This window comes from Vigna unguiculata, chromosome 10, assembly GCF_004118075.2.
Source record: "Vigna unguiculata cultivar IT97K-499-35 chromosome 10, ASM411807v1, whole genome shotgun sequence".
Taxonomy (NCBI): domain Eukaryota; kingdom Viridiplantae; phylum Streptophyta; class Magnoliopsida; order Fabales; family Fabaceae; genus Vigna; species Vigna unguiculata.
Window position 1 is genome coordinate 23,620,440 of NC_040288.1, and position 72,089 is coordinate 23,692,528.

General features: G+C 31.7%; 3 protein-coding genes and 1 pseudogene across 7 annotated transcripts; 1 reads left to right on the forward strand and 3 right to left on the reverse strand.

Moving 5' to 3' along the window:
* Positions 1-5,238: 5,238 nt before the first annotated feature.
* Positions 5,239-28,543, reverse strand: LOC114165423 (annotated as a pseudogene).
* A 13,265-nt stretch (positions 28,544-41,808) lies between these two features.
* LOC114166314 lies at positions 41,809-44,630 on the reverse strand. Of its 5 annotated transcripts, none has more exons than XM_028051026.1 (4): positions 43,947-44,630; positions 42,851-43,499; positions 42,546-42,774; positions 41,809-42,444 (listed from the first exon to the last, which is right to left on the reverse strand). In XM_028051026.1, the coding sequence occupies exons 2-4, from the start codon at positions 43,170-43,172 to the stop codon at positions 42,000-42,002; spliced, it is 996 nt and encodes a 331-aa protein (XP_027906827.1). In that variant the 5' UTR covers positions 43,173-43,499; positions 43,947-44,630; the 3' UTR covers positions 41,809-41,999. The 5 variants fall into 5 exon arrangements, with proteins under 5 accessions (XP_027906827.1, XP_027906826.1, XP_027906828.1 ...); XM_028051025.1 differs by having other exon boundaries at positions 42,851-43,668; XM_028051027.1 differs by having other exon boundaries at positions 42,546-42,781; positions 42,851-43,668; positions 43,947-44,625.
* Positions 44,631-54,713: 10,083 nt separating this feature from the next.
* On the reverse strand, positions 54,714-59,165 carry LOC114166544 (pyruvate decarboxylase 2-like). The gene is made up of 6 exons (XM_028051292.1): positions 58,537-59,165; positions 56,888-57,051; positions 55,908-56,558; positions 55,699-55,816; positions 55,303-55,491; positions 54,714-55,162 (listed from the first exon to the last, which is right to left on the reverse strand). The coding sequence occupies exons 1-6, from the start codon at positions 59,056-59,058 to the stop codon at positions 54,992-54,994; spliced, it is 1,815 nt and encodes a 604-aa protein (XP_027907093.1). The 5' UTR covers positions 59,059-59,165; the 3' UTR covers positions 54,714-54,991.
* An 8,932-nt stretch (positions 59,166-68,097) lies between these two features.
* On the forward strand, positions 68,098-69,766 carry LOC114167583 (inorganic phosphate transporter 1-11-like). Its single transcript, XM_028052685.1, has one exon. The coding sequence runs from the start codon at positions 68,116-68,118 to the stop codon at positions 69,691-69,693; it is 1,578 nt and encodes a 525-aa protein (XP_027908486.1). The 5' UTR covers positions 68,098-68,115; the 3' UTR covers positions 69,694-69,766.
* The last annotated feature ends 2,323 nt before the right edge of the window (positions 69,767-72,089 follow it).

The window sequence follows — 72,089 nt, forward strand, 5'->3', positions numbered from 1 at the left end:
CCAGAAATGTGGCAAACGAGTTACGTAGACGACAACATAAGCTCCCAAACATGGCACCCGAGTTACCTAGACGACAATACAAATTAGGCGTGGGCAGTACATACCAAAGCCTATCCAACTTGGCAGCATGTCCTAAAGACTGCCATGATTAGCAACACGTCTTAAAGACTGCCATGATTGGCAGCACGACCTAAAGAATGCCTTGATCAGCAGCACATCCTAAAGATTGCCATGATCGGCAACACATCCTAAAGATTGCCATGATCTGTAATAGGCCCTAAAGCATGCCATGATCGGCAACACATCCTGAAGCATGTCATGATCAACAACATGTCCTAAAGTATGCCCAAGTCGATAACACATGACAAATTCTACTCAACTCCATAGCCCACTTAAATTTTGTCCAGTCCGGCAGCATATAATTCATTTGACAAGATGTCATCACGCCTAATACAAGGCAACAACCCAGATTGGGTAAGCCACATGCATGGTCAAGAATGACCTCAGATAATTCAGCTTTAAGGTCGATCCATCTACAATAAACATTATAAGCCATTCAAAGCTCGATTAAAGTGAGCATGACATATATGTTGATCAAACTCCCGAAACTAGAGGGGCTTATGTACCTAACCGACCTAATAGGTGCGCAACCCAATAAGGCCCAATTAGCCTCGTGATCACATAATACCCTCAAATATCAATATATTAACAATAGTCATGAAAATTTCAGCATTTTGATCACATCTTAATACTAAATATTAACATATTACATCCTAATATTATTTTATACTAAATATTAATAGAATATTTAGTATATCAAGTAATATATCGCCTTATTATTATACTTATTTTAGGTAATATATCACATTATTGTTATTATACTTATTTGAGGTAGGTTGTTATACTATTAAGGATAATGATATTTTAACCTACCTTTTTTGACTCACTTTTAACCCACTACTTCAATCACCATTAGATCATCTATTATGATTCTTTTTAGTGATGTGATGTGATGATCAAATATTGATTGAAGTGATGAGTTAAAAGTGGGTCAAAAAAAAGTGGGTTAAAGTATCATTGTCCTACTATTAATATGACGTATTATCATATGGGCTAAAGGCCTAGAGAGACCCTATAAATACACATAGTATCCTCCATGAAATAAGGACTCTGAAAACAATCACTTAAACTTATTATCTCTAAAAAGGATCCTTACTCTCTTACTCACTTAAGCGTCATATAGTCTTTGTATGTGGATCTTCTCCCTCCGAAGAACGAGGGATTCAATTCGAGTCATCGAGTCATCGAGAACATACATTAAATTCTCCAATCCAATTAGATCTTGCCACCTGTCCAAAGGACCACACGACAAATTTCGGTAAAAACAGAAAGTAGTTTAGATTCTATCCATTTACAAATATTCTAAAGTTGTATTATTCTAAATATTTTCTCTAAATGTTTTATGTAAAACCATGGTGTATGGAAACATTTATTTATGGGTAATATTTATGCAAATTGTCTAAGCCGAAGTGCGTTGAATGTAAGGCCCACTTTTTCTGTCCTTAATATTTAAGGGCCTAAGGGCCAGCCCATAGGGTGCCCCCAAAGACCCCCTTCTAGCCTCTTTGTTTGCATTCTGCTTTCATTTTGCAAAACAACTCCTTTTCTCAATCTCTCTTTTCTCCAACAAAGCTCTACTATGGCACAACCAGTTCCTTCGTTGGGTAATCGAACTCTACTTCTGAGTAAGTATAACTCTAGACCCTTATTCCTTTTCATGTTTGCTCTTCTGTTTTGAAGCTCTAGTTCCGCTTTGACCTTAGCTAGGATCTCAGTTTCTCCTTGCATGCTTTTCCAGATCCGTAAGCTGCCACATTTCATGGCGCTCTTCTTCGAGTGTTTATGCAGATTTGTTAGCGTTTACCAGGTAAGGGAAGCTAGAACTCAAATATTTTTAAACTGTTTGTTTGGTTTTCGTTTTATATTGAGTGTGAAATGTATTGGATCTATGTTGTGTGTTGTGGGGATGATTGATGCTTGCTTTGGAATGTGTTGGCTGGTTTGCAAGCGCGAGCAGGGAAAAACCTTGTTGTTTTCGCTCAACCGAGCAAGTCTCGCCTAGGCGAGAATAACAAAAGTTTGCCTCAAGTTTTTACTACAGTTGTCGCTTAGGCGACTAGCTTCTATTTGAGCGACGAGTGATCTCGCTCAAGCGAGAAGGTCTCGCCCAAGCGAGGATTCGTGGGAGCCTGGTGTGCTTCACTTCAGTTGTAGCTTAGGCAAGTGATCTCACTTTTGGGTGAAGAGTAGTCTCACTCAGGCGAGGAGATCTCGCCCAAGCGAGAACTCGCGAAACTTACAGTGCCCTCTGTTGAGAGTCTCACCTAAGCGAGAGCTAGTAGCTTGAGCGAAAGACCCCAAGGGCCCGTAGCTTGAGCGAGACTGGTGCAGGAACATGCTCTAACATTGTTCTTTTCCATGTTTTGGGTTGTTGGTTGCATGATTGATTGGAATGCCCTATTTAAAGCATGAAGTATGTGAATATGGATGTATTATTTAATTGTATGGACCGGAGTTGATGAGTTTGGTGTGAATAAATTCTTGATTCATGGTTGGTTGGTTGGTTGGTTGATTTAATATTTGCATGAGATTGTTATGCTTGATAAATTGTGGTTAGTTGAGGAGACATGGCGGTGGTATGAGTTTGACGTAATTTCATGAAACTCTTGGTGAGATTTCATGGGGGTGTTGGATGTGATGGACGTAATTCCATGAATCTCTTGGTGAGATTTCATGGTGGTGCCATATTGTATATAATTGGGTAAGGATTCAAGTAAGGAGTGTATCCTGAAACTCTAAAGAGTCAGTTAGTCTTACGTAGAGCGGACTGACTCAAGTTGTGAGAGTAACAGGAGGTCCTACTCTTTGGCAGGATAATGGCCTTAGATGTTTGAAGGCTAACCTTGTGCGTGGTAGGGTGAAACTCATTGGCAATGGCTCTATAGAGTAGTAGAGGCCACCACAAGTGTAAACATTTGATGAATCCGACCTATTATATGTATCCGGATAAATTAAGTCTTAGAGTCTTGTTGTTTGCTATCACATGCTTGGTTGATTGATGTGTTCCTGACTTTTAAATTGCATGCTTAATTGTATGATAAAGATCTTTCTACTCTAGCTTACCCTTCATGCTTGTGTATGTCTTTTTGTGCGGTTTTCCTTTTTGCAATGATCACCAATTCCTTGGTGTGAGCAGATATGGGAACCCCTGGTGATCACAGTGACGATGGGAATGCTACAGCGTAGTTGGTTATGGGTTGGAGTTGGGCTCACTCTTGAGTCTCACATTTGAAGAGTTTTTGTTGTTTTGTAACCTCTTGCTCTATGAGCAAGCTTTTAGGCAACAAATGAACTTTTATTTCTGTTCTAGCATTGTGTAGTGCCTCTGTTTCCTTGTTGGTATATTTGGATGACTATAAAATCATTTATACTTTAAATCTCGTGCTCTTTAGATATTATAAATTATGCGATGTTTTATTTAATTAGATTTATCTATTAAATGGGATGTTACATTGAACCCTCAGAAAATTTTGTTTATTGCATTTACAACTTAATCATTTATAATCTGGATGTCTTTGAATTAAAAGTTGTTGTGTTTTAAAAATAAGAGATTTTTATAAGTGTTTAGTATCATCCTAGGCGAGTCGAGGTATATTGTAGAAAGAGGTAATAAAAGATCCACTTAAACACCTTTCTTATTTAACTGCGAATTTCGTTTTATATTGATTTGTTTCATCCTCATTGAAGGATAACGATGTAGAAGAAATTAAAGCGCAGTGGACTTCAGTCTCTTTTATGTACAATTTGATACAGTTAAAGTCTTTTTATAGTGTTTGTTGTATAATAACATTTATTTATCAATGAAATTATTTGTCTGGATATTGTAAATTGTTATATGAAAATGAATGATACCATTGTCAATGTAGGAAAACTAGCAAGCAAAATAAAAAATAATCGGTTATTGTAGCCGTGATAACCATACATATCATAAAACCTATCATAAAGGTATACTTTTTGTCATGTCTATGGATACCAATCACGGTTATTATAGCCGTGATACTTTTTGTCACGTCTATGGATACCTATCCACTAATCAACGGTTTAAGTAGAGTCGAGCCATATTAACATGACTTCACTTCAGTCTTCTAATTTTAATAAAGAAATCGTTTGAAGATGATACAACTTTAGTAAATTTTTTTGTTTTTTAAATTTTTTTCACGTTTAGAATTGTTACTAATAAATTTTTTAAAAATTAAAATTTAGTTGAGTAATTAATAGGAGAATAAAGTAAATATGCACATGAAAAAAAAAGAATACTTTTGTATAAAAAGTACATGAAATGAAACATCTTAATAATTGGTGGATGACATATATTGAAATTAGAGTAAACAAAGTTGATGCAATGCACCAGTAGGAATTAAACAAAATGATGAAAATTCAGTGTATTTGGATAGTTCCTTCTTTTATGACAATACTTCGATAAAAATTTAAATAGAGGACTAAATTGAAAATAGTCACTATCACTACCACATGCACGACTGTAACTTGACACGTCACAATTTATATATTTAAAAAATTTAAAAAAAATTAAACCTTTTTAAATAATTAGATGACTAAATTAAACTAAAAAATAATAAGGGGACAAAATTAACCAAACAAAAAAATTATAGACTAAAGCAGTAATTATACTAAAATTTTAAAAGTAAGAACGTAAAAAAAAATTCAAATATATATATATATATATCGAAGTCGTGTTGTTTTCAAACGACTTCTTTAATAAAATTACAAAGTCAATGTGGCACGCCTTTGCTTAAGTTTTTAATTAAGTCGTATGATAAGTCTTGCTATTTTGGCACAATTTTCTTTTTATAAAATTTTTTAAAAATTTTGCACCATTTTTTGGAATTACCAAAGTGAATTGCACCATATTTGTAAAATGCCTCTATTTGAATACCGATCATAGTGAGCTACACTTTCTATGACATGTCTACTGTCATTATAAATTGGACTTAATACATTGGCCTTTTTAATTAACATAGAAAGTGTAATATTTTTATATCGCCCACATCTATGATGCCTATAAAACCGTCATAAAAATGTCATAGTGTATAAATGTAAACGGGTTAGAGCAATCCGATCCGAGTGTTCTACTGTAAATATATATTAAGTTTTTGCCGATAAAAAGGACAAGCAATTTGTGGCTAGGGTTACTTCATGGAATGAAGCCTTTCCTACAACATGTATATCATCTGTGCTATCAATATCAGTTTTTATTTTTTTCCCAAAGAAGAAAGTAACATCATTTTGAAACCTATGGGGAATTTTATACGTAATTATGCAAATGCATCAGCACAACTAAACTGGTTTTGAAACGATAATCCTTAGGGAATGCAAGTACTTCCAAGGAAAATTGTGTGTCCATGCAATATGTTCAGCTGACTAGATAACTTTCACCGGCCCTTTACTGAGGTAATGGTTAATTCAGCGTTTGAAGTCTTTTGGTTTACATTTGAGCATGATTCTTCTTGGTCCGAAATCCTTGTTGGAAAGAAAGCAGGCTCTTTCGGCTTAACCGGTTCCATCTCACTCCCTAACATTTGAATAACCGATGTCATGGTTGGCCTATCATCAGGGTGTTGTTGCACGCACAACAGACTAACATGGATGCATCGCAGTACTTCTGAGACAACACATGAATCTTTTATGCTTGAGTCAATCAACTCTAAACCATTTTGCTCTTTCCAAAGTGTCCACGCCTGAAACATGAAAGAGAACATGGTTAGTTATTCATGTTCAAACTCTACCATAGATAATAATAAGTTTGTTGAGTGCTTACATGACCAACGAGGTTCAGAGTTTGGTTCCCATGACAGAGAGCCCTATTTTTGTTGCCACATATAATCTCCAACAACAAAATACCAAAGCTGAAAACGTCCGATTTGATTGAATATTGTCCATCAACAGCATATTCTGGGGCCATGTATCCACTGCACCAAACATTTAGATTAAAAAAATATCATTACACTCAAAACTAAACAAGTGTGGTGTAGTATAGTTAGAGAAACAACACTCACTAGGTTCCAACAACTCTATTTGTGTTTCCTTCTATTTGGTCTCCTCCAAAAGCCTTGGCCATTCCAAAATCTGATATTTTTGGATTTACTTTTGGTCAAGTAAAACATTACTTGCTTTCAGATCTCTGTGAATAATCCTCAACTGGGAATCTTGATGTAGATACAAAAGCCCTCTGGCAATCCCAAATATTATGTGCAAGCGTTGGGGCCATTCCAGCAATTCACCTTTTGTTTTATCTGTTTTATTTTTTTCACAAACATATATATGTTGTTTAACATCAGGTATACAAGAGGAATAAGCTGCAAAATATGACTGATCTAGGGCTGTTCAGTAAATTTATTTGTAACCACCTCTAGAGGAAGAAAATAAAAACAGAAAATGTAATTAAAACTAACATACAAGTTAGAGTATAATCTTTGATAAATTAAATGAGAGAAATTATATAAATTAGTTTCTACATAAGATAATTTTTTAACTTTTGTAGAATATTTGTTTTCTCTCCAAAAAGTGCTCGTCTGAAATTTATCTTGACAGACTTCTAGTCTATGCATTCCTCAAATTACATACCGAAAAGGAAGGTGTCTAGGCTGCCATTAACCATGTATTCATATACTAGTAACTTTTCTTTTCCTTGAAAGCAACAACCAAGGAGCTTTACAAGATTTCGGTGTTGTAGCTTTGCAATCACATTCACTTCTGTCATGAACTCAGTCATTCCTTGTCCAGAGCTTTGTGAAAGTCTTTTCACAGCAATTTCTCGATCATCCACTAGTTTTCCCTGCATAAGTGCATTCATTTAATTTCAGAAGATGTTTTCATAACAATACATTTCTGGACTCTTCCTTTTTGTTTTTTGTTAAGTGCTTAAATATTGAATTACCTTATATACAGGTCCAAAACCACCTTGTCCAATCTTATTACTCAATGAGAAATTGTTAGTAGCGGTTTTGATTGATGAAAGATCAAACAAAGTCACATCCAGAACACGTAGCTGTCTCTCAATATTTTCCTTAAACTTATCTGCACAAAAGGAATAAAGGGACAAACCATTCAATAACATTATTAAAGATAGAGGGATATTGGAACCACTTTCTGCCAAAAACCTTAACTTAATGGATTAGGGAACTTTTTCCTTACCTCTCATTTATATTCAACACATTGAGATTTCCAAAATATATATATATATATATATACATATATATATATATATATATAAAAGAAAAATGAAAAGTCCCCACTAATTGCACCAACTCTAATAGCTATTAGCTTTACTTTGTTGGGTTTATATTTTATCATATGGGTTATGGTTTACACATATAAGACATTTAACACTATCTTTATCCTAAAACTTTTAAGACAATAGGGTTATAAGCCTTTTATCTATGTAGTGTTTAACTTTATTTATTCTATCCAATGTGAAACTTTTGACTCACACTTGGACTATTCTCAACAATTTTCCTTCAAAGGTGAGTCCCTTTTTCTTTTCTTTTTTTTTTATATGATATATTTTCCTTCAGGTGTATGGTGACTCCTTTTTGGTTATAGTTATAAAGTCAATTACTTGGGTGATCCTTTTTTATTATGATTATGCGGTCAGTCACTCAGAACCGTCGGCTTTAATATCACAGTTGGATTTATATATTTTTTATGAGTTTAGTTATAGTCATTTGAGATGTTGTGGTTCTATGTATTGTTGATTTTGATCAAACACATAACTTTCAAGTAATGAGAGATCTAGATCATCAACATAACTTTCGTAGTTATTTTCTATTTTTGGCTGCTATGAGAAAACAAAACATCAGAATTTTGTGATTGTTTTTACGTTCAATATCGTTAAACCTTACCATACGACATTATGTCAAAGAGACACGGAACAGAACCCTGCTATAATGTAAGTTAACCGAGATTCCAAAGGATCATTAATAAAACCAATAAAGCACTTGTCAAGCAAATGGACAAATAGCAGAATTTCCATTTATAATATAATTAGTAGAACTATTCTCTTATAATTGCGGAGAAATATGAGAAAGAGAAGATTAATTTACCTGAAGTCTTCCTTCTGTAGACAAAATAAATAGCAAGAATCACTCCGAAAGTTGCAGCAATGGAGGTTACATATATTATTGTAGAGTTCTTGTGACTGATAGACTCTTCATAGTTGAATTGAATGAATAAAACAACATAGGTTCAGTTTCATATTGAAGGACCAAGCTTAAACTATCTCAGACAAGATTGAAACTAGGAAGAGAGAAATAATAAAAGGATCAAACTGAAAAAGTATTTACCTAATTCTGTAGGATTGAACCTTATATATAGGCGCTGTCCCATTTCTGGATTTGAACACAGTTTGATGTCAAATAAATCACCAAACCACATGACACAGCCACTGCCTGCTCCACTTATATTTGAATTGGTATATGCCATGCAGGAACAATTATTCAAGCACTTGGCTCTGCATTGTTTTAAATTCAGAGTCTCATCCACAAACGTATATTCAGTATCCGGCACTTTCAAGTCATCCATGAAAAAAAAAACATCACCCAACTTGTTTTTGCAGTTAAATGGATGTTTGAGGACACAACCTTGGGCCTTTGTGTTCCATTTCTGAGGAGACTTGGGCTTGAACCCTTTCAAGCAATCACACGATGATGTTGCAGAGGTGCAATAAGTATTGGCTCCACAAACTCCATATTTATCACAGTACTCTACTGGAATTGGTGAAGACAAAGTCCATGATGTCTCTGACCATACAAAATGTTGAAGCTGTTGAGCAGTTTGGTTCAGTTCAAATTTTTTTACTTTACTAGTTTTATTTAGGTTCCATCTGAAATAAACCTCTTCCTTTTTGGAGACAAACTCATAACGGTTATGAGTGGTTTTAAGTTCCCTTCCACTGAAACGCAAACCATTCCATGGCCCAAGTCTCCAGTGCTTTTTTGGTCCCTTCATCATATACATCTCAGGATAAGGATGCAGAACAACGCCCCAGTATAAGTCTCCTGGTGTCGGATCATCATCACTTTTCCAAGCTTTCAGAAAAACACTAAAATTTCTTTTGAGGTCCCATCCAAGCTTCATTCCTGGCACCAATGTATTAGATGGATGATCAAAGCTTTGCCACAGATATGCATCTGCCTCTGCTTCATTTCTATCTCTTATCACAAGATTGCCAGAGTCCAGGAGCTTTACTACTGGATTCTGTGCCTTTTCTTCAGAACTTGTGCACCAGACAACCGTGTTGTTTTGTGTGAGGACCAAATTGCCAGAACTGTCTAGTTTCAAGATGGCTGAAGAGTCGTTGATTGAGATGGCACTGTTTGCAACCCATACTATGTTTTGTACACTGATGTTCTTGTACCTGATCCCGAGGTAGGTTTTGTTGGGATTTCCTAGGTTGAAGAAACCAAGTTCAAAGATTCCACCGGGGGAAACTAAGGTCTGTTTGTAACTGAGGGACTGGGATTGTGTAAGGGATGAAGTCTCTGCTGCAATGAAAACTGTTTCAGAAGGTAAAAACAGTTTATGAAATATGCAACTCATTAGAAAAAGAATAAACTTCATGTTGCGGAGGACTAAGAAAACTGAAACCAATGAATATTTTTAGAGGGGTTCATAAAATTTATAATAATTTTGGGAGTATTCTCTAACTCTATGAAAACCAATAAGATGGCATCATCAATGCTGATAATGGCAAAATTTCATTAATGATGATGCAAAGAGACTATATACTATTGTTTTGTATTTTTGTGTTAGAAAAAAAAGCCCGATGTTGGCATTCATCATAGGAAGAAACGGTAAAGTTTCGAGGACAAATGCCTTTGTCCTTAATGTTTTCCATCTTGTCGTTCGCAATTTAATGTTGTGACTTGGTCTTTAATTTCATTATCATTTTCCCCTTTTAAGAGTTTTATTTTTCTTTTAATGTCATTGTGAATGTAAAGTTCCACAAGTTGAAAACAAAAAAATGGAAAAAAAAAATGTTAACTTAATACCTTCTAAAAGATCGAGTTTAGTCATATACATGAATAACTCATTAATTTATTAATATAGATCTGTCCAAAACCCTGTAGTATGAAATTTTCCATGAAATCGTTTTCGTTGCTAAAAAATATTAAAATCACTTTCTTTCCTATAGTCTACAAAACTAGTCAAGTAGTTATGTCAATTGAGGAATTGTCAGGAATAGACCACAATAAATTATAGCTTGTTACTGATGAATAATGCCTGAGGAAAAGTTTTAATGAAACTAAGCTAAGGAGCATATACATTATTTCTTCAATGAATGTACTGTGACTAAGTTGGAAACAAAAAAAATGGAAAAAACAAAGTTAACTTAATACCTTTTTAAAGATCAAGTGTACTCATTTACATGAATAACTCAGTGATTTATTAATATAGATCTGTCAAAAACCCTATAGCCCTGTATGAAATTTTCCATGAAATCAATTTCTTTGCTAAAAATATCAAAATCACTTTCTTTCCTATAGCATTCCATAAAACTAATCAAGTAGTCATGTCTATTGAGGAATTGTTAGGAATAGACCAAAATAAATGACAGCTTGTGGTGATGGGTAATGCCTAGAGGAGAAGTTTCAGTGAAACTAAGCTAAGGAACATGCATTATTTCTTCCAATGAATGGTTGTAATTAAGTCTTGCCAATAGTCTTCTAATTCTTTAAGGTTTTGCCGTGGGCATGCAAATGGGAAGATCTTTCCACACTTCTTAAAGCTCATTTTCTGTTGAGTAACCAATGCGCTAAACTTCTCTTTCCACTACAAAAAAATATTTTAAATACGACGGTTATTTAAGGTATAAAATGGTGATTTTGACTGCCATATTTTGCGCGTATAGCGGGTACGGGTACCGCCATATATCCTGCCGTCACAACGAATAATATGGCGGTCTTGGACGAAACGCCGCAACACCTGCCATTAAATGCATTACGCAAATAATGGCAGTTCGAACCGTCGTATTTTGTTCGCAAATAATGACAGTGAAAACCGTCTTAATTTGTTTATTTTTAAAGAATTGTCATGCAAAATACAACATCTAGAAATGCCATTATTTGCACTGTACAAATGTGTTATACGATGTTTCAACTGCCATAATTTGAATATGATTTTTTTTATATTATTTTTATGTAACCTGCTTTCTATTATTATTGAACCTGTTTTCCATAAAATTAAAAAATCACACAACATCTTGATCGTTAATACTTTCATTCATAATTCATATTTTATATTTAAAAAGTTGATATTATGAAACACCATCCAAAAGTTTTCACATTGAAAACAAAAGCCAAAAAAAATCTAAAATATTATTATAATACATTTTGCTAAATTTCTATAGCTATGTTTCTATATCTATGTTCCTAACTTGTCTTTTATGCCTGCTTGATCTTCTTATACCAATAGGTGATAGAGTACCACTTCCAACATCAAATACCTGGAATAAAAAAAAACTTATAACCTAGAATAAAAAAAAAACTTATAACTTATTCAAATTCACATATGTATTATAATATACTTATGTAATTTGTTAACAGAGAAATAGATGACAGAGAAAGGAAGTACTAGAAACAGAGAAGACAAAACTATGGAGTTATCACATGCTTTATAACAGAATAAAATTACAGGGGGTGAACCAAGGTTGCAAGGTTCTTAGCCTACTGTGAACTTTCTCTAGTTTGACTGAAATGCTGACAAATAATATATGGAATGACAAGTTTAAATTATATTGGAGTCACGAAAGAAGTAAAAAAAAAAATCTAAAGTAATGAAAAGATGAGCGATGTGATTTCTTATTTATCCCCCAAATTTAAATCTTAAGGTAGCAACATGGAATGACAAGGTTAAATTATTTGAATTTGATCAAATGAAATGAGGTTTCTTGAAAAAAAAAACACCATCGAGATTAAAGGAAAAATTGGTTAAAAAGAAAAAACAATTGAGGATAATTTTTTTAAAATATTACTTTATTAAAAATAAGAATGGTACATTTTTAGATTAACATGAAAACACGACTTTCTTATAGTAATTAAATATAAATTTACTGAACTTTTGTATAATAATTAATAATAAGTAAACTGTTTTATAGTAATAAAATTGTAACAAAACATATATTTTACAATTATATAAAACACTTTAAAATTGTTTTCCTATAACTTGAATGAATGTGCGAATGTGATTGGAAGCGTACAATAGTTTTGGGTGAGAAATTGCAATAATGGTTTTATTTAGTTAAAGATAGCTTGTTAGAGAGATAATTCATATCCAACTAAGATAAATAGGTCCCACAAAATGTGTGTGATTGGTGTTCAGGGAAAATCATACAAACAAAACATTGATGGGAAGATCTTTAGGGGGGAGAAACTAAGATTTTTTAATTACTATAAAACCATAAAACAGAAATGTGAATAAGTAACATGGTATTCCTACTAGAAAGTTCAGCTAACCTCGCTCAGTAGGATGAGACCTTTGACAAGATGAATCCAGCCAATAGCCACAGAGACCAAGGTTTCCAATAAAACTGCAAATAAAATGTGCAAATAAAATGTGACGTCAATCAATCAATGAATCCAAAAGAACATGCTGATGGGAAGCTACATTGAGTTGAGAAATAGAAGCAAATTATGTTTCAAATGTACAAATTAATAGAAGCATATTATGTTTCATTATAGTGGAGATCAAGATTCAGTAATTCCACTAACCGGAAGCTGCACCTTAGTTCAAAAGCTGGCTAGACAACTAGGACTGAATACAATACTCCCCTACAGAGGTGCCTCTCATGCGGCCCCTTTCTCACAACCTGAAAGATCATTTGTTTTGTTCAAGTCATTCTTGGAGGATAGGCTTCTTCCTAAAATTTTATGACACGACTTAGTTTTTTTCTGTAATAGTTCAGAGACGGTAATAAAGCCTAAATTTGTGTAGTATAACTATTAAATTTACTGTAATTTCAAAAGAAAAGTTGTAAAAGAAAATTTAAGGGGAGAGTGAGAAACATGAGTCACATGCTAATTTACTTCCATGATGGGGTTGTAAGTATGCAACCAAAAGCATACTTGAAACCAAATGGACAACATACAACAGATGCAGCAAATGCAAAATTCACGTGAAACCTGAGTGGCAAGTTAGATTTAGGATTCCAACAACAACTTAATCAATTCATAATCAGGTTCCTGATGCAATGCAAATGTGGTATGAACTACTTATATGCATATGCACTAGCTAAGTATGCATGAAAACTAGCAATTTAAAGTAATATGCAGCCTTATGGAACAAACACGTGAATGCAATGCAAAGTTCACAACAGAATCCTGGTCTATGACAACATCAAATCATATGGCAGCAGAAATTTTAAAACTTTCACAACAGTAATAACTTATTCAAGTCATATTCATATCAGGAGCTTCAACTTAGCAACCTATCCAATTCAATTTAACTCTAGATGCAATGCAAAGATGCATTTAAATTATTCTCAAATGAAGATGAATGCATGAGATGCAACTGTGAAGGTAGATTATAGAAGGGAAGAAGAATGGAAGCCACTGAATGGATGTATAAAATAGCCTAACCCAAAATGCAAAACAAAGTTTATGCTCAAACCATGCAAATTGCAATTAATCCAAGCTGTTAAATATGAATCAATGCAATGGATATGTACTTTATTCAGAACTAGAAATCATGCATAAACTGAATCATGATGCAGAGTCATGCAATAAGATCAAAACATAGCAGAGAACGTCTACAACCCCCAACTACAGTGGATATGCTTATTATATCAGCAAAGAATTTGAAGTATAAATGCAATGTAGATGCAATGACTATGGAGAATGACTTAGAATGCTGGTGCATGATTAGAGATAAGCTCAAATTGTTAAACCCAAAATCAGAAATTCCATGCATGAGCTGAAACAAGATTTAACTCTCAAATTAACTAATCAAAACAAGCACCGACATCAAATTGAAACCTAATGTGATAGCCTAACGCTGCAGCAGTAAAAACAATATAAGCACTACAATATTTAACCGTTATACACTTAGAACCAAGGAAAGTAACGTGGATTCACCTACCAAACCAATAACAAAAAATTAAAGAAAGGAAAAGTAAAATGCTGAGAGATCATAAGACAAACAGAATGGAAGCAAAGCATAAAGGCTTAGAGAAATTTTGTAAAAAGGTATTACGAGAATGCAATTTTGTGATCATACTACATAAACAAAGAATCAGGTCCTAGGGTTACCTTTTATCTTGCTCATGTTGGTGAAATGTTCAAGATGAACGACGACAGTGAACAGTGGAGCTCCAAACTACATCGTGAGGAAGACGATTTGCTGGAGAAATTCGATGGAGAAATGCGATCTCCGCTGAGTACCGCTCCCCAACGCAATGGAGCTACTATTTAGAAACATTTGTGACGATGACTGCAGTGTTGATTTTGGTGGCTATATTTTTTTAAGACTTACCCTTCTTACAAGAAACACATCTATTATAGAGCACACATTTTACTTATGACAATAAGTGATGTGGAATCTTGTTTTCCTTTTGAATGTTTGCAACACATCTATTAACCAAACATGTAAATAAAAAAAAAATAGTAATCAAAATATTAGTCACTAAATGGAAAAAATCAGACACTAATCAATATAATGGCTGATGTAAATTAGTCACTATTTATTTTGTCACTAATGTTTGTAACCTTCAGTAATTTTTGTTGTGATTGATTTTGTAACTGATTTAATAATTAATTTAATGAATAATTTAGTGTCTGATTTTATGATTGATTTTTTTATTGATCTTATGACCAATTTAATAATCGATTCAGTGATCGATTGTCTTAGTGAGTTTGAACATTTTAATGACTAATATATTAGTTACAAATTCAGTCACTAATACTAACTTTTTAAGTTGTAAATTCTTGTTTTAAAAGTTAAAATATATCAAGTATTTATACACATTTCAAACATTAAAATATATCATTTATAACACATTTGCAACATGAAATATTTTTGTAATTTTACAAAGTAAAGTTTAATAATATTACACTAGAATATATTTTTAATGTATCTAAGCTAAAACCATCATGCAAAGATAATGTTACATGTTTTACAAAGATTTAAACTCATCAAGAAACTTAATAAAGTTGGCTACAAAATGAGTTGTAGTTCATATTGAAGGTTGAACATCCATCTTTTCCATCAACATTTGAAACATTTTGTTATTTTGTTGAATTTCTATCATTATTTAGAATTCTACAGAGAATATCATCTCTCTTAGTTTGAACTACCTTTAATTGATTTTTTAATTATTCAATTCTTCTCTTATAGCATGGAGGTGTTTCCCAATTTCATTGACTTACATCAAAGTCCATATACCTTACCTTTGTTTATTTTAGCAACTTGGCACCAAATTTTTAATTCATCAAGTGGAGACACTCTTGTAACATATGTCAATTGAGATTCTTTTTCACATGTGATAAAGACCCATTTTAAGAGTTAGCAAATATTGTGTTGTGGTGATTTAGAAAGCTCCATGAATATTCCCACTAGTCATTAAGATAATAATATGTTATCTAGATGTGAGGGTTCAATTCAAGGAACTCTAGAGAAGGAAGAGAAGTTCACTTAACAAGAAAACCAAAATAAGAACATAAATACATAACATGTGAATTGAACTAAGCACGAAAATAACAAAAAGTGAAAGAAGATGATAAAAGATGGAAGACGAGAAGAGGGGAGGGGGCTCAATGGTGATGGCACGCCCCTTGAGGGGGCACAAGGCTCACCATACTCAAGATCAGTGGTGTATGTTGCCACTTGAGAGTATTTCTCAAGATAAGAGAAAGAGAAGATGAGTTGTATGGGAAGTTGTCCAAATGTGAGTTCTAGTTACACAAAGTGTAGGTCCTTGGGTATGTGATTTAAGCACAAGGTAATTTTGTGGATCTGGAAAAAGTTGAAGTTGTGTTAAATTGGGAGTGTCTTAAGACTATAACAAATGTGAGAAGTGTTTTGGGGCTGTCAGGTTATTGCTGCAGGTTTGTGGAATGATTTTCTAAGATGGTGGGGTCTTTAATGCAACTATATCAAAAGGATCAACCTTTCTAGTAGACGGATAAATGTGAAGCTTGTTTCAAGGAGATGAAGAAAAGATTGGTGAGTGCTCCACTTTTACCTATTCTTGATATGACTAACTCGTTTGAAGTGTATGTTGATGCATCGTATCAAACTGTATGATGTGTTTTGATGCAAGAGCTGATATTGGTGGTGTATGCATCTCGATAGTGCCAATAGTTGTTCTTTGTGATCTCCAAAAGCTAGAGTTTACATTTGAGCTTTACTTCAAAATGTCAACTCCCTTATCAACCATTCCTTTTTTATTGTTCTTCTATGCACTAGCTTGCATTTTTGCTGCATTTTCCCTTTACTTTTCCTTTCTTCAACCTTGAGCAAGTTCATTAATTAGTTGTCCTTGAAGGTTCCAACAAATAGCAGCACCAAAAGTATTATTTTAAAGATGTCAACTATGAAGTCAACTTTTGTATCACTTGATTAAGTCCTTTTCACCTAGTGGAGCCACAGTTCTCTAATGGCCAGGTTTGTTGCTAATTAGACCTTACTCAACCTTCTATGGTTAGCCTTTATTTGCTTTTCTTGCTTCAAAAGAGATCACACAAGTTACTCACCTTAATTCTATGATGAATGCATAAACCAAACTATTTAACTAGACTAGTTCTCCTAATGAAACTAAACTATCAAGACTAAATCACCAACCTAGAGTTTTAAATGCTAGGAATGCTAAGACTAGAAACTAATTAATCAATCCTAACAGGATGCTTAAAATAACATATTAACAAGAATTCTATAAAAGAGGTCAAATCACTACAATAGAAGAATCTAACCTAAAATGAGCTATTTAACTCAATTAACTCTTTTAGTTATTAAAAATGTGACAAAATATGTGCTTAACATATGCACCATTAAGGCTCGATAATTTTTACCCATAATGAATAAAGTCAAATAGTTGTTGTGGCCTCTCATTCATGAGATGGTTATTTGCCATTACTACTCAGATGTTTGGGCACAATAACCATATCTCCCTAGTTCTTTATAGAGGGCACAACCAGGAAATATAACTCATTGAAAACATTCTCATACTTTCACTTTTACTCTAACAGATCCTTAAGTCTCTCACTTACTTAAGCATGAGAGAGTCTTTTGTTAGTGGATCTTCCCGTGTTTAGACTAACTTACCTTACAAAGAGACTCCCAAGATTTTGCCATGTGTATTGCAAATACAAAATCTAAACTCGATAAGAATGTTTTTTAATAAATCAACATGATAATAATAGTAATATTATTTGACCAGAGTAACCATAAATTTTGTTGATATATTGCATAAAATTATATTTATGATGGAATCAAATTACCGATATTTGGCCATATATTATACTTGAGTATATGTGTTGGGCCAAATAGGTACATGTTTTTCAAATTGAGTTTTTCAAGAAGAACTTTCCAGAAAGAGTTTTCTGGAATGAATATTTTTCAGCAATACATTCTCTTTGTCTTCCTTCTCTACAAAGTTTTACCTCTCTTCCTCGTCTTCGGGGTGGTGGTGATTATATCAGGTGGAATCAGTGGCGGAACTTGACAAAAACAAAAATCACCATGTATTTCCAAATACAAAAAGGCATCAGATATATCTGATGTTAGAATTAAGACAATCTATTATTTGAAGTTATTCATACTGCGCTTAAAATATTTCTTTTTGTAGATCACGGCAAGGCTGAAGCACCGAGATGTTCCCCGCCAAACATGACATTACATAATGACTTTTATATATTATTTCCTAACCATTCTCATAAGTGAAAATTTGTTACTGTATAAATACATTTTACTTATTATAATATAATAATTTATTATAATTAATCTTCTTCATCAGCATGTATCTAACATAATATATTGAAGTTTAAAAAATACAAATTTATTTTTAAATTTAAATTATTATTATTTTGATTTTTCTCTGCAATTTTGTTCAACTAATATATTATATTATTTATTATTATAATAAAAAAAACATCTCGTCAGATTTACAGAGAAAAGAAAATGTGAGATGATATTTAAAATATTTATAAATTTTATTATTTGTTTTTCTATAACTTTTTTAAATAATTTTTAATTTATGAATGCCCTACTTTCTTTTATTTTTTCATATGTTACTTATGTTAATTTGTAGAAAAAATTGAGCACAAAGATCAAGATTTAATACCAATCCCACAATTTTCACAACAACCAACACTCCTTTAATTAAACTATTTGTAACATATGTTTTTATATTTTAAAAGTTTAAAAATATTTAGTCATTTCAAAATCTGAAAGGCTAAACTCAAGGCGTTCTAGTCAACCTTGATCAAAAGTGTTAGAGAGGTCAAAATAATATAATTTTGAGATCATTAGATTTGATCATTAGTATAATTTTTCAAAAAAATGGTTTTTCTAATTGAATATTTTGATTATTAATATAATGCTTCAAAATATGTGAAAAAGTAGAATCTATCTTGTTTTCATCAATCATTTCCTTTTCATCACTTTTAAACAATGAATTTATTCTTTTATCTTTATCAATATACCTTTTTTGTAGATAATATAAAAAATAATTTATCATACTCTAATCAAAAATTGAGACACGTAATTATTAAAAGAAAAATATATTATAGTCAAGTCACAATTAAAAATTGGTTATAAAAAAACATAATATATTATTTTTTTATATTCAAAAAAATGAATATACAAAAAGCTCATAAGATAAAAAAAAATAATGTTTTCATTATCAAGTGAGATAAGAGACAAGAAAGGAATAGATAAATGATAAATGAAAGCAAAAATAAGAGTTTGTATCTAACTTTTTTTCCGGTTAAATATGTTTTTGGTCCCTTAACTCTTAGTGAAAATTGTAATTAGTCTGTCTCCGAAACCTTGGCCCAATTTAGTCCTCCAACTCTACAAAAGTTTGGATTTAGTCCTTTTAACAAAATTTTGTTAAGTTTATTTGATGTTTCTAACGTGTTTCAAAACAGTTTCTTAGCTAACTTTGAAACGGACATGTGTCAAGCGGGGTAAACAAATCAAATACTCTCATGAAATGCATTTAAAACATTAAATAAACTTTAAAAAACTGGTTAAAAGGACTCAATCCAAACATTTCTAAAGTTGGAGAACTAAATTAGGCCAAGGTTTGGAACATGGACTAATTTCAATTTTCACTAAAAGTTAAGGGACCAAAAACATATTTAACCTTATTTTTTTCTTTAAAAACAAATAGAAAATATATGAGAGTGAGAGATGATTATAATGTGTGAAAAACTAAAAAGGCAATGAAAAGGAAAATAAAAATTATGTTAGTGAATATATTGTTTAATTAATTTTTTTAATTCATGCTTTCATTTAAAAATGTTAAGTTGGTCTCCTATTTTTTTTTAGTCTCAATTTGGTCCCGATTTTTTAAAAACTAATGCAATTTGGTCTTTTACAAATATAGATCAATGATTTCTTCATTCGAATTGAAACTCTTAATATAGATGGTTTGCTTTGTTGGTGTAATTAACATAAGTCTAGTGTCAATTGTTGAATAAAAATAGAAATCAAACCTGAATATTTTTATTTTTTATTATATTTAATTTTATGTTTTATTATCTATTAATATTAAATGTTATTCTTTATATAAAATAAATAAAAATATACATAATTTAATTTTCATTAATTCCTAATATATACCGTCTACAATGTAAAAAAAATCAAATATAAATAACAAGATAATTATTTTTATATTCTTATATTCATAAGAAATGCAACCCTCCATGTTATTATCAAACACCTTTAATCATTTTTATGTTTTTTCTATAATTATTTAACATTTATTTAATTTATTTAATTGTTATTTGATACCTTATTTAATATTTACAAAATTATAACTTTTTTTCTTAATATTTGATATTGAATTATAAAATATGTGTATCTTTTTACATCAAATCTCTTGTAATACGATCTTTAATTTATTGTGTTTTCTGATTTAAAAGATTAATTAATATTTGAAACAATAAAGAAAGAAATTTCAAGTGCAAGATACAAGTATATTCGATACTCAATAAAAAAACAGATGATAAAAAATTTCATATTTATTAACTATGAAGAGGAATTTTTATTTCGAAAATGAAATAATAAAATCTGCCCTCATCGCATTGTAATCTCTAAATATTAGATAATTTTTCCTATTTTATTCTTTTGGAATGAAAGATGATCGTAATATGCTTATATAGCTAAAAGAAATAAAAGTGGGATATAAGAGACACAAATATTATGTACAATATATCAAATAATATCAATTGTTTAATATTTAAATAAGAATGAATAGTCAGTTTTATTTCAACAAGTATTAAAATATTTTAAATACAATATGAAAAAAAAAATTAAAGTTTCAATATAAAAACTTTAATTTTATTAATTTTATTTAAATTCCGCTAATAATTATAATAATTAAAATAATTAAATACTTATTTTGCTTTTAGTAATAATCACACATGCCTTTGATAAATTTACCAAACAAAAAGTAAAAGTTCTTTCAAAATTAGTTACATATTAGCCATACTTTTTATTTGGCTTAAATAATGATTTGTTCTAGTATTTGTTCGGTATTTTTAATTTGCTCCTTTTTTTTTTTCAATTTAATCTTAATATTCGTCAATTTATTTAATTTGATTATTTTTGCTAAGACCGTTAAAATAGTTAATAGATTATGAACAGTAACTGTCACGTGTCATTTTGTAATTATTTTGATTTTTTTTAAATTTAATTTTTTTATTTTAGAAAAAAATGTTCAAGTCAATATCATGTCATGTGTCATTTTGTGATTTTTTTTTAATTCTTTTAAAAAATTTAATTTTTTTTAAATCAAATATCCATATGTCAAGCCAATATCATGTCACGTGTCAAGGTCATATTTTTATATTCAATTTGGTCCAAACTGAGACAAAAAATTTAATTTTTATGTAGATGTTATACTGATATTCCTATTAAAATGCATATTTTAATTTAGAGTTAGAGTTGGTTTAAAGTAAAAACGAAAAATTTAAAATAGGCAATAACACCATTAATTAAAAATTTTAAGAATTTAAAAATACTTAATATTTTTTTAATTTTAATACTTTATATTATTTTGAACCTCTTAAAATTTAAAATTAATGGTGTTATTCCCTATATTAAGTATTTTTAACCCTTAAAATTTTAAATTAATGGTGTTATTCCAAACTTTTAAATATTTTATTTTAATTTTATACCAACTCAGACTCTAAATTAAAAATATTTAATAAAAATATGAATTTTAATAAGAATATCAGTCTAACATTAATATAAAAATTAATTTTGTCTCAATTTGAAAAGGAACAAAATTGCTCAATTTTAAAAAAATTAGGACCAAATTGAAAAAAAAAATAACGAATATTAAGACCAAATCTATTACATATTAAGAAAAGAAGATATTACCAAAATTACTACATTACCCGTTTTCTTTTATTAACATGTGTCATAACAATTAGTTTTTTCGTCATTTTTAACTCTGGTACAAAAGGACCCGGGTTCAAATCCTACAAAAGTCAATTTTAGTTTTTATTTTTTCATTTATTTATGATTTCAACTATAATATTAATTATAAATAATATTATTATTTGTAGTATTTTTATAAGTATTAGTATTTCTAATCATTAATAATATTATTATTATAAATATTATTTATAGTGATAGTAGTAAAAATTATAACAAATATTAGTATTATTATAATAATAATAATAATTTTTATTATTATTATATGTTACTATTATATATTATTACTATTAGTATTATTAACATTATTAGTAGTAAAGTTATTACTTTTATTAGATTATGATAAATTATTTTTTTGTCTTAAACTTAAAAAAAAATAGGTATATTGATAAATATATCATTAGTTTAAAATTTTACTCCAACATTTCATTGTTGCTGTTCATACCCATTCAAATTTGACAGATTTGTTGACCATTATTGAATTATGTCAATCTTTGACAAAAATAAACAAATTAAAGATATTTTACTTGATTGATTTTCTAATTCATTTTATTGAACTCTTAATGTTTCATTTTCTACAACGAAGATTTTCAAAACAAAAATCGGAATAAGATGAAAGATGAATTTCTTGAACACAATATGGTTATTTGCATTAAAAAAGGAATAACTGGAGATTTTTATTCCGAATAAATTATTGATGAGTTCAAAATTTTTTACTATAAATTATTTTGGCTCCTCCAAAATTATTGATCAAGATCCGTCATGGGTTATTATTATCAATTATAATTAATAATCATTATTACTATCAACTATAAATATTATTATCATTATTATTAATTATAATTATTTCTATTATTATATTATTATTATTATCATTATCACTATTATTATTATTATTATTATTATTAATTAGAACTATAATTATTATAATATTTATTATTATTATTATTTGTTTATTATTATTATTATTATTCACAGTGATGTTATTAGTATGAATGTTTTTTTAATTATAAAAAATGTTATTATACTAAATACTTTTGCTAAATAGATTTTTAATCTTTTAAAAATTTTATAATTTATAATTTATATTAATAATATTATTATTATTTTTAATGGTTAAATAAATATAATAACAATTATATTATTATTCTAAATATATTTGAAATAAATGAATAAAAAATGCGCTACACACATGTCATATACTATTATAATTATTTTGTAAATTAAATTAACTGCACCATATTGTGATATTAATTTTATTTATTATATTTAAAATTAATTTTACAACTTAATTTCATTAATAATAACATTTATAACAATATAACTTAATTTTCATGATATTTATTATTTTATTTTTATATTATTATATTATTATCAATTATAACTCTAATTATTATTATTATTGTCAGCTCTAATTTTAATTATTATTATTAATTATAATTGTTGTTATCAACTATAATTATTATGTTGAGTATTACTACGAACTATAAGTATTATTATTATCATTATTAACTACAATTATTTCTATTATTATATTACTATTATTATTATTATAATAATAATTATTATTACTACTATTATTATTAATTAGAACTATAATTATTATAATAGTTATTATTATTATTTCTTTTGTTGTTTATTTATCTTTACATTTGAATAATTATTTCAAGGGTTAAATAGTTACTAAAATTAGTAAAATAGTAAAACTGAAAAATAATTTTTTATTTTAAATAATTATTTAAGTTTAAAATATAACAATTAAGAGGATAAAATTGAAAAAACAAAAAAGACACCAAAGATTTTTATTATTATTATTATTATTATTATTATTATTATAACATATAATGTAGTTGTATTATTATTATTATTTTTATTTTTATCACTATGCGATATTATTATTGTAAGACCCCATTTCTTTTTTCCAACCCTAAAGGTTAGTGGGCTGCCCCTAAGTGGGCCTAAGGGTTGGCCCAGTGTATATAAGCCCTAGGTCTGCCCTAAACCTAGGGTACCCTACCATTTTCGGACACCCTGCCCTTGCTTAGAGCTGCAACCGCAACCCCCCTCTGCTAGGGTTCGTTCTTCGTCTCGAACCAGTCCATCCCAAGAGCTCGACTAGTGATTCCCGCTCCACGTAAGTAACTCTAACCTACTATACTTACCTTATGAGTTTTTACATTCGTTTCCACCGATTAAAATCCGAAAATAATCGTGTTCACCGCTGTTCCGCCAGTTCTAGGTCCATCACTCGAGCTACTGTGCCCCCAAAGTTCCGCGTCAAAGTTCCGTTAGCTCCTTTCCAGGTACGGGAAGCTAGGGTTCTAGTTTCGAGTCTTTTTAGAGTTGTTTCTGCGTTGGTTGTTGATTGCATGGTTAGATCTGTTGTTGTGATGTGTAAAAATGGTTTGCATGTGTGGTTTGGCTCGTTTTCTGGGCTGTTACAATGAAGAACAGTGGCGAGACCTGTTAATCTCGCCCAAGCGAGTCAATCTCGCCTAGGCGAGATGAAACAGGGAGATCTCTGCACGAAATCTCGCCCAGGCGACTCGCTCACCTTTTGAGTGAGCTGGCCACTCGCCCAGGCGAGAGGGATCTCGCTTAAGCGAGATCCCGTGATGCCCCCACCATGTTTTTGTGCTCTCGCCTAGGCGAGGGGAGGCTCGCCTGAGCGAGACCCCTCAGCCTGGGCGAGATGTTGGGCGAGGCTGCGTTATGTTTTGGACGTTTGATGGTTCCCGAGTGATCTGTCTTGATTGGGTATGATTGTGTGATGATGAACTTATATGTGATGGAATAATTTGCATGGTTGGCATGAGTTACAAACGACGTATGACGGGTTGGGTATGATGTTAACATGTGAGATGCAATGAATGGGTGGGAACTAAAGAGATACGTGATTAATATGAGATGAGACCCCAGACTCATTGGGGTGGTGATGATCAGAGGTATTGATTTGAGATGTGATTGATATGAGGATTGAACTTCAAGGGTTGGGATGAAATTGAAAAATATAATTTAATATTCGCTTATTGTTGATTTATGAATGTTGGTCCGTGTCAGCGTGTAATTCCTTAGGGTCTCTAGGTGAGACCTCCGGGGTTGCGCTTCAGTGGTCGGGACGTAATTCCATGGCCCTTGTTAGTGGGTGTTCATGGTGGTGCCCCATCTGTATAACTAGGTAAGGATTCAAGGTAAGGGTGTATTCTGACACTCCGAGGAGCCAGTTAGTCTCACTTAGAGCAGACTGACTCCTGTGGTGGGAGTAGCAGGAGGCCTGAAACTCACTAAGGGCTAACCTTGTGGTGGGAGAGATTTTGATTTATTGCAACACTGGTAATACATGGCTCAGGATCGAGCAGCTCAGGTTCGAGCAGAGGTACCCACACAAGTGCAAGCATCCGCTGAATCCGACCAAGTTATACGTATCCGGATGAGTCGAGTCGAGTCGTAGTGTAATGGATGAAGAGTCATAACATGTTTGGTTGCTATGTGGATATGAGATGATGAAAATATGTTTGACTGCATGATTTATGTTGTTAGCTCTAGCTTACCCGTTTTGTTGTATGTTTGTGTTGTATGTGGCCGTTTTTCCTTGCGATGATCATCAACTTGGTTGATGGGAGCAGTTGGGCGAGGTTCTCAGGGTCAACAAGCGAATGGTGATTCCGCTGCTTAGCCATCCGGGCTGGAGTTTCCTAGTGTTTATTTAGGGCCAAGGCCCATGTATTTCTTTCCGTATTTCTACGCTACATTCTACGTTGTATTCGTATCCAACTATCCTGCTTTTGTCGGCAACGTGGTGTGCCTAGTTTTATAGGGGTTGTGTTAGGGACCCCAAGACTACTCTGCAGTACTATTATCGCGTGACGTTTCCTTTAATTCCGATTAATAATTAAACGGGACGTTACAATTATCGTGTTATTATTATTATCTATTATTTTTATTTTTATTTTACTATTATTATTATTATTATTATTATTATTATAGTTAAGCATACATTTTACATTTATTTACTACATGATTATATTTTAATCACTTGTATTTTTTATTTATTTTGTTGTTCATTTTATTTTTATATCTGTGTAATTATTTGAATTAAAAAAATAGTTACTAAAATTATTAAAATGAAAAAATGAAAAAATAATTTTTATTATTTATTTTAATATAACAACTAATAATTAAGAGGATAAAATTGTATAAACAAAAAAGGACATAACAAATGTATATCTCTTTATATATGTAGTTATTGTATTATTATTATTTTTTAGCACTACGAGATATTATTATGATGGTATTATTATTATTATTATTATTATTATTATTATTATTATAGTTAGACACACATCTTAAATTAATTTATTACGGGATCGCATTTCAATTACTTGTCATTCTTATTTGTTTTATTGTTAATGTATATCTTTATATATAATTATAGATTATTATAGTTTACATTAACCTTAATGTTAGCATTAATATTAATATTTATAGCATAAATATTATTATTATTATTGGTATCATTATTTTTATTATTATTATTATTACTATTCATAATGGTGTTAAATAAATATAATAACAATTATATTATTATTCTAAAAAAATTTAAAAAATAAAAAATAAAAAAAATGTTCGCACGGATCATAGGCTATTATAATCATTTCGTAAAATCAATTAACTGTATTATATTGTGATATCAATTCTATATATTATATTTAAAATTGAAATTATTAATACATCACTTAGATTTACTATTTTATTACTTTAATAACAACATTTACAACAATATAACTTAATTTTTATAATATTTCATTACATAATACTTTCCCTATTTTATTATTTTAATATACAAAATAAAACAACGGGCTAGTATACTAGTTAAATATAAAAAAAACTTATCCTGACACGTGACATGATATTGGCTTGACACGTGGACATTTTTTTAAATAAAAAAATTTTAAATTTAAAAAAAATTAACTAATAAAAAAATTAGAGAAAAAAATCACAAAATGACCATGTTATGAGCTTGACACATTGACATTTTTTTTAAATAAAAATTTAAATCTATTACATAGTAAGAAAAGAAGATACCATCAACATTACTACATTACCCATATTCTTTTATTGACAAGTGTCATAAAGTTTAATTTTTTCGTCATTATAAAACTGTGTAACAAAAGGACCCGGGTTCAAATACTACAAAAAACCAATTTGTTTTTATTTTTTCATTTATTTATGATTTCAACTATAATATTAATTATAAGTAATATTATTATTTGTAATATTTTATAAGTATTATTATTTGTAATTATTAATAATATTACTATTTGTTATGTTTTTATAAGTATTATTATTATTTGTAATTATTAATAATATTATTATTATAAATATTATTTGTAGTGATAGTAATAAAATTATAACCAATACTAATATAATAATAATAATTATTATTATTATTATTATTATTAATATTATTATTATTATTATTATTATTATTATTATATGTTACTATTATATATTATTATTGGTATTATTAAATATAATATATAAAAATTAATACTTAAATTAGTAGTATTACTATTAGTATTATTACTATTATATTTTGTTATTATAAAAATTATTAACATTAGTAGTAATAGTAAAATTATTGTTTTATTATAATTGTTATTATTATTATTAGTATTATTAACGATATTAACAAATAATATATTAATATTATGATTATATATTATTGTTGTTATTATTAAATTTATTGATAATATTAGTAGTAGTAAAAATCTTAGTATAGTATTACTTATAATATTAATATATAATATATTAATCTTTGTATATTATGAAAAAAAAAATTAGAAAAAATTCTTATTACTAATAATAATATTATTAGTTTTAATGATATTATTATTAGTTTTATTATTTGGATTGTAGTATTTAGATATACATTTTACTTTTATATACCAAAATATTATATTTTAATTACTTGCATTTTTATTTGCTTTGTTGTTGGTTTGTCTTTATATTGAGTAAATAGTTGAATCCAAAAAATAGTTACTAAAATTAGTAAAATAATAAAACTAAATGTAGTTTTTTTATTATAAATAATCATTTAAATTTTAAAAATAATAATTAGTATTAGTATTAATATTAATATAATTATTATTATTATTATTATTTGTATTTTTATTTTAAATAATATTAGTGTTATTATTATTATATTAATATCAATCTTAGGGTTATTATTTGAATTGTAGTATTTAGATACACATTTTACTTTTATCTACTACGGATTGTATATTAATTACTTGCTAGACAGGATATTATTATTATTATTATTATCAATACAGGATATTATTATTATTGCTAGACACCCATTTTATTTATATTTACTACATGATCATGTTCCAATTACTTGCACTTTTTGTTTCTTTTGTTGTTGATTTATCATTACATCGAAATAATTAATTCAAAAAAAAGTTACTACTATTATTATATATTATTATTATTATTATTATTATTATTATTATGAGTAAAGAAGTAATTAGAAAAAATATTAACTATAATATACGAAAATTAATACTTAAATTAGTAGTGAAATTATTAGTATTACTACTAGTATTATTACTATTATATTTTGTTATTATAAAAATTATTAACATTTGTACACCTGGCGAACCCATACCGGCTCCGATCGAGGTTTTCGACCTAAGAGAAGGAAATCGGTCCACCAACCTTTTTTCAACCCAACCCAATTGGCTAAGCCCCACAATGGAAGGTTGGGTATCAAAACCGCCATGACCCTGGAATACTCGGAGGTCATGACCGACAACCCCGAGTCTTATGCAATCACGAACTTTGGCTAAAGGGGTTTCGCAAGTATAAAAGACAACCCTCACTTGCTAAACGGACAAAGAAAAAACATCCCAGAAAAACACTATCAAAACAGCATATGTTCCCCTCGAAGGTTGATTCGCCGATCTGTAGTAAGTCAGCATAGATCAAGGCCTTTGGGACCAGAACAGATTGGCGCCCACTGTGGGGCCCTGGTCAAACTGACTCCCAAGCCCTACTTATGTTCTTACCATGGCCGGAAATCTGGAATCTGATGACTCCGGTCCTTCAAACCACTCCCTTTTCGATAATATCAATGGCCCCACCACGACGGAACTATTGCAACAAATAAACGAACTATGGCAAGAAAACGAGCGAATTTGTTTAAGGGCAGAAGAAGCTCATGTTAGAGCCAACAAAGTACAGTAATAACATATCACGGCTCGATAGGTAGCGGAAGACGTCAGGCATAGGATGGAGGATACTCTACGAGAACAGGACACGCTGCAACGTTCGGTGACCTCTTACATCGTCTTCAAGTCCAAGAAGACTGACTAAGAGGTCACCCTTTTTCCATAGTTGTCATGGCCGAGCAAGTGCCACACCAATATATCATGCCCAAGATGCCCCCTACACCGGCACATCTGATCCGGAATCCCACCTGAAAGCTTTCAACGCTCAAATGCTGATCTCAGGAGGAAACGACGCAGTGCGGTGCAAAATTTTCGTAGGCATACTGGCTGGTGGAACGCTTAGGTGGTTCGGTGGACTCCCTAAGGTAACCATCACCTCATTTCCGATATTCGCTCGGTTATTCCTGGAGAGGTTCGCTGCCAACAGAGCTAAGCCATCGTGGATCGCAGATCTTTTCGACGTAAGGCAGGGGATCAACGAGCCCCTTCGAGACTATTTAAATCGCTTTTGCGATGCTAGTACTAGCATCACGAATCTGGATGAAGAAATCTTAGTAGATGCCTTCCTTAAAGGCCTACAGGCTAATTCCTTTAGTGACGCGCTAGTAAGAAACCCTGCTATATCCCTGGCTGAAGTCTGAGCTCGAGCCTCCATACACATTGAGGTAGACGACGTGATGAGGAGCAAGAGACGACAAGAGCAAAGGTCGGGCCCTGTTATAAAGTCTCGAGATCCCAAGAGATGGGACGAGTCGAGAACCTCCAAGCATCCCAAACGAAGACTCGCTCCTTATATAGGTCAGGCTTCCATTGTAAGGGGAGCCAACCGAGCAAGAGGAACTCGAGCCACCTCCCCCTTACGAATGAACTCGTCCAAAATGCAAATCTTGAAAGACGTAGAGGTTCGCCAGCAACTCCGCTTTACCGAGCCTACCACAAAGGCGTTGGGAAACGACCCTAAGGCCTGGTGCGAATTCCACCAAGAATGGGGACATGGCACTGAGTGGTGTTTCATCCTAACAGAACAGCTACGCCGGTTGAAAGAGAAAGGGTTTCTATCCAAGTACCTGGAAAATTCCACGAAGGAAGGAGCAATGCGATCACGCTCGACACGAGAGACTCCCATTCTCGGCGATTTGCTGACAATTGCAGGAGGTTTTTCTGGGGGAGGAATCACTTCCGCTAGCAGAAAAAGATATTGTAGGAACGTAATGATGACTGAAGTATTGACAGTACGATCTCCCTCCCCAAACATTGGTTTCTCTGATGAAGACAGCACAAATGTACTCCCGCACGAAGATGATCCAGTGGTGGTATCCGTAGTTGCCATGGGAAGAAGGGTTCACCGCGTCCTAGTTGATCAAGGAAGCTTAGCAGATGTCATGTTCTAGACAGCTTTTACTGGCCTGGGTATACCACTAGACCAACTAAGGCCCTTTGACGGAATCCTGGTAGGGTTCTCAGGCGATCCAGTAGAAGTAAGAAGATATATCAACCTCCATACCACATTTATTGATGAAGACGCATCTCAGACTATAACCATTAGCTACATAGTAGTGAGAGCTCCTTCATCTTACAACTTGCTTCTAGGGCGACTTTCACTAAATCGTCTCAAAGCCATAGTTTCTACGGTCCATCTGAAGGTCAAATTCTCGACATCAGAAGGGAAAATTGGCGTGTTACGAGTAGACCAAGCCATTGCCAGAAAATGCTACGAGAATAGCTTGAAAGTACACAAAACCGCTTACACCATCGTCGTCTCGCCCGACGCAAGCCCACCAGAGCTCAAACCTGAAGTCGGTTGGCAAAACTGAGGCCCTCAACCGGTTAGAGGGGTCAAAGAGGTGAAAATAAACGAGGAGTGTACCGTCAAATTGGGAGATAACCTCAACCCCGATATTGAAAAACGCATTCTGAATGTTATCAAGGAGAGTCAGGCCTCCTTCGCATGGCGTCCTAGCGATATGGTAAGGATTGACCCCGACTTCATGAACCATAAGTTGAATGTCGACCCTTCTGCCAAACCTCGGATACAAAGGAGGAGAAGTGATGAGTGCGTATTTTTGCCCTCATTTAATGTTTAATTTTGGGTATTTAATTGAATTTGTGTGCTTAAAGAGTGATTTAATTGATAAATCTGATAATTAGGTTGTTTGAGCTTGTGTGATAAAAATGTCTTAAAAAGTGATTTTTAGCGGCATAAATTATTTTTGGATATTTTAACGTTTGTTGATGCAGCTGAAGTTAAGTTTTAAGCTCATTTAGAGGTGTGAAAATAAATTGATTAAAGCTTCATGACACCTTAAAGATAAATCAAAGAATAAGAAATTATCAAAAGCACAAAAATTCAGGCCAAACATTGCATGAAGACGACAAGAAAAACTTGGAAAAGTGAAGAAGTTTGGCTAAACTAAGAAGAGAGGAACACAAAAATTGGACCTTGCGGTTTTCTTTATCTTTATGATAGAAGATAATTTGGGAAAATATATCTTAGATATTTTTGATATTTTTAAATAATTATCTTATTTAATTATATCATAAAATATTAAAAGATAATAACTACCAAATCTGTTTAAATATGACAAGATCTTCTTGAATCTTTTTAGTTACACAACAAACAAATATATCTTGAAGATATTGGATTATTTAGAAGATAATTTAAGGAGATTGCAAAGGGTTGATTTGGAAAATTAATACAAATACTAATTGGTGATAATTTATCATATATCTTTAATTAATTAATTAATTTAATTATATTAGATATTGATATTATCAACCAATTATATTTGTCAAACAGTCTATATCTCTCCAAATATTTTTAAATATTTATCTTTATCTTTATTTTAAAAGATATTTGAGAGATTTTAGCAACAGAAAAGCCCAGTCCAATTCCTATATAAAGAGACCAAGGGAGAAGCAGAAAAAGAGACAAGCTCGGCACTTCGGAATTTAGGAACCCTTAAGGGGACCTAATTTCTTTCTCTCTCTTTTCTTCTCTCTATTCTTCTTTTATGCTTATTTTGTATTCCATGGATTGCTAAACTTCTTGGGTTGATTCCATTGTAATTTCATTATTGATTCTGAGGTTAGAATGAAATAATTTCTTTGTTCTTTTTATTATTGTTGAGGTTTTAATTCATCTATGTCTTTTATCTTTAAATCTCGTAAAAAGTAATGATTTTAAATCTATATGCATGTTGATCATATGAGTTCAAGGGTTTTTAAATTTAATTGAGACTTTACTTTGATTTTATTTAGAAACTTTCATGTGATTAAATGAGTTTTTACCAATAATTGAGACTTTACTTTGGTTAAAGGTTTTTACTCTAATGAAAATTAATCGAGACTTTACTTTGATTAATTAAGCTTTTTATTTGGTGAGGAGATAAAAGAATAGACATGATTAGGCATAGTAAAATTTGATTGAGACTGTACTTTGATTGAATTTACTATGGATAATCTAAAAGTTCTCACTTTTAATTGAGACTGTACTTTGGTTAAAAGTGAGAACGCCAACAAATTAATTGAGACTTTACATTGATTAATTTGCAAATCTACAACAATAATTAATTGAGCAATAATCTTTAGATAACCGATGATGAATCTATTTTGAAAAGGCAATGGAATCAATCTATTTTCTTTTCTATTGTTTTTATTTCTTTTTATCTTTTAAATTTTATTTCTATCTTTGTTTATCTGAATCCCCTATATTTTTTATTTTGTTTGACTAACCGCTTTGTATAGTTTTATAAGAACTAATTTGTTAAAAATCAATTCCGTGTTCGTTGGGAGACGACTTTGGGTTACTTTACCCTTACTATTTTGTTGACTACTTTCTTAACAATACTGAAGTTGTTATAGATAAGTAGTATTAATTTGAACGCGTCAACGACAGCGTTATCAAATTTGGCGCCGTTGCCGGGGAACACGGTTAGAATTTTTATCATTTTAGTTCTTATTTCTATTTTTATTCTTTTGATTTTTTATTTTTTATTTTATTTTTTATTTTTTTATTTTTTATTTTTTTTGTTTATCACTAACATTTTCTTTTCTCAATTTTTGTTCTAACATTTTTTTATTTTCTTTAGTTATTTTATTTAGTTATTTTTTTTAAGCATAGTTTTTGTTTGAGGAATTTTGTTGGGAAATTTGTGAAACTAGTTGGGAAAAACTTTGGCTAAGGAAAGACAAGGGACTTAAGTTGTCCATTGAGACGCACCTCTCTTTCCTGGAAGTCTACTCAACAAGCTTTCAACTTATTTCTTTTCAGAAAACCTCTTTCAAAAATGCAAAATAGTTTTTCATATGAAAATAATCAACAATGTGATTTTCAAGTGAATTATGATTACTATCCACAGCAACCACGTGATTCATATGATTATCAGCAACAAATTGTCACACCTACTTCTGCACCTAATACAAGTGGGTTAACTTTACGACAATTTAATGATCTATATCCTAGATCATCTTTTTTGGGACATGAGCAACAACCATATTCTGAGTGTCCACCTCAGCAATCATATGTTCCAAATAGTTTTCAGCAACAATATGTACCACCACAGCAAGTTGAAGCAACCAATGGACCATCCTATAGGGAAGTTATGATACTAATGGGTGAAGTTATAGAGAAATTAGAGTCCATGGATGAAAGGTTGCGAGTTGATCAACGATGCAGAGATATTGAGCAAGAGTGGTATGAAAATAAGCAAATATTGTCTGATATGTTGAGGGATGCAAGTAAGAACAACTTCATAGAATTACTTGTAACTGTTAATACCACCCCTCAACCCCATCAGAGATTTCCTGAAAATCCATATTTTAACGAACTTCGTCATAAAATCAAAGATGTGCTTCTGAAGTTGGCCATCAGAGCTGAACAAATGTCTGAAGATTTGAGTCAGCTAATGAATGTTGTAGTGAGAAAGGTCACTTTGGAAGATATGATGAATATGATGACTGAAATGATGAAGATGAATCAGACAGACCAGAAAGAGATGATGAATGCCGCCACACAAAGCTTGCAGAATCAGTCTGAAAAACCAATAGCGGAATCACATCACATTGATATATCTACTGATGGATATAATGATTTTCATAGTAATATGTCTACTGATGGACATATTAAGGATGTTGTTGAAGTTGATATAGAAATTGAAGATTTTCACACTAACATATCTACTGATGGATATGTTGATAATGCTCAATGTGAATATAAAGTTTTATCTGTTGATGATATTTTTGAAGAGCAAAGTTGTGAGGACAATGCAATAGAGGAACCAAGTGTAGTTGAAGAGCCAACGATATTTAAAGATGCAGCTGAAGCATCTACTATTGCAACTGACTTGGTTAATGATGAAGCAGCAGAGTCAACAACACCAGGTGAAAATTTTTGCTCAGAAGATGAGATTATGAGGATTACTGATGATCCGCTTAACCATCTGAATTCACCTGATGATGCTCAAGTTGAGTTGAAGCCACACACTCCACACATCAAGTTTGTTGATGTGAATGATGCAAATAAGTTTTCAGTGGTTATCTTTGTTGACATGGCTGCAGAAAAAGAAGAACGGTTGCTACAACAGGTAAAAAGCTTAGATTCAAATTCTTTTGAAATCATTGTTGATAGAAAAGTTAATTTGCGTGCATGTTTGTTTTTTGTTTTTGTTTTTAATTTTAAAAATATTAAAAAAATTTCAAAAATATGTGTTTTTGTTTTCTTTAATAAAATTGTACAAGCTGACTTGTACTTTATAAAATTAAAGAAAATAAATTTTGACATATGGCCAGATTGAGCCAATAGTCACAAATTTTTTCGTTTCCTCCCCAAAATAAGTCTATCAAGGACCATTTTTTTTTAAATAAGTGAGGGGGAGACAAACTGTAGGTAGGATTTTTTTTCTTTTTTGTGTTTTTCAATTTTTGTTTTTGTTTTCATAAAAAATTGTGATTTCTTTTTGAGAAAATTATGAAAGTATTAAATTTTTACTAAGTGGAACTTTTAAACAATATCTCTCATAAGAAATCCACAAAAATATTTACCCGCTTTCAATAAAACATATTGGATTTTTAGGATTTGATTCAGTAATTGGGATGATCATAATTCTAGAAAAATAAAAGTCATGTTGATATGAGTGGATTGTTTCTATGATTTGCTAATTGAGTTCATTTGAGAATTTCTTGATTAAATCTTTTGTGAAAGAGTTTGACCTTGTGAGTCTTGAGCCTTAATGTAAAGGATGGTTTACCATGTGCCATTCCTATTTTTTCTTGAGTGACTTGCTCATGTTTGTTTATACTCAAATGTTTAGCTTGACTCTTTTGTTTTGCATCTTAGGTGAATATGCATGATTTGATATGACGGAGGCATTTCTTGTTTTAATCTACTTGGCCAAATAAGCCCACCTTGATATTAATCCATTGGTAGCCCCTTTGAGCTTTAAACCTCTTTTTCTTGTTTTAAGCCTATTGCATAACCTTGAAAAGAAAAAGACCATATTTTACCTTAGGAAGAAAGAAGGAGCTAATGGATTATGTTCAGGAATGGTTGAGGAATAAAGTGTGTGGGTGAGTACCTCACCCACAAATTAATAACAATGGCAAAAGGAAAAATTGTTGATGAAAAAGTGTTGAAATAATTGCTTTCTAAAAAAAAGAGAGAGCAACAAAGCAATAAACGAAAAGGAGTTGCTTTTGAAATTATGCTCCATTATCTTTCTATATTTTAATTTCAAAATCCCAAAAATCTTAAATTTTTTCCTACCTTTGCCTTAGCCCCATTATAACCTGTGAAAAGTCCTCATGATCTTTGAATGCATATTTTCTGAAAGTTTGTGAATATTAGAGTCTTGTTAAGTATTATGAAAGTTTACTTACATGAGTATTTTGAGTGAAAACACAAGCCAAAACACTTGAGAGAATTTTGGTGAGAAAATACACATTTAACTTGAGTGCTTTCTTTCATAATTGATTGTCTTGTGAATTCAAAAGATTAACTCATGTGTGAAAAATAGAACCTTTCTGTTTGTATATACATGATAATTTGATCTCTAGAGTATTGAATTGTCTCCAGTGATGTTCATTCCTTTGATCCAGTGTTGATGTGAAATAAAATACCTCAGATTAAGTTTTGAAATTGATTGATTTTGCCCAGGAGTGCAAAAGGATAAGTGTGTGGGTATGATGAGTGCGTATTTTTGCCCTCATTTAATGTTTAATTTTGGGTATTTAATTGAATTTGTGTGCTTAAAGAGTGATTTAATTGATAAATCTGATAATTAGGTTGTTTGAGCTTGTGTGATAAAAATGTCTTAAAAAGTGATTTTTAGCGGCATAAATTATTTTTGGATATTTTAACGTTTGTTGATGCAGCTGAAGTTAAGTTTTAAGCTCATTTATAGGTGTGGAAATAAATTGATTAAAGCTTCATGACACCTTAAAGATAAATCAAAGAATAAGAAATTATCAAAAGCACAAAAATTCAGGCCAAGCATTGCATGAAGACGACAAGAAAAACTTGGAAAAGTGAAGAAGTTTGGCTAAACTAAGAAGAGAGGAACACAAAAATTGGACCTTGCGGTTTTCTTTATCTTTATGATAGAAGATAATTTGGGAAAATATATCTTAGATATTTTTGATATTTTTAAATAATTATCTTATTTAATTATATCATAAAATATTAAAAGATAATAACTACCAAATCTGTTTAAATATGACAAGATCTTCTTGAATCTTTTTAGTTACACAACAAACAAATATATCTTGAAGATATTGGATTATTTAGAAGATAATTTAAGGAGATTGCAAAGGGTTGATTTGGAAAATTAATACAAATACTAATTGGTGATAATTTATCATATATCTTTAATTAATTAATTAATTTAATTATATTAGATATTGATATTATCAACCAATTATATTTGTCAAACAGTCTATATCTCTCCAAATATTTTTAAATATTTATCTTTATCTTTATTTTAAAAGATATTTGAGAGATTTTAGCAACAGAAAAGCCCAGTCCAATTCCTATATAAAGAGACCAAGGGAGAAGCAGAAAAAGAGACAAGCTCGGCACTTCGGAATTTAGGAACCCTTAAGGGGACCTAATTTCTTTCTCTCTCTTTTCTTCTCTCTATTCTTCTTTTATGCTTATTTTGTATTCCATGGATTGCTAAACTTCTTGGGTTGATTCCATTGTAATTTCATTATTGATTCTGAGGTTAGAATGAAATAATTTCTTTGTTCTTTTTATTATTGTTGAGGTTTTAATTCATCTATGTCTTTTATCTTTAAATCTCGTAAAAAGTAATGATTTTAAATCTATATGCATGTTGATCATATGAGTTCAAGGGTTTTTAAATTTAATTGAGACTTTACTTTGATTTTATTTAGAAACTTTCATGTGATTAAATGAGTTTTTACCAATAATTGAGACTTTACTTTGGTTAAAGGTATTTACTCTAATGAAAATTAATCGAGACTTTACTTTGATTAATTAAGCTTTTTATTTGGTGAGGAGATAAAAGAATAGACATGATTAGGCATAGTAAAATTTGATTGAGACTGTACTTTGATTGAATTTACTATGGATAATCTAAAAGTTCTCACTTTTAATTGAGACTGTACTTTGGTTAAAAGTGAGAACGCCAACAAATTAATTGAGACTTTACATTGATTAATTTGCAAATCTACAACAATAATTAATTGAGCAATAATCTTTAGATAACCGATGATGAATCTATTTTGAAAAGGCAATGGAATCAATCTATTTTCTTTTCTATTGTTTTTATTTCTTTTTATCTTTTAAATTTTATTTCTATCTTTGTTTATCTGAATCCCCTATATTTTTTATTTTGTTTGACTAACCGCTTTGTATAGTTTTATAAGAACTAATTTGTTAAAAATCAATTCCGTGTTCGTTGGGAGACGACTTTGGGTTACTTTACCCTTACTATTTTGTTGACTACTTTCTTAACAATACTGAAGTTGTTATAGATAAGTAGTATTAATTTGAACGCGTCAACGACAGCGTTATCATGAACCATAAGTTGAATGTCGACCCTTCTGCCAAACCTCGGATACAAAGGAGGAGAAGGATGTCCCCCGATAAACTCGAAGCCGTCAGGGCAGAAACTTTGAAACTCCTATCCATAGGACACATACGAGAAATTCAGTATCCTGATTGGCTTGCTAATGTCGTCATGGTCAAAAAAGCGAATGGAAAGTGGCGCATGTGTGTGGATTTTACCGACCTCAATAATGTGTGCCCCAAAGATTCATATCCTCTTCCTAACATCGACACGTTAGTAGATTACGCCTCAGGACGAGGAATGCTTAGTTTTTTGGATGCGTATTCTGGTTACAACCAGATTGCCATGCATCCAAATGATGAGGACAAAACAACATTCATGGGGGAGGCCGCCAATTATTGCTATAAGGTAATGCCTTTTGCATTGAAGAATGCTGGGGCAACGTATTAGAGACTCATAGATAGAATCCTTCAGCCGCTCATAGGAAAGAATATTCAGGTATACGTCGATGACATGGTAGTGACGTCAACCCAACCTATCGACCATAGCTCGGACCTATCCGTACTTTTTAGCACCATCAACAAATATGGCCTCAAGTTAAATCCAGATAAATGTGTATTCGGAGTTAAAGCCAAAAAATTTCTCGGTTTTTTGTTAACTGAGAGAGGAATTGAAGCGAATCCAGAGAAATGCGCGGCTATTATAAATATGAGAAGTCCCTTAAAAGACTTACAGGTCGGATGGCAGCACTAACAAGATTCCTACCTCGAGGAGGAGACCGAGGCCACCCCTACTTCAGCTGCCTACGGAAGAACAAGAATTTCCAATGGAACGATGAATGTGAAGAGGCTTTCCAACAATTAAAAAGGTATCTGGCTTCACCCCCAGTACTACGATGACCTATTTGCGGTGTCCCTTTATCTTGCCGTAACTGACCTGGCCGTCAACACAGCCCTGGTACAATCCCAAGATGGTGAGCAGAGACCAATATATTTTACTAGTAAAACTTTGAGAGGCGTTGAAACGCGGTACCAAGGAATCGAGAAGGTCGCTCTAGCAATTGTCTTCACCTCCCGCAGATTGCGTCACTATTTCCAAGCACATCCCGTCGTGGTCATGATTGATCTTCTGTTGCGACAAATCCTCTAGAAACCTGATGTGTCAGGAAGTTTGGTGAAATAGGCAATCGAGCTCTCCCAATTCAATATCAGTTACGAGCCTCGGGGACCCGTAAAGGCACAAGTGTTAACCGACTTCGTGGCAGAACTAACATCTGCCTCACCCGAGGATCGAGAAGAGCTCCAAGGTGTTTGGACTCTCTCAGTGGACGGTGCATCTAGCTCAAAAGGCAGTGGAGCAGGGGTTATCTTAGAAGACCCTCAGGGTGCAATGATAGAGCAAGCTTTGCGTTTTGCTCTCCGAACCAGCAACAACCAAGCGGAATATGAGGCCCTCATCGCCGGTATGCTCCTAGCTAAAGAACTCGGTGTCACCAAACTATTAGCGAAAATCGACTCCCGGCTAATCACAGGCCAAGTATCAGGAGAATTCCAGGCAAGAGATCCTTTGTTGGCATGTTATCTCGAGTTTGTACGCAGTTTATCCGTAGCATTTACTTCCTTCCAACTCATGCATGTTCCGTGCGAACAGAATGGTCGGGCTTATTTGTTAGCCAAACTGGGAAGCAATTCCCGACCTGGCCAACATAAGTCAGTAATCTGGGAAACGCTCATAAATCCAAGGGTATCGACAAGGAGGTCATCTGATTTCGCCGACCTCGACAAGGAGCCTAGCAAGATCACCGATGTGAACTCATTGGCCACAACGCCCACCAAATCATCTTGGATGACCCCTTATATCACGTATCTAGCCAACGGCAACCTTCCTCAAGAACCTGAAAAGGCCTAAATCATTAAGAAAAATGCGGCTAGGTATACTCTAATAGACGAACATCTTTTTCGATTTGGATTTTCCCTACCTTTGCTCACTTGCATTGACGAACAAGAGGCCACTCGAATCATGACCGACCTTCACAGCGGCATCTGTGGGAGGCACATTGGTGGGAGAGCTCTGGGCCTTAAGGTAATTCGCGCTGGGTATTTCTGGCCTACCTTGCACAAGGATTGCATGGAGCACACAAAAAAATGTGACTGCTGCCAAATACACTCAGATTGGCAACAAGCCGCACTCGAGCAGTTGCATTCTGTATCATCCTCATGGCCTTTTCATACCTGGGGAATTGATATCTTAGGACCTTTTCCCCCGGCACGAAGACAGGTAAGATTTCTCATAGTAGCGGTCGAATACTTCACGAAGTGGATTGAAGCATAAGTTGTGTCCAACATTTTCGCTGCACGAGTAAAAAGTTTTGTGTGGAAAAAGATCGTATGCCGTTTCGGGTCGCCCAGAAGAATAGTTTCCGATAATGGAACGCAGTTTACCAGCACATTTTTTCGCGAGGCATGCACAGAATGGGGGATCCGACAATCATTCTCATCCGTAGAACATCCTCAAACAAACGGGCAGGAAGATGCAGCCAACAAGATCATCCTAAGGGCAATACGACGGAAGATATCAACGTTCAAAGGGGATTGGGTAGAAGCAATACCAGGAATCCTTCTGTCCTATCATACCACCCCTCAAACGACAACTCGAGAATCCCCTTTCTGTTTAGTCTATGGGACTGATGCAGTCCTACCCGTAGAAATCGCCCAGCCAAGTTGGAGAGTATGAGTTTTCAACGCCTCCTCCTCAGACCTAGGCCTACGAATTAACCTTGATGGGTTAGAAGAGGCTCGAGATCGAGAGAAAATCAGCAGCGAAGCAATAAAGAGAAGAATAGAGGCTCGACACAGAACAAAGGTAAAACCTAGATCGTTCCTTTTAGGAGATCTCGTGCTTAGGAAAGCTCACCCTATGCAACGCGAACACAAGCTCTCGCCTAAGTGGATGGGGCCTTTCCGGGTAAAGCATGTGCTTGGCAGAAGGGCCTATCAGCTCGAAACTTTGGACGGATCAAACATACCTCGTACTTGGAACGCTTCTAATTTATGTTTTTTCTTTAGCTAAAACTCATGTATCAGCATCCGACACTCTTTTTCCCTTCGATAGGAAGAGAAGGGTTTTTTAATGAGGTGGGGAAGTCTTGAAATAATATTTTGTTCCTAAATATCTTGTCACAACAAATCCCTTAAGCTCGGCTCGGGTCAGTTATGAAACCGTAAATCAAAAAATCCCTTAAGCTCGGCTCGGGTCGGTTATGAAACTGTAAATCGACAAATCCCTTAAGCTCGGCTCGGGTCGGTTATGAAAACCGTAAATCAACAAATCCCTTAAGCTCGGCTCGGATCGGTTATGAAACCGTAAATCGACAAATCCCTTAAGCTCGGCTCGGGTTGGTTATGAAACCGTAAATCAACAAATTCCTTAAACTATGCTTGGGTCGTCGGTTATGAAACCGTAAATCAACAAAACCACTAAGCTCGGCTCGGGTCAGTCCTATATCATAAACAAGATTGAGGGTTACCTCACCCTATGCGGCTAATTATCAGAAATTCATTTCGATTTCAAAATTTTCAGGTGACAGGCATCCACTTTGTGAGTTAAAAATTAGAAAACAAGACTGAGGGTTACCTCACCCTACACGGCTGATTATCAGAAATTCATTTCGATTTCAAAAATTTTCAGGTGACAGGCATCCACATCGTGAGTTAAAAATTAGAAATCACGCTGGGGGTTATCTCATCCAACTCGGTCAGTCAACATTTCTGATCCATGAATGCAGACAAATTTACTTCCCCGATCAAAGATGAAGGTACGAAGTCTAAATAAACATGCATAAAATAGTTCCTTTTTTCTCTTTAGTACAGATAACTAATGGCGATAAAAAGGATTGACAAATTAAAGTAAATAAAGCATAAAATTACTCCTCCACTAAACTACCATCGAGAACCACCTTGCTGGCATCGACACTTGATATGTCGGCAGAAGGACACAATAGACGTATCTACTCCAAAGCCGCCTCGAAACCCACGCCGTATGTTGAGGCAGTTTCGTTCGTCATTTTCTCCTCCAAAGCCCGCCATGATTGCTCCTTCTCCACCAATTCGCTCTCGACTTTCTGCAAAGAAATCTCTAGCTCGGCTACCCTTTTCTCCAGCTCGGTAACTCTTTTTCCCCTCTCCTCCATTTTCTTTTTCATACTTTGAAAGCCTTCAACCTTAGCCGTCAACCGAACCACCTCTTCTTTTGCCGTCGTCAATTGTGCTCGAGTTGAAGCTAGTTCGGCAACCCGATCCTTATCCACGACCGTTAGCCGATCTAGTTTTCCACAAAGTGCTACCACAGAAACTTTTGCCCTATGGAAAAACCCATAGGCATCTTCCTGAATAGTCTTAGTCTCCTGGTTCATTAGACAGTGCAAATCTCCTTCAAAGACGTTATGCGCACGACTGTGCATTGTATGACTAAAGTTAGAATCCCAGAAACTGTAAGAGACATTACTGGACCTTCATGAGGAACGGGCCCTTTGGAAAAAAGCGTATGTTCCGACCTAACAGGCACAATAGTTGCATCATCTAGTACCGCATGAGCTCGGTCAACAGGTCTACGCCTTTTAAAGCTCGGTCCGGACTGCGTGGTCTCCTCATCGGACACCAATGTTACGGCTTCCTGGACAACCGGGTTCGCCTGGATAGGTTGAGTAAGAGAGGTTTGGGAAGAGCTCTTGAGAGCCTTGAAGCGTTTGGCTAAGTCTTGTTTCGACATGCCCATCCTGGATTCTGCAAACTAAGGAATCGAGATCAGAAACATCAAGTAAGACTATCACCTTATCAAACAAACATCATGTTATTATACCAATGTGACATTTCAGATTGGATGGCTGGAACTTGAGATTCAAAAGCTGCTTGGTGTCAAAAGTAGTTCTCAATTGCTCCAACATGAGACAGAATTCCCTCTCAGCTTGAGTTAGGTCGGATATTTGGTGAGCAATAGGGTTGCTCGGATTTTGTGTCCAATATAGCGGAAACCTCTCCAAAAGGTTAGTCTTATGGGGAGGGGCCTTTATTTTCAAGAAGCCCCCCTTAAACCCTTTATAGGAAGATTGGAACAAAGTCAACAAACCCCTGCCCTCGACGCTATTTAAGGATGACCACATCTTCTTAGAGGATTTTTTCATTTCAAAGAAATACAAGAAGGCGTTTGATGTCGGAACTACCCCAAAGTGAGTGCACAAGATATAGAAAGCTCGGATGAAAGCCCAGCTATTTGGATGGAGCTGAGTAGGAGCCACATTCAGCACGGTCAACAATTCCTTCTCAAAGGAACTCAAAGGAAGATGCAGCCTGACTTTCGAAAACAAGGTTGAATAGAAAAAACAGAAAGGACCGGTCGGATCAGTGGAAGTATTCGCACACACCAGTTCGTCCAGTTCACATCTCACCTCAATAACGTCCTGTTCATTGCTTTAGCATAACTGTTGACCCCGACGATAACGAAGTATGAACTGATCCGAAGTAAAACACGTGCATTCACGATAAAGACCCAACAGAGCCCAAGGATAAAAGTCATCATACAAGGTCGTCATTTTCTCCAATCCAAACAACTCACAAGCCCACAACAACGAAAAACCCCTTAAACCCCAACTCCAAACAAAACCAGCCACAATAAGAAAACTGCAAAAAAAAAAAAAACCATAAAGAAAGAAGCTGCTAAAGAGACTCATTATTCCCAAGCCTAGAGAAAGAGATACCCCTTTTCCCAGCAGAACCACCAAACGCAATCACCATTTCACTTCCCTAGGCCAACAAAGAAAACCCTAAAGCGAAGAAAGCCCGCAATACTAAAGGAATCTACGAAGACAAACGGTCATATACCCTTAAATTGAATATCCTCCCTAACGCTCCAACATGCTGCGAAAAAACAATGAAGCAATAAAGCAAAAACGTCATACCTGCTAAACAGAGCGCGCAGAAAATGCCCAAACCAGAGAAAGAGAGAGTTGATGGAGGGAAGCAAGCACAAAATCAGAGAGGGGTAAGAAGATGAAACGAAAGCCAAGCAATTATGAAAGTGGTTTTAAATGTCGAAAAGACAAAGCAGTAGTTTTTGAAGTCTGAAAAACGTAAAACATGGACCACGTGGCAGTTTTTCATTGGAAAGGACACCAACGTACGAAACACGCGGCAGGGGAGTTTTTTGAACGACATTCTCATCCAAATCTCTTGGGATTCGAAGTCGGAGGGTTAGTGTACACCCTGGCGAACCCATACCGACTCCGATTGAGGTTTTCGACCTAAGAGAAGGAAATCGGCCCACCAACCTTTTTTCAGCCCAACCCAATTGGCTAAGCCCCACGATGGAAGGTCGGGTATCTAAACCGCCATGACCCCGGAATACTCGGAGGTCATGACCGACAACCCCGAGTCTTATGCAATCACGAACTTCGGCTAAGGGGGTTTCGCAAGTATAAAAGACAACCCCTCACTCGCTAAACGGACAGAGAAAAAACATCCCAAAAAAACACTATCAAAACAACATTTGTTCCCCTCGAAGGTCTGATTCGTCGATCTGTATTAAGTCGGCATAGATCAAGGCCTTTAGGACCAGCACAACATTATTAGTAATAGTAAAATTATTTATGTTATTCTTATTGTTATTATTATTATTAGTATTATTAACAATATTAACATATAATTGTAAGACACGAGAAATTTAAATAACTAAATAAATAATTAATTAATAAATGCGGGCAATGGGAGTCTTTATGGCATTAAATATTGATTAATGTGATGTGGAAAAGTACTAGTTTAAATGGTTGAGATACTTTGATTGTGTGAAAGGACTTGGGTTCAAGTCCTATGTATGCCAATTATGTGTTATTTTTTTTATTATTAATTTTTAATAATAATATGCATGATCATGTTGAGTGATAACATGATTATAGAATTAGGTGAATTATGACAAAATATAAATTGCTTGAGTGGTTAGGCATTGATTTAATGATGAGCATGGTATGGGTTCAAACCTTGGTGAACTCATATTTAACTTTCTTTTAATTAAAAAATTAGTTGTGGCCTGAATATGAAAGGGTAGAGAAAACCCTAACAGAAGGGGCTGAAAATAATGGGCTTTGAATTAAGGCAATTTCATTTTTTTTTGCATAAAGCCAATTTCGTTTTTTTTTTTTGCATAAAAGGCAAATTCAGGTGAGAAGAGGGGTTTTTGGCATCTGTTATTGTGGCATAGGCAGAGGGATACGAAAATTTAGAGTGAATTGTGAGGATTGGGAGCTGATTTAGGAAATAATCAAAGAGAGGGCATTGGTGCTCAAGGGAAGACGCGTAATTCAAATTCTAAGCAAAGGAAAGTCCCAGGTAAGGGAAGCTGATTAGTTTAATCTCTTCCTTTGAAAGAAGATTTTAAGTTTTGTTTGATTGAATTATTGTTTACAATAAAAAAAAATGTGATGCATTTGTTTTGTATTTTAGAAATTTTGACTGTAATGGTGATATAGTATCATCAAATTTTTGTTTGAATGTTAAGTATGTGATTGTGAATTTTAGTGATACGAAATCTAATATAGCATGAATGAATTGAGGTTTTCTTGATTTGTGGGTGAATGATGCAAAGGAAAGGTTAGGGTTTATGTTTTTCTTTTACAGTGGCGTGACTTGGGGTTGCACTCTAAAGCTTTCATTTTTTTTAGTTATATGAAAAAGTAGATAAATGTGGTGTTATGATATGCTATAATATTTTAGGAGGATATTTTACGACATTCATCATATAGTAATTTATATAATATTAAAAAAAAGGGAAACAAATTATCTACTTTTGGTGTAGAGCATCGATTACACTAAATAGTTTTTTTTAATATAAATATATATTTAAAGAAGGTTAGAAGTGGGACTGACTTTCTTTCTTTTCTTTTTTTTTTGTTGTATTTGATATTATATATGACTTGTAACTTGTGGGTATTAAGTTTTGGTAGTGACTAAACTTTTGGTATGCTGCAGTTAAGGTTTTAGAATAATTAGTAATTTTCTTTGCTAGTGTTTTCTTATAGAAATTATGATATGGTATAATTAGTAATTTTTAATATATTATATAAGAGGGGAATGGAATAGTTATAGAAAGTGGTTTATAAATGAGATTCCAGAGGTGATTTTACTAATTTAGGTTGGTATTTAATTAATTGGCTTTAGTTGCATTCGACTTCTAGGGTGCGTGTTTAGAGTTCTTCTTCTAAACACAACATATTTATTATTATTATTATTATTATTATTATTATTATTTATTATTATTATTTATATTATTATTATTATTATTATTATTATTATTATTCTATTTTACTACTATTATTGTTATTATTATTCTTCTTCTTATTATTTCTATTATTATTATTATCATTATTTTTATTATTACTTTTATTATTATCCTTAATATTATTATTATTAATTTATTTTACCATTATTATTATTATTTTCATTATTATTATTACTATTATCATTATAATTATTATTATTCTTCTTATTATTATTATTAATTTTATTTTATTTTAATATTATTATTATTTTATTATTAATATTATTTTTATCATTATTATTATTATTATTATTTTATTATCTTTTATTATTATTATTATTATTATTGTTATTTATATTATAATTATTTTTATTTTTTATTTTTAGATTTATTATTATTTTTATTTTATTTTACTAGTATTATTTTTATTTTTTATTATTACTATTATTATTATTATTATTATTATTATTATTATTATTTTATTTTATTATCATTATTAACTTTATCATTGTTTTATTTTATTTATGGTTTTATTATCATTATTATTGTTTCATTATTAATGTTTTATTTAATTATTATTATTATTATTTTATTTTATTTTATTAGTATTGTTGTTTTATTATTATTGTTTATTTTATTTTTTTATTATTTTCATTATTTTATTTTTATTTTTATTGTTTCATTTTATTATTATTATCATTATCGTTATTATTGTTGTTGTTATTTTTATTTTTATCCTTATTACTATCTTATTGCCCGTGCGATATTTTGGGGCAATGATTATGTGTTCTTCTTGGTTTATATATTGTTTGGTTGTCCATGATTGTGTGTTGGGTATAACACTTTTGTTTTGATGGTTTTATATGAATTTAGAAAGGGATAGATGTGTGTTTATAATTGAATGATGCATATGAGTTGTGATGTTGTAAATTTAAGTATATGAAGTATATGAATGCGTATTTTGGGTTCTGGATGTTTGAGAATTGAATTATTTGATACTAGGAACTTAATTAGAGTACCTAAAACCAGTAGTGTCACATTACTGGTGTAACCCCTGACGGTGAAGAGTGAAGTGCTAAGCAATAACCAAAAATAGGGAAGCTTTGTGTGTCGTGATGCCTGACGGTGTTGTGGAACCGTCAAGCGGTCTGCACTTCCATTTTGCCTGGTGGCGCTTTGGCAGCGCCAGGTGATAGTGCAGGAGCAATGGTCCATTGTAGATGAATTTGCATGGATGAGTTTGTGGGCTTGGTTAGGGATATGCTGGATTAGTTACGAGCGAGGAGGTTCGTAACAAAGATTTGAGATGCGTGATTGATGCGGGCGGGGAGGTCCGTATCTATTGTACTCTTGTGTGGGGATACGAGCGGGGAGGTTCGTATGTTCCGTGCTCACACTTGAGGCTACTATGAGCGGGGAGGTTCATAGTAGGTGTTCACGCATGTTGGACTACGAGCGGGGAGGTTTGTAGAGTTGGACCACGAGCGGGCAGGTTCGTGGAAGCATTGAAATCCCTAAGACCAGCTTGAGCATGTATCTTGTATAGGGCAGTGTGTTTTTCTTAATTTTGTTTTGATGTGTTGCGATATGGACTTGGACCAGGAGGTGCTTGACTATGTCATGAGCGGGTAAGTTCATGGCTAGTGGTGAACACGTGATAATATGAGTGGGGAGGTTCATATTATGATGCTCTTGTGTGAGGATACGAGCGGGGAGGTTCGTATGTTCCGTGCTCACACTTGAGGGCTGCTACGAGCGGGGAGGTTCGTAACTGTTGGATCACGTGTGTTGGACTACGGGCGGGGAGATCCATAGAGTTGGACTACGAGCGGGGAGGTTCGTAGAGGTAGGACCACGAGCGGGCAGGTTGGTGGAAGCATATATATCCTGGGTCCATGGTCATGAAATTGTGGATTGGAAACCTTAGGGCAATAAGGTTTCTTGGTTAAGCATTGGCTGAAATAAATTAATTTGGGGGTGAAATTCTATGTATTAAATTATATGTTTATATTGTTACATGAGCTCACCCTTTCTGTGTGTGTTTGGCGATGATCGTGTAATTCGTTATACGGGAGCAGACATTGTTTCACGTGGAGTTGGTGACACTTAAAGCCGGAGAGGGGTTAGCTTGGGAAGTTTTATAGACTACATTTGACTATTTTGTAAACATTTAGTTGATCATTTTTGAACTATGTAAACATGGAGTTTACTTTATGGCTTTGAATTTTGATACATTTTAGTAAAGTTTTAATTTTCTCGCGGTTTGGGAAAGAACTTTGAATAATAATGACATATTTGATATTATTTTACTTTATTTTATTTAAATTAGTAATTTCCGGTCGGGATGTTACAAAAATATTATAATATTATGATTATATATGATTGTTATTATTATTAAATTTATTACTAATATTAGTAGTTTAGTAGAGTATTACTTATAATATCAATATATAATATATTAGTCTTTTTATATATTATGAAAAAAAAAACACTAGAAAAAATTATTATTACTAATAATATTATTATTATTATTAGTTTTAATGATATTGTTATTAGTTTTATTATTTGGATTGTAGTATTTAGATACACATTTTGCTTTTATATACTACGACATTATATTTTAATTACTTGCATTTTTATTTGCTTTGTTGTTGGTTTGTCTTTACATCTGAGTAAATAGTTGAATCCAAAAAAGTAGTTACTAGAATTAGTAAAATAATCAAACTAAAATGTAGTTATTTTATTATAAATAATCATTTAAATTTCAAAAATAATAATTAGTATTAGTATTAATTTTAATATTAATATAATAATTATTATTATTATTTGTATTTTTATTTTAAATAATATTAGTGTTATTATTATATTAATATCAATTTTAATGTTATTATTTGAATTGTAGTATTTAGATACACATTTTACTTTTATCTACTACGGATTGTATATTAATTACTTGTATTTTTATTTGTTTTGTTATTGATTTATCTTTACATCCGAGTAATTAGCTGAATTAAAAAAAGTAGTTACTAAAATTACTAAAATAATAGAACTAAAGAGTAATTTTTTATTATCAATAACCATTTAAATGTAAAAAATAATAATTAAGAGAGTATAATTGTAAAAACAAAATAGGAGACCATGTATCTCTATATATGTAGTTGTATATTATTATCATTATTATTATTATTATTATTATTATTATTATTATTATTATTTTATCGATTCAAGATATTATTATTATAGTTACACACCCATTTTATTTATATTTACTAAATGATCATGTTCCAATTACTTGCACTTTTTTGTTTCTTTTGTTGTTGATTTATCATTACATCGGGGTATTTAATTCAAAAAAATAGTTACTACTATTATTATTTATTATTATTATTATGAGTAAAGAAGGAATTAGAAAAAATATTAACTATAATATACGAAAATTAATACTTAAATTAGTAGTGAAATTATTAGTATTACCATTAGTATTATTATTATTATATTTTGTTATTATAAAAATTATTAACATTATTAGTAATAGTAAAATTATTTCTGTTATTATTATTATTATTATTATTATTATTTTTTGTATTATTAACAATATTAACATATAATATATTAATATTATGATTATATATGATTGTTGTTATTATTAAATTTATTGATAATATTAGTAGTAGTAAAAATATTAGTAGAGTATTACTTATAATATCAATATATAATATATTAATCTTTTTATATATTATGAAAAAAAAACTAGAAAAAATTATTATTACTAATAATAATATTATTATTATTATTAGTTTTAATGATATTATTAGTAGTTTTATTATTTGGATTGTAGTATTTAGATACACATTTTGCTTTTTTATACTACGAGATTATATTTTAATTACTTACATTTTTATTTGCTTTGTTGTTGGTTTGTCTTTACATCTGAGTAAATAGTTGAATCCAAAAAAGTAGTTACTAAAATTAGTAAAATAATCAAACTAAAATGTAGTTGTTTATTATAAATAATCATTTAAATTTCAAAAATAATAATTAGTATTAGTATTAATATTAATATAATAATTATTATTATTTGTATTTTTATTTTAAATAATATTAGTGTTATTATTATTATATTAATATCATCTTAGTGTTATTATTTGAATTGAAGTATTTAGATACACATTTTATTTTTATCTACTAAGGATTGTATATTAATTACTTGCATTTTTATTTGTTTTGTTATTGATTTATCTTTACATCTGAGTAATTAGCTGAATTAAAAAAAGTAGTTACTAAAATTAGTAAAATAATATAACTAAAGAGTAATTTTTTTATTATCAATAATCATTTAAATGTAAAAAATAATAATTAAGAAAATATAATTGTAAAAACAAAATAGGAGACCATGTATCTTTATATATGTAGTTGTGTATTATTATTATTATTATTATTATTATTATTATTATTATTATTAATACATGATATTTTTATTATAGTTAGACACCCATTTTATCTATATTTACTACATGATCATGTTCCAATTACTTGCACTTTTTTGTTTCTTTTGTTGTTGATTTATCATTACATCGAAGTAATTAATTCAAAAAAAATAGTTACTACTATTATTATATATTATTATTATTATTATGAGTAAAGAAGTAATTAGAAAAAATATTAACTATAATATACGAAAATTAATACTTAAATTAGTAGTGAAATTATTAGTATTACTATTAGTATTCTTACTATTATATTTTGTTATTATAAAAATTATTAACATTATTAGTAATAGTAAAATTATTGTTGTTATTATTATATTTATTATTATTATTAGTATTATTAACAATAATTATATATGATTGTTGTTGTTATTATTAAATTTTTTGATAATATTAGTAGTAGTAAAAATATTAGTATAATATTACTTATAATATCAATATATAATATATTAATCTTTTTTTATATTATGAAAAAAAAACTAGAAAAATTTATTATAACTAAGAATATTATTATTATTAGTTTTGATGATATTATTATTAATAAAATTATTATTATTATTACTATTATTATTATTATTTACGGTTATTAGTACTATACTTATCATAAATAATATTAGTATTATTACTATTATTTCAATTTTGACACCAGATTATACTTTAATTACTTACATTTTTATTATTTGGATTTTAGTCTTTAGATACACATTTTATTTTTATATACTACGAGATTATCTTTTAATTACTTGCATTTTTATTTGCTTCTGTTGTTGGTTTGTCTTTATATTTGAGTAAGATAATGATACTTTAACCCACTTTTTTTGACCCACTTTTAACCCACCACTCTCATCACCCTTAGATCATCACATCACATCACTACAAAAAATTAAAATAGATGATCTAAGGGTGATGAGAGTGATGCGTTAAAAGTGGGTCAAAAGATATCGGTTAAAATATCATTTTTCTTGTGAGTAAGGATTAGTTGAATCCAAAAGAGTAGTTACTAAAATTAGTAAAATAATAAAACTAAAATGTAGTTTTTTTTATTATAAATAATCATTTAAATTTAAAAAATAATAATTAGTATTAGTATTAATATTAATATAATAATAATAATAATAATAATTATTATTATTATTATTTGTATTTTTTTTTAAATAATATTAGTGTTATTATTATCATATTAATATAAATCTTAATGTTATTATTTGAATTGTAGTATTTAGATACACATTTTACTTTTATCTATTACGAATTATATATTAATTACTTGCATTTTTATTTGTTTTGTTGTTGATTTATATTTAGATCGAGTAATTAGTTGAATTAAAAAAGTAGTTACTAAAATTAGTAAAATAATAGAACTAAAGACTAATTTTTTTATTATCAATAATAATTTAAATTTAAAAAATAATAATTAAGAGAATATAATTGTAAAAACAAAATAGGAGACCATGTATCTCTATATATGTTGTTGTGTATTATTATTATTATTTTTATTTTTATTTTTATCAATACATAATATTATTATTATTATAGTTAGATGTCCATTTTATTGATATTTACTACATGATCATGTTCCAATTACTTGCACTTTTTTATTTCTTTTGTTGTTGATTTATCATTACATCGGAGTAATTAATTCAAAAAAATAGTTACTACTATTATATTATTATTATTATTATTATTATTATTATTATTATTATTATTATTATTATTATAAGTAAAGAAGTAATTAAAAAAATTATTAAATATAATATACGAAAATTAATACTTAAATTAGTAGTGAAATTATTAGTATTACTATTAGTATTATTACTATTATATTTTGTTATTGTGAAAATTATTAACATTATTAGTAATAGTAAAATTATTACTATATTATTATTTTTATTATTATTATTATTATTAGTATTATTAACAATATTAATATTATGATTATATATGATTGTTGTTATTATTAAATTTATTGATAATATTAGTAGTAGTAAAAATATTAGTATAGTATTACTTTTAAGTATTTATTTAATCAAAATTGATAGTATTTATTTTTATTTTATTTAAATATTTCTATTACAATGACCATAAACTATAAATATTATTGTTAAATTTATAAAACTATAATATCATATTTTTATTAGATAATTTTATATTATATTTAATTAAAAAAAGGTACGTATAGGTTACTTTTAAAAAATGTATATTTTTTATTTCTTTTCTCTTAAAAATTTTTATTTAAAAATTAATTACACATTTTCTACAAATAATAAATATAATATCAATTATATTATTTAAAAAAACAAAAACTAAAAAAAAATGCACAGTTAGAAACTAGTTTTTTTGGAAAAGAATTAAAAATTTAAAAAAATTTTAAAAATCACAAAATGACACGTATTACTGTTCACAATTCATTAACTATTCTAACAATGTTAGCGAAAATAATCAAATTAAATAAAATTGACGAATATTAGAACCAAATTGAACATATATAAAATAGCCAAATTGAAAAAACTAAACAAAATACTAAGACCAAATCATTATTTAAATTTTTTTATTTCAATAAAAACACGTGACAATTGCCAAAAACTAAATACAAATTGAATTATTTTAATTATTCATGAATACAAACAAAATTAACGTAATTAAATTTTTTTACACTAAGATTATAATTTTTTTATTTGGGTTAAATATGTTTTTGGTCCTTTAACTTTTAGTGAATTTTGGAATTAGTCAATTTCAAAATTTTGGACCAATTTAGTCATTCATCTTTCGAAATACGTGGATTTTGTTCTTTTAATCAAATTTTGTTAAGTTTATTTGACATTTCAAACATGTTTTATAATAGTATTTGACTTAACATTAGCAAAAATGTGTCAAACAGTATAAACAACTCAAATACAATCCTGATATGCGTATAAAATATCAAATAAATCTAACAAAATTTGATTAAAATGACTAAATTCACGTATTTCGAAAGATGAATGACTAAATTGGTTCAAAGTTTCAAGATTGACTAATTTTAAAATTCACTGACAAAAACATATTTAACCCTTTTTATTTTTATTTTACTAAAATTTATTGCCCTAAAACGACTAATTAGACTCTATACAATAAAAGTTAATATTATTGTAGCAAACAAATTAGTTGATATACTGCTTAAGCCACGTTTTATATTCCCCAGTTTTCGCCAACAGACAACCGAAATCAAGTCAGGTGGCTACGGAACATTCCTCATTCATTCACTCCTAAATAGTATGATCCTCACTATGGAAATCTATCTTTACCTACGACCTATTACAAACAAACTTACGTTTGTTTCTTACTTTATTTTATTGTTTTGGTAGGTCTAAGATGTGAAACACCTGTTATTGTCTACAAAAAGGAGGCTGACCCTTTGACTCATATCTATTCAATTTTATTTCAGCAAACATATATCAAATTTTAAAATCCCATTTGACCAACATCTTGCAATAAAATATGCCTCTTTATCCAAAGTGGTTGATGTGATTGTAATTCTAAGGAATATAGCACTATAACTAGAATAAAATAAATAAAGAGGATTTTAATGAACAATTTTCATGTTAATTTATCATTTGAAACATAGAATTTTTAAATTTCAATCTAGTTTGAATTAAATAAATTTTGTATCAAAATTAAATAAATTAAAAAAGATAAAAATTTAATAAAAACTAGATTTACGTATATAAGTAATTTGTCCAGTTATTTTTTCTATCAGCAATATGTAAGAAAAATGATAGGTTGACATCCACATTTGACAATTTTTTTTACCACCTTCATAAATTACAAGTTAATTTATTTTGGATTACAAGTTAATTTTAGGATGGTAAAAAAAGTAAAGGTGATATAAAGTAATAAAATTTTCAGAGTGTATCGGAATAATAACCAATTCAGCAGCTTGTAAAGGTGAGATAAAGTAATAAATTTTTCGAACTCAATTAATCTCCATAAAAAGGTGCACTTAAACACCAAACTAATACAGAAGCATCAATTTATAAAAAAAAAAAAAATGTGAAAGATTAATTTTTGTCCCCGAAGAACAAATTTCCATAAAATGCACCACGCTTAAACATTAAATGCAAAAGCACAGGCAAAGGAAAATTTCTCTCGTACATAAGCATAATCTCAACTTAGATAAAGCGAAACTCCAATATTGATTCCATCAACTTTGTAATGGCTCATGGTAGGAAATTCACTGAGGATTAGGTGGACGACTATTTGCAGCACAGACCCTAGAGCCCCACTCAAGCAATTCTTTGCTGGTATCATCCTTATGAACAATCACCTCAACGAAGCATAAGCAATCTTTCTTCTCTCCTGTTGCTGTCTGAATTGCTCCAACAAGTTCCTCCTCACAATTGACCTGAAACAAGGCATTCATGAATTAAGAACACTTGTAACAATGAACTTTTCACTTTTCAGAAGAATGCATCAGAATGTGTAAGAAGAATAAGAATGAAGTTAACAAAGTTGTTGAATGTATAAGAATGCATTCATAATCACCTTAGTGGTCCAGCATTTCCCGTCACCATTGTGGATTGCATCAACCAAGGCAGTGTAGTTCCAGTTCTTAATCACATTGTATGGCCCATCATGAATTTCAACTTCAATGGTGTATCCACCATTGTTTATCAGGAAGATGATGGGATTCTGCTCATTTCGTATCATTGTGGAGATATCCTGAACTGTCACCTGCAAACAAGTTAAATAAACTGCATTATAATCGGCTCAAGAATTGTTGAGTATAAGGAAAAAAAATTTAGACTTCTCATAGCACACCATGAGGGACTAACTAATCCTTTCTGATCAGTGAAAATTGTAAATTTGTTGGAGTGTGATTAAGAGGAAACAATTTCCTTTTGATTGAAGTACATGCTTAGATAGTTATGAAAGGCAAACCTGAAAGCTTCCATCACCAATGCAAGAAATCACACGCTTTGGACGAACAGCCTGAGCATAACCAAGAGTTGCACCAACAGACCATCCGATTGAACCATATTGCATTTGGAACTCGTACCTGTCAACAAACCTTCTCTTCAAAACTGAAAACAAACGCTAGAATGAAAAATAAAATGGCAAACACCAATCACACCGAACGTGCTACTCACCCACATCCTTTAGGCAACTTGAGCTTTTGGCAGTTAAACCAGGAGTCCCCTGTCTCAGCAATCACAGCAGTATCACCAGACAGCATTTGTTGAACATGCTTAAACAGAATATTAACCCTCAAAGGCTCTCCTGGTTCAGCCTTCAGAGGCTTTCCATCAGGGACAAATATCCTGGCATAGTTTTCGTATGCAGTGTTGTTATGCTGAAGACGCTTTCCAAGTTCTGTGAGGAAGTCCTTCATGAGGATACACCCAAATGCAGGTCCATTTGAGATCACAACCCGGTCAGGCTGCACAATGATGGCCTTTTCCTTCTTGAGAAGGAGAGAGTACCCTACGGAGCTGTAGTCATTGAAAATGGGGCCAGCAAACAAGTATGCATCTGCAGATTCCACAATCTCAGCACAGAAAGCAGTGCTCACAGCTCCCCAGAATGTGCCAAGGAAGTGAGGGTGGTACTCAGGTACTAGTCCTTTGGCTGATGGCATCACAGCAAATGGATACCCACTTGCATCAGCAAGCTCAACAAAAGCATCACATGCCTTAGCCACCCTCAGTTTTGGACCACCCACCATTACAGGCTTCACTGCCTTGTTTAGGAACGCTGCTGCTGCCTCCACTGCTGCCTCCAACCCTAGCTTGTTACTCAATCTGTAAAAGTAAAACACACATGAATAAAGAAAACCATTGAGAAAGAAACAATGCATACACATCTATTATCACCATTTCCCCTTTCTAAAAGGACTTTCAACAAACATTAGTCCTTCAAGAATAAGAACAACCTCATGCTATCAATCAAAACCTTAAATCTAACAACTTTCCGTAATTTTAGTTCATAAAAAGTATGTTAACATCACTACTGAATGAAATTTCAAATGTTGAACTAACGTGACTGATAAATTTCCCTTTAAAAGAATCAGTGTCTCACATTTATGCAAACCAATTTGGGTATTAAATCAAAAGAATGTGCAAAATCAAACCTGGGTGAAAGAGAAAATGGAACAGGTTCACGACTGAAAGTGGGGTGAGGAATGCCAGGCAAGTTACAGCTTATGCTTATGTAGACGGGCTTGCTTTCTTTCAAACAGGTTGAGATTGCAGTATCAATCATTTCATGAGCATCGTCTATGTTATTCACCACAGCCTATCAAACCATGCACTAAAATCATTTAGCACAATCACAGATTCACAACCATAAAGAAAGTTAAGAAAACTTCATTTACTCTACTTCGGTTCATGTATATTAAAAGAATATTTTATTTTAAAATGTAAAATAAACTGATATATAAAATAAACTGATAAAAAAATTAAAATATTAATACTTTATTATGTTAGAAAAATGTACAAGATAAAAAGAGGTATATGTTTATAACTTTTCGGAAGATAATTGCTCAAGTCATGTTGCATACAGCCATATTAATTACTATTGACCTTGCACACTTAAATTTGAGGTAATTGTAGCTGAAAAATTATACTTTGACGTTGTTTATTGAAATAAACATTCACTTCACAATGTTATCTTAATACTATAATATTATATATGAATAATTCAATTTAGAAAATAATTATTTTTATTACTTATAATAAAAAATAACTTAATATAATTCATTGCAAATTACTTTTTATTATGAGTGGTAAAAGTATCAATGGTGATTTTTTAGTTTCACAAATATTCATGTGCATTCTCTCTTTATTAAGATCTACTCAAAATCACTTTATCCTCTCAGATTGCACCCTCCGTGAGTGACAGAAAAATACATAAATAGGAAAGAAGTCTGTTATAAATAATCAACAATTAAAAGTTAAATACAATATGTTTAATCACACACTAACATACAATGGAGTAGTATAAGTTTCTTCCTTTTTAGAATAAGTAAAATATTTCTTTAAATCATATTTATGATGATGTCGGATTGGTTAGTGGGAAATTAAGAAAATGAATGTTCTCTTTAATTAAATGCTAAAGAGGTTATTATGATTATTGCATCTGTCACGACGGATCTAAATAATTTTATTGAAATACCCCAGCTTTTCTAATAAATCAATCGTATTTATGTAAAAAATATACAAAAACAATGTAATTTAAATCAAGAGTCACTAGACCAGAATAAACAAAAATATTGTCTGATAAATTTCGAGCTATATTTGAAAAAGCAGCCACCTTTATTACGACGGTGTGAGTATAATAAAATTCAGACTTTTATGCAAAAGTTCAAGGTCATAATAATTAAACAAACTATTTTATTAAAAGAACGTTTCTTTTTTTCACAATAATTAATACATTAAATAATGAAACATTATGATGATTATTAATCACAAACAAAATTATGTCTACATACCAAATTATATATTGTGATACACTAAAAAGGCGATGGTGTGAAACATTATATAATAAATAAAAGAAATACTTATATTATAATTCAAAATAATATTTTATTTATATTTATTTAATTTTTTAATTTAAATTTTAATATATATTATTATATTATTAGAAGAAAAAAAATTATGAAATGGCTGTATTTGTTCATAGATGTAGAATTATTATTTGTTTTAATTAAAAACCATGGATTAATGTAATGAAATAACATGCTAAAAGAATAAAGAAACAAAATGAGGCTGAGATTTTTACCTGGCAGCAGGTAACAGTTTGGAAGCACCGGAGTTCCTGGCTGAAATCCGGCAACCCAATGGTGTGATGCAAGATCCTGTTCGTGCCGAAGTCGTTAGTGTTGGGTCCACCCACGATGCAAATCACCGGAAGGTTCTCACTGTACGCGCCGGCGATTGCGTTGATCACACTCAGCCCGCCCACAGTGAACGTCACAACGCACGCGCCAACGCCGCGGCACCGTGCGTAACCATCAGCGGCGTACCCGGCATTGAGTTCGTTGCAACATCCGACGTTGGTGAGTTTGGGCTCCGCGATGAGGTGGTCGAGGAGGGTGAGGTTAAAGTCACCGGGGACGGTGAAAACGTCTGTGACGCCAACCTGCACAAGGCGGCGCGCGAGGTGGCGGCCGAGGGTGGCCTCGTTGGAGGTGAGGGCAGTGGCGGGGACGGAGTTCTTGACGGATGAAGAGGTGCCGTTGGGGACATTGCCGACATCGTTGTTGGTGGGTTTACTGGAATCGAGAGATCCGATGTTGTCCATGGTTTGTTTGAGTTTGATGAGGTTAAGGTTGTGTGTGTTGATGGTGATGGTAATGATGTGAGAGAGAAAGAAAAGGGTTGTGGGAATTTATAAGGATGTGTGTGTGTGGGGTGTAATAGTGAGAGGAAGAGAAGATGGTGGGTTGCATTACAAGGGGCGGTTTTCGGGTTTTGCATGTTGGAAGGAAGAGCCATTTGGAATGGCTCTATTACTGCGTTCCTATTTTTGCTTTGCACCATGTGATGTGTGTCTCAGTGATTCCAAATTCAAATTCCGACACATAATTACAGGACTGTTTTGCTCCTCATTGGGTGACTTTTCTTTTTTCTTTTTCTCTTTTTTTTTTTATGTGAAATTTTTGTTTAATTAATGAAAAACCTGGTAAAAATACTTATGAATTGAGAAAAAAAGTTTCTTTAATTAAAAAGTTATGGCTTTGAGTGTTCATATATTAGTAGAGTTAATAAATTTATAAATTTTATAAAAGTAGAAATACATGCATGTTTATTATTTTTTATTGTAGTATTTTTATTGTAAGCTTAATCAATTTGTCTCCTCACTGAAATTAAATCACAATTAAATGTTAGTGTTTGAATGATTGTGTTTTCTAATAAAGGGAAGTTACACTTTAACTACTTGTCATAATATCTATTATGATCAACAGTTTAATATAAAAAATTGTATCAATATAAATTTTAGTGTAATATTGTTTAACTTATTATATCTAATAAAATATAATTAATAAACACTCATATGTTGTAAAAAAAATATGAATAATGGAGTGCATTATTCAACATTAAACAATCAAAGGTAGTCCACTAAACAAATGGGGTAATTTTATTTTAAATTATACGTTTTAAAAAAAATTGAGGTTTGACGACAAACTATTTTATGTTGCCACAACTTCATATCGAGTAAGTCATGTTACTAAATTCATTGTAATTTGAGACGAATTTATTTATTATCTTTTTGAGCCAGAAGTAAAGTTGAGACATTTTGGTATAACTTCATTTGTCTTGTGAAATATGTTGAAGTCATTAAATGTTGTGACAATGTTATTATGAAAAAATTCTTAAATAATGATCGATTTTTGTGATTAAAAATATGTTTAGAGACTAATTTTTTAATTAAAGATTAATTTTTTTTTGTAATTAATGTTAATTATTAATTTAAAGATTAATTTATAATAAAAATTATTTTAGTACTAAAATTAATTATTATTTAAAAATTTTATTGTAGTATGTATTTATAAAATGTGCGAATTCGTATGATGTTTGCAGCACTTTAACTTTTTCAAAAAAGTTGTCTAAAATATGCAGTCCTTCGTTTCAGTCATAATAAAATCGTTACAATAATGTAAGAATTTTTCGTTGTGAAGTTGAGCCAACATGCCACCACCAACCTCAAGTTTTTTTAAAACTTGCACAATTTTAATAATTTTGGAATCAAATTACCCCATTCTAATAAATAAGCCAGAAAAAATCAACACAATATAATCCATTACTACATTTTCATTTACTTTTACTTTATTTTTTATTACTTTCATATCAGAAAATTGATATATTTTTGTTTTTGTTTTGTTATTGTTTTGAAAAGTTGTGTTGAGTAAGTAATCGATGGCTTTTCTTCAATGGCGAACCTAACTTTGACAATGGTACCGTGTTTCATATGGATCCTCTGAATGTGATTCCCGATTGTTTAATTTGAATCGAAAAGTTGGGAAACAGAAATTAGTACATTTCATTTTATTTAAGTTGTTTTTTTTTATTAATGTGTTACGAGAAAAAAACATAATATAATTAATTTATTAAGTATATATAATTTTTCCTTAAATATTTAAATAATTCTATATATGAATATTTAAATCAAAAGAAAGTATTTCAAAATATCTATGTACAATATAAATTCGATTATGAGAATAGCATCTTTTATTCATCCCTTCGTACCATATATAATCCAACTGAATTATTTACATCATAATACAAATCATTTATTTATATCACTCTTTATCGTAACTTGATCACTATTCATAATATATTTAACTCGTCATGTAATATGTTTTACAATCGATATAAATATTTAGATAACTTTGAAATGATTTTATTGAGTATTGTTAGCAATGAAAAAAAAAGTGATGAGTGCACATTTAAGTCTATTTAACCTTTAATTTTGACTTCATAATCAATTTTTGTTTTAATAGATTGTTTTAACCAGGATTTGTTATAATCAAGCTTAATGAGTTTATGATTTAAAAACTTGTTAAAAACACTTTTTTAGTTATACAAATGTGTTTTTGGATGTATTAGTGCAGTTGCACCAAGTTAAATTCATCACACCTAAGAAAAAGTCAAGAATAGCAAATAATCAAAACCACAAAAAATTAAATCAAACATTGTGTAAGGCCCACCCACTTAATTATGTCCCAATATTTAAAGGGTTGTCTCAAAATCTGGAAGGTTTAAAGCTGGCCTATAGGGTGTTCTAGACCCTAAATAGTCATAACTCTCTCATTTTAGCTCACTTTGCAAAAATTAGTGACTTTACTCTCTTCTCTTCCCTCAACAGAAGCCCTGCTAAGGTTTGGTCACCTTGGTCATGTTAGCTCAAAACCCATCTCCTTCTTAGTAAGTTGATTCTCTAACCGTACTTTCTTTGTTTTTGGCTTTATTGTCATGATTCTAGCTAGGGTTCACCTTGGTAACTCATTTTGAATCTGTTCTGCCATTTTTCCAGTTTGCGAGTCTGCTCCAGGGGCTGTCGTGCTCATTCGCTTAGGTGTCGAAGTGTTCTGTTAGCATTTTTCAAGTAAGGAAAGTTAGGGTTTTGCGTTTTCAAGTCATATATGCCTGTTGTAGCTTTGTTTTCGTGTTTAAAATTCTTGGATGATGTTGTGATTGTTTGGAATGTTGATAAATGTTGTTTGGATCTCAAATGTTTGGTTGTTGCACGAGTGAACAATGGTGAGCATTGGTTTTCTCGCCCAAGCGAGCGTGTGTCGCCTAGGCGAGTCTAACAGAGGCTCGCCCAAGTTTTCTGCTCGAGTTGTCGCTCAACTGACGAGCCTTCATTTTGAGCGAGGTATAGTCTTGCTCAAACAAGGAGGTCTCGCTCAGGTAAGGGGTTTTCTAGAGCACAAATATTTGGAGGTACAGAAGAAATATTGGGGGTGCAGGAAGAAAACCCCAAGTAGGAAAGTTATCGGATAAGAACATCGAAAGGAACTACAGAGATAGATCAACAATTGACTTTTGGAACTATGTTTGAGTAAAAAAGAAAATACATCTTAGGTATTATTTTGAAAAATCTTCACAATATCAACACAATAAAATATAAGGTAGACACATCTTATTTTGTTGTTCTTCCAAAATTTTTGTTTAAAATTTCTATTTTATATTATTATACATAGTTCTAAGTGATGTAATGAAACTCAATTCATATTCAAGCACTACAAAAAAACTTCTAAATAGTGACCAATTTTAGTGATCAACAATTATTAGTAACTATAGTGGCTAATTTAGATACCAATTTATAAAACTAAAAGTTATTGGTTACTAAAATAGTCACTATTATGAATGAAAAATTATAATTGGTCACTAAATTGGTCTTTAAAATTAGCTACCATGGTTTTAGTTACCAAAAAAAATTGGTCATAAAAATTAGCTACCATGGTTTTGGCTACTAAAATGAGTTAGTTTCGAAATTAGTCTCTAATTAATTAGTGACCAATTTAGTTACTAGTTATAATTTTTTATTTATAATAGTGACTATTTAGTAACCAATAATTTTAAATTTTGTAAATTTCCTAACTATTTTTGGTTTTTAAAATTGATTCTAAGTGAGGATTTTCTTGTACAATAAATGATGTGATCCCAACAAGGCTTATAGCTTGGGCCAACGCCTAGGCCCAAATCATGCTTAAGGCTCAATCCATGGCCCACATGCATCTCAATCCCAAAGCCCACCAAGAGGCCCAATAACAAGGGGCATGCTAAAAAAGATCCAATTGGCCTTCATTCAAGATGGTCCAAACCCACATGGGCTTCTCACACTCTTCACATGGGCCAAAGAAGATGTGAAGATTTGAAGAGGTGTATCAAAGAGTAGTAGAATATCAATAAGATTGACTCATTGTTTAGGCCTTGTTTTCTAGAATAATAAGTCAAATAATATATAGTTGAATTGATAAAATTGGGCTTGACTAAGCCCAATAGGAGATTTGGCCATGAGCTACCAAAGATCCAAGGTGGACTAAGTGGAAGTCAACATTCCTTCCTACACCTCATGGATTCAATGCATCCAAGGGCTAGGAATGCTTCCTCCTTTTCCAAGGCATCATCCAATGGCCATGAGCCTTGCTCCTTCTCCAAGCTATCTTCCACGGCCAAGATTGAATGCCTTTCTCATCCAAGGGCTAAGAGTGCTTATGTGTATTTGATTTCATATAAAAGCCTAAATTTTAGGCTATTGTAATGACTCTTGAAAATTCTAATAGAATGTTTGTGTTGAGATCACTCCACTCTTCTATTATTTTGAGAGCACCTAAGCTAGAGGTTTACAACATTTCCTCTAGCCACCTTCCACTAGTTCAGTTTCTAGTCTAGTTCTCCTTTCATCACTCCAATTTCCATTGCTATAAGAGCCTTAAACACTTGTATCCATGCCATTTTTCGCTGCCTATGGAGTTCCTACCAGCCACCACACATTGGAGCTCCATCAATAAACATTCGTTTAAGTCCACATTTTAATCTTAAGAGTTTAATACGAACTTAATTGGGATGTGGACTTATAAAATTTTAAAAATCATATTACATTATAGAATATTAGGTGTCATATAATTATAGTATGATTTATTTATAAAAATATGAGAGATATAAGATATATAATAGATATAAAAGATATGTTATGGGAAAAACTTGTTGTATTATTTTATTCATATATTTTCTTTCGTTATATATACCGCATGTGGACTTAAAATAAGTACGGACTTAAGCGAATGTTTATTGTAGCGAAGTAAAAGAATTATAAATTATAATATCAAGAACAATTTAAATTTAAAAACTGTGTATAGTCCGTTCAATTATAATTTAAAATTATTTTTTTCTATATTAAAAAAGAATTAAAAAGTAAAATTTGTAGTTAATAAAAAAATTAGTAATTTTATTGAAAATTTTCACTTGAAATAATTTTGATATCTCAATAAACACATACTATCCCTCACTCCAGCAAGGAGAATTCACCAAAAACCTCCAATTTCTCCACCACGTAGAGATGGCAAATAAACCCGTGCCCGTGGGTATCACCCGAACCCGTCCCCGTTTTGACGGGGAATCCCCGCTTTGACTGGGTATGGGTATGGGTATGGGTAATACCCGAAATTTTCAACTGGAGATGGGGATGGGGATGGGGATATATATATACCCGCCCAAATACCCGTCCCCGCTTAAATTACTAAACTATTTATAATTTATTAAATAATCTAAAAAATATATATAAATAAATAATATATTTACACATAAAATATAATATAATATAATATAATATAATATAATATAATATAGTATATATACATATAAATAAAATATACTTTTATATATATATATATATATATATATATATATATATATTTACACATATACATGTAATATAATATAATATAATATAATATACATATAATATATATACATAATAATATAATATATATTATTATATTTATATTATTATATAATATAATATAATATATACTTAAAATAAATATATATCTATAAAAATATATATATATATATATATATATATATATATATATATATATATATATATATATATATATATATATATATAAACATAAGATATCCACACATATAATATATATACATAGTAATAATAATATAATATATAATATAATATAATATATATAAATAATTATATATATATATATATATATATATATATATATAAACATAAGATATCCACACATATAATATATATATACATAGTAATCACCAGTGCAGGAAGGGCTTTTGGCCCCGGTTGTTTTTGATATTCTGCCCCGGTTCTAGAACCGAGGCATATTAGGGTGAGGCCAAAAGGGATGGCTTTTGGCCTCGGGTGTGAACCGAAGCCATAGAACTACTCTTCTACCTCGTTTCTACTGTGAACCGAAGCCATTGTGTCAACGGTGGCTCAGCCGCGCAATGGAGGTGTTCTCGTCCGCAACAGCGATTGTCAATGGTGGTTTGTGAATCTGCAGGGGTCGCGACAATGTTTACAGATTTGGTTTTTTGATTTGCAGGTTTTAGAATCACAGATCTGGTAGAGGTGGTCGCAGGTTTCGCAATCGCTTTCACGCACGTCGCTTCTGCTTCACCCACTCCTCCACCACCATGCGCGCCGTCACCGCCGTGCGCCCAAAGCTGGTTTGCTCGCTCCACTGCAGCGGCTCCACTGCACCACCTGCTTGCTCCACTGCAGCGGCTCAATGCCCACCGCCGCCCTCGCCTCATTGTGCGCCTCCAAGAAATCTCTCGTCGAGGTTCAGTTGCGGGAAGAGAGGGAGGAAGGAGTTGCGGGAAGAGAGGGAGGAAGGAGTTGCGGGAAGAGAGAAAGGAAGGAGTTGCGGGAAGAGAGAGAGGAAGGAGTTGCAGATTCGCGGCGCGGGGAAGTAGAAGGGTTGGCGAAATTGAAACCCTAAATAAACTCTATGGCTTCGGTTCCTCTAACAACCGAAGCCATATACCCCTTTTTGGCACCGGGTCTTGTTGGACCGAGGCCAAACACCTAATGACTACTTCAGTTTTTTAAAAATGCAGACCCTTTTTGGCTTCGGGTCTTGTTGGACCGAGGCCTATAACACTCTTTGGCACCGGTTTTACGCGAACCGAGGCCTATAGCTATCTTTGGCTTCGGGTGTTAGCTGAACCGAGGCATAAAACTTGGCTGAAATTGCAAAAATGCCACCGCGCCATTATATGCTTCGGTTCTTGGCCAACCGAGGCATATAAGGCGAGGTAAAAAGGAAATTCTGCACTAGTGAATATAATATATAATATAATATAATATATATATATATATATATATATATATATATATATATATATATATATATATATATATATATATATAACATATTTCTCATTCTCTTTGTTTTTTGTTATACACTTTGTTTACTCTCTCAATTGTCTGGTTTGTTTTTCAAGATTTAATTTTGAAGGTAATTTTTCTTCTTCTTATTACATAATTTTTACTCTCTGTACATGGTTATGTTCAAATAGGTGTTCCTCAATTTCATTCTATGAAATAATTTTTAGGTTACACATTTGATTATCTTTATTTATTTATTTATTTTCATGAAAATGTTTGACTCTTATTTTGTAGCTCTTCTTTTTGTTACTTTGGTTATACACTTTTTTACTCTCTTTTAATTGTTTGGCTTGTTCTTTAAGGTTTAAGCAGATCTTCAAGGTACTTTTCCTTTTATCATAATCTTAATTATACAATTTTTTTTCCGTTATGTTATGTTCAAATGGATATTCTCAAATTTGGGTCACACATTTAATTATCTTTACTCCTTTATGATAATGAATCTGATGAAGAAGGTACATTATATTCTAGTAATTAAAATTTTCAATTTCAATTATTATATCATATCTAATTTTTCATTTTTTTTCTATGTGTAGGTGGATCGAATGCAAATGAAACCACTGATCATTTGTAAAATTAATAAATATTTTGGTTATTATAAAATTTTAGTAATGTGTAATTTTTTAGCTTTTATATAATTATTTGAATTTTATTTAGTTGTTATTTGATACTTTAATTTGAGATTTATACTATTATAATATTTTTCTTAATATTTGACATCATGAAAATCAAAAAGAGTATGTTATTTTAATATTGAATATTTTGATAGTATCATGATTCCGTTGGTGTGATTTTTAAATTTTTTTTATAAAAAATATTTAATTGATATATGGAACAATAAAAAAATGGGTATGGGTATGGGTATAAGAAAATACCCGTTACCCGGTGGGGATGAGGATGGGTCAAAAGTTGTATACCCGTTGAGTTTGGGGATGGGGATGGGGATGAATTTTTATTATAGGGATGGGGATGGGATCATGATACCCGTACCCGCCCCGCCCCGCCCCGTTGCCATCCCTACCACCACGTACGTAAACTTTTTAACCATTCACCCCCTCCTAAATTATCCACAGCCTAGATTCCTTCCTCTAACAATGTTTTTAATTATAAATTATTATCAGTATCATGTTTAAGGTAATTGTTATAAAAATTAATAGTTTTATTATAGAAATGAATGCACGTATTATAAAAGGACAATGATACTATATCTTAAATCTTTTAATTTTATTTTTTATTTTTTGACATGTTATTTTTTTAATTTAGTTTGAATTATTGATTAATATACTATTCTTATTTTTTTTAATTTAATATTTCACACTAAATTAAATTAAAAATTAAAAGATAAGAGTAAAAGAAATAGAATCATAATATAATTTTTCATAATACAGAAGGTTGCAAAAGATATTTTGTTTAAATATCTTCCACTAAAATATATACTTTGTTGAAACCATCCGATCATCTTTTATGATATTAATTTACAAAATTTTCACGGAGAGCACATTGTAGACAAGCTTAGTACGTAGCTTTCTTTTACCAATCAACGTTTGTCTCACATCCACTTCATTTGAAAGCTGTCACAAGCAGCTAAAACCCCAACAGAATAACGCCATGGCATTAATCCCTATGGGTAGAAAGCAACAAAGAAAAAGCCAAACAAAACTTGGTTCAAATTAAGCATATCCTTCTCAGATGATCAACGCAAGGAGAATATCCAAATAAACAAGTACCAATTAATCCCAATTTTCTCTCGTTCACATCCCCAAAGCATAGTAGTAAACGTCCATGGCTGCATTCAAACACTTTCAAGCTCCCATGAACATTTGTTTTGTATGTGTATATATAAGGGGGAGAGTGTTGATGGTGAGAGAAGACAATAAGGGGCAAGCACAGTTGTGAAGAAAATAAGGAAGCTTGTTAAGAATGGCACTGGAAGTGCTTGAAGCGCTCGATTCAGCGCGAACCCAATGGTACCACGTTACGGCCATAGTGATCGCAGGCATGGGGTTCTTCACCGACGCCTACGACCTTTTCTGCATCTCCACGGTTTCCAAACTTCTGGGACGCTTGTACTACTTCGATCCTAGCTCCAGCAGTCCGGGGAAGCTCCCAACATCAGTCAACAACTTTGTCATTGGTGTCGCCATTGTTGGAACCCTCTGCGGCCAGCTAGTCTTCGGCTGGCTCGGCGACAAGCTCGGTCGGAAAAAGGTCTACGGAATCACTCTCATCCTCATGGTTCTCTGCGCCATCGCCTCCGGTCTCTCATTCGGCGCCAGCGCGAAATCCGTAATGGGAACGCTGTGTTTCTTCCGCTTCTGGCTCGGCTTTGGTATCGGCGGCGACTACCCACTCTCCGCCACTATCATGTCGGAGTACGCCAACAAGAGGACACGTGGGGCGTTTATAGCCGCCGTGTTCGCCATGCAGGGCGTGGGAATCATCTTCGCAGGGCTTGTCTCCATGACACTCTCCGGGCTTTTCCAATCCTATTACCATGCTCCGACGTATACCCAAAACCGCGTCACGTCCACGCAACCGGAGAGTGATCTTCTATGGCGGTTGGTTCTCATGATCGGTGCCATTCCGGCATTGTTGACTTACTACTGGCGAATGAAGATGCCAGAGACGGGGCGTTACACTGCAATCATAGAAGGTAACGCCAAACAAGCTGCGGCGGATATGGCGAGAGTTTTGGACATTGAAATCCAAGCAGAGCAGGATAAGCTTGCCGATTTCAACGCAGCGAATAACTACCCTTTGTGGTCGAACGAGTTCTTTGAGCGTCATGGGCGTCATTTGATAGGAACCATGAGTTCATGGTTTCTTCTTGACATCGCGTTTTACAGCCAGAATCTAACGCAGAAGGATATTTTCCCTGCCATTGGACTCATAGACAAAGATCATGACATGAGCGCCATCGGTGAAGTGTTCCAGACGTCACGTGCCATGTTCGTGATCGCGCTGTTCGGAACCTTCCCTGGTTACTGGTTCACTGTTTTCTTCATCGAGAAGCTGGGGCGCTACAAGATCCAACTCGTGGGCTTTTTCATGATGTCGTTCTTCATGTTTGTGATCGGTGTGAAGTACGATTACCTCAAGAACGAGAACAAGGGCGCCTTCGCTGTTCTCTACGGCTTGACGTTTTTCTTCGCAAACTTCGGACCCAACAGCACGACCTTCGTGCTTCCCGCGGAGCTGTTTCCGACGCGGGTGAGGAGCACGTGCCATGCGCTAAGTGCGGCGGCGGGGAAGGCCGGGGCGCTGGTCGGGACGTTCGGGATACAGAGCTTGACGGTGGGTGGAGACACGTACAAGATTAAGAAGGCGATGATTTTGCTGGCGGTGACTAACCTGGTAGGGTTCTTCTGCTCGTTCTTGGTTACTGAGACTAAGGGAAGATCATTGGAGGAGATTTCCGGTGAGGATGGGAGAGAGAGTGAACTCACGCCAACGCCCCGCGATTCTAGGGCTCCGGTGTCAAGGACAGAGACCATGTGAACAGGAACTGATTCGGTTGCATGTTGCTGCACCCAGGTTTATTACAGGACGATAATAATAATAACAATGGTAACCCATACTAAGAATAATCATAGCAACAATGGGACCAAAATTTATGCTTTTTTGTGTCTCATGGTATATGTTTATTCTACAAATAACAGATTGGATTCGTGTTTGTGAGATCAATACAGCTCAAGCTAGGATTCGATCGTGTGTGAATGTTGTTAATATATTTTATATTAATCTATAAAAAGGAGCACCATTGTAAGAAAAGTCTAGTTTTCAGTGTTAATTGTTTTAGGTAAGCAAACAATTGATATATATTTAGTAAAAACAATAATTTTATAACTCCAACAATAATTAAGCTACTAATTAAACATGTATTTAATAATTTTTAATAATTATCACGTATTTTTATTGAAGGTAAAATTAATAATTAGTAAATAATAATGATATTAATTATATAATGTTAATTTTTCTGTTTAATGGATATTCGTGATAGTTATTAAATACTAAACGTGTGATTAATTATATTATTATTTCAAATTTATAATTGCTTTATAATTTATATTAGTTTTATTTGTTAAAAAAATATAATAAAAGAATTGTAAAAACTAATAAAGTAATTTGGTTTATGAATTAATCGTTTATTAATAACATAATAATAGTACCTATATATTCATAGTGATTTCTATCTTATTATATTTAGCATATGATCATAATTATATCATCATTTCAAATTTAATATTACATTATAATTTATATTAATTTTATTTGTTAAAAATATATTAAATTAATTTTATTTATAGTGATTTTATTTTATTTTATTACGTTTAAAATCTAATATTGCTTTATAATTTGTATTAATTTCATTTGTTAAAAAATATAATAAAATAATCATGAAAAATAATAAAATAATTTAATTTATAAATTATAATAAAATGGTTCTTGTTTATACAACATATTGTACTCTATAATGATATTAATCAGTTGTTATCTTTTCGTAGTTCAACCTCCAAACTTTCACAAGCCGGTAACTTCTCAAATATTGTGCTCTCCATGGGGTTCTGCTTGGATAGACTTGTGTCACGTGGCCTAATTACCTATTAATCTTGCTTTGACCCTTTTTGGCCAAATACGTTTGGACCGAATACACGTTGTCTCAAGTGGTCAAGATGTACTGGGATAGATATAGTACTTATACTCAGATGATTGAGGTGTATTTGGACATGTATAATACACTAGCCTCCCACCCAGGCTTAACATGTCATATGTTGAAGTCTTATGTGATGTTGTCATATGTTGAAGTCTTATGTCTTATTTGGATAGGTGATGCAGAAGTAAGGTTTGTCATGGTAAATTGGAGGAAAAAATTTTCTCCTAAGGATGAAAATGGGTTGCAAATGATGAATTTAATAGTAGAGAACAAGTCTTATCATCTTCAACTTTCTTGGGAGTTAGCTTATGGTAATATACCTTAGACAACTCTGGTGTAGGCTAGTTTTCTCAAACATACACTACTATAAATGTTGAATACACCAAAGGAAATTTATCGATGGATCCAAATCTTTTGATAATATGCAATTACTAAGAGAAGTTATCGATGGATTTTGGTAATTCATTCATCTATGGAAATTTCATCGGTTAATGAATTGGGTTATTTTTACCAATTACCTTTCGGTAAATTTCGTCGATAAGTTTGTCGATGTTGTTTATCGGTAGATACAAGCCGTCAATAATTGAGTGAGAGAATTAAAATAAAATTTTTATATTAAGAGGAGGTGTTCCCTTTAATCTCAGCTTGCAAGTTTAGGGTTTAGGGTTTCCCAAAATCCTCTTCCATATTCTCCTCTTCCCCAAAATCCTCTATTGCTCAAAATTATTCTCAAATTCTTCCTTCCCAATGCTCCAATTTCCTAGCCATTTGTTCCCCACTCAAAATTTCCTTCAAACACTTATCATGAAGTGAGGATTTGGGTGTCTCCAGGTCGGGTCTTCGGTGCAAACGACAAAAGTGTGGGATGAGTTTTACTTTGTCATTGTTGTCACTTTCGTTGTCGTCGCATCTGAGGATCTGGTTAGGTGATCTTCATTCAAGTCCTTTCTCCTTTGCCTGACCATAATGAGCACCTCCCTGCAACAAGTTCACACTTTTGCTATTCTCTAGTGATGTCATTTATGCCATCGTTAGTCCTGTCTTTTTTCGAGTTCATTATCATGTTGGCCACACTTCACTGTCAATCGTTTCCCTGCCCAGGTTTGCGGTCAACGTGGATCTCACATCGTTGCCTATACCAAAGAGGTTTATTTACTCCATCTCCCCTCTATGTTTTAAGTTTTTTTTATTTGTGTCGTTTAGGCTTATAACTTTAGTTGTTTCAAGAGAGAATGATGGT

Bases quoted from the DNA above. Each gene is read 5' to 3' on its own strand.
- LOC114166314 (XM_028051026.1), bottom strand. From the start codon at position 43,172: ATGAAAAAATCCTCTAAGAAGATGTGGTCATCCTTAAATAGCGTCGAG. The intron at 42,775-42,850 runs GTATAATAACAT...CTTAGTTTGCAG, and splicing joins CAATCTGAAATGTCACATTG to AATCCAGGATGGGCATGTCG. The intron at 42,445-42,545 runs GTCGGAACATAC...TACAATGCACAG, and splicing joins GCAACTATTGTGCCTGTTAG to TCGTGCGCATAACGTCTTTG.
- LOC114166544 (XM_028051292.1), bottom strand. From the start codon at position 59,058: ATGGACAACATCGGATCTCTCGATTCCAGTAAACCCACCAACAACGAT. The intron at 57,052-58,536 runs GTAAAAATCTCA...ATGGTTTGATAG, and splicing joins AAACTGTTACCTGCTGCCAG to GCTGTGGTGAATAACATAGA. The intron at 55,492-55,698 runs GTTTGCCTTTCA...ACTTGTTTGCAG, and splicing joins TTGGTGATGGAAGCTTTCAG to GTGACAGTTCAGGATATCTC.
- LOC114167583 (XM_028052685.1), top strand. From the start codon at position 68,116: ATGGCACTGGAAGTGCTTGAAGCGCTCGATTCAGCGCGAACCCAATGG.